The sequence below is a fragment of the Pelobates fuscus genome, chromosome 2 (genome assembly GCF_036172605.1).
Source record: "Pelobates fuscus isolate aPelFus1 chromosome 2, aPelFus1.pri, whole genome shotgun sequence".
Classification (NCBI taxonomy): Eukaryota; Metazoa; Chordata; class Amphibia; order Anura; family Pelobatidae; genus Pelobates; species Pelobates fuscus.
Genome location: NC_086318.1, coordinates 376,286,223 through 376,358,311, shown reverse-complemented (window position 1 = coordinate 376,358,311; position 72,089 = coordinate 376,286,223).

The window sequence follows — 72,089 nt, the reverse complement described above, 5'->3', positions numbered from 1 at the left end:
GTCATTTTAGGACTGTTTCATACCCTCTGGTATTTTATTGGACTGACTATTATTTTTTTTTTATGTGGTCTATATAATTCTTCCTGTTAAGGGGCAATTAGCATGTTATATTTGATATCTTTATCTTGGCGCAGCCTGTATCTTTTTTGTTCTGTTTACTCCTATCAGTGTACTGCAAAATATATAGATGATATTTATTTGATTGGCCCGTTTTCACTCCCTTTTGGTCCGTATGATTTGTTGAATTGTTCTTTGCTGAAATTCTGCAGACCGAAACCAACATGTGGCCAAAATGTGAAAAATAATTCTTTTGGGGGAAAATGGTTTAGCAGAATTGAATTTTCTCATCCTGCACAGCTCTATCATGCATCCCTTTCTTTTTTCTTTTTATCTAACCTTCTTGTGACTGTTATCAAGAGAGCTGTCATTTTTTTTAAATTATAGCAGCTGTTACATATATCATTTACATATGTAAAATTTTAATTTTCATTCTCTTTTAATATTTCTAAAGTAACACAAATGTTCTAAAGCAAGGATACTATTCATATGAAGGCTTTCTAGCTATTGTTAAAAACTGAAATTTATCAAAAGTACTAAGATAATCTTTAATAATGTCAAGAAACACGAATCAAAAAATGTTAAATAACCACCTTGTGTTTTAATTGTTAAAGGCTGTCTAGTCAACTTTCTATGTACTTAAGAAACACCCTTGTGTTTTATAATTCTAGCTTCGCCAAGCACTATCTTACTCAGAAACATTAATTTAATTTTAAATTATTTTATCACGGCTTTTATTATAGCCATTGTTACATGAATAAATCTTCAGAGCAATGCATTTTGTAAGAAATGATCATAAAAATTTACAGACAATAACTTTACCCATGTCCCTTACTATATTCCAGTACAACTATAATATAACTCTCATTAATGACCTCTAAATGGTTGTGTAATGATCCAGATTAGCTTGTAAGTGAAAAACTATTAAATAATTAGTAACACTAAGCGTGCTTTAAGTTTTTTTAAAATGCCTACATGACACACTATATATTATTGAAAAAGCACTAGAACAATTCTGTCTGATTTGAGGCCTAGCCCCATGGCCTATTTTACATTGGGCAGCCTTTTATTGAAATGTCCTCTCATCATGTGCATCTCTTCTTATCAAATTGCACACTCTACAGGTAAAAATAATAATCCAGCATATTTCTTTTATTTGTATATTAGCTGGTTTTGATTAAAAAAGATGTTAACTTTTTGTGGGGCAAGTTGCCTAATTACATAGTGTTTACTTGCAGAGAATATGGTGAAAAATGATTAATTTTTTTTTTTTAAATAGCTAAACTAAAAAACTAAAATAATGTTAATGCGCTATATGTTTTGGACATCACTCTAAAACTCAAAGTAAATGGGGGGAGTCAACTGACATTTTAATGTAAGTGGGGCAGAAGTGGACTGAGAAGTGAGGCAAATGCTACCCATAAAACATGCTCATGATTGCCCATACAACAGCCACACTGTCCCCAACAAATCACACACTCTGTACGGTTGCGGTTGCTGGGGCAGTGGTGAAGTTCAATTGGGTGATTTACTGGGAGGGTATCTTTGTCACATCATTAGTACCCATGTTGCCTGCTGAAATGAAATAAGCTGAGCTCACTTCATCCCAGCCTGAACAGAGCCGTAGGGTAGGAGGAGGTGGCATACACAGACAGAAGAGGAGGAGAGTGATTGAGGAAGGTTGGCACCTCAGACCTCCATCAACCTTGGCCAACGAGCTCCACTTGACCCCAGTAAAGCCACCCTACTGCAGCCAAAAGGTAAAGAAACCGGAGGGAGGCTAACATATTTAAATTATTACTTATATATGTGTGCATGTGCTTGCCAGTGTGTATGTGTGTGTTAGAGAACATGTATAAATAATCTCTTCTATAGTTGATTAATTAATACTTGTCCTGTCTGGCCAAGTCACAGAAGAAATAGTCCTTGATATGAATGAGAAGCAAGGATCCATCATGATGTAACTTGCTACCCTGACACTGGGAAAAATAAATACATAAAATAATATACTTTTATTATACAATACATTGCAAATTGAATTCCTGTTGCCCTCTGCCAGTACTGTGTATCTGTGTTTATTGGTGTATATCTGTGCGTGTATTTGTGTTTGTGTGTCTGTGTTACATTTCACGGAAGCTGGAATGTGTTAGAACAAATAATTTCTGGCACTCTTAATGCTGTAAGGGGAAAAAACAACAAAAAAAAAAATCAAACAAAATGCAATAAAAATAAATAAATAAAAAAAGAATATCAATTTAAAAATGTATAACAGTGAATCTGTATTGTGGGAAAATAATGGCATTTCAGTTGGGTCTCCATCTCATGTTTAATGATGACTCAAACTATTATATATATTTAATGTGAATTGATCCCTTGGTATGTATTGTATTTTTTGTTGCACTTTATGGTTTTGTTTTAATTTTTTGTTGTTTTTTTTTGCTCTTGTTTATTGCTCTGTGCATCATTCCTTGAAATCTGGGGTATTAAGCATTTAGGTAGTTTTCTAGACTGTTGTATAACTTTGAAATGAACTGTAGCTCACCAAATTATTGCATATTATTGCTATGCACTTACTGCTAACAGAAGTGATATGAACAGAAATTATATCGCTTACTCATGCTAACAGGATTGTGTGTGCACTACAACCAGTAATGTAAGTTATTACATTCATTAAATAAGACCACAAACAAGTCAACAATGATTCAGCAAAATGGTTTTGTTTGTATAGTACAAGAAACTCTGATAGATATCCAGTCAAACATTTATTGCTAAATGGATGAAGATTTTAACATTACTGCCTAATAAAACCCCCATACTGTGTGATTAAATAAGAGGGAAAGCAGTAAAAAGAGAAAGCATAATGATGGCAACATGTAGGTCAGTTACAATTTAATTGTCATTGCACTTCATTGCTAACATATCAATTCACTGCTGCTTAGCTTAGCAGAAAACAGCAGCTAAGCATGTACAGTGTGTTTTTTTTCAAAAGCTCACCCCCCCCAGCACTAGCTTTTTACTGATTTTTAAGCGATCGCATGAAGTTGCCCTGCTCTAATAGAATAATGTTTCTAAAAGCAGCTCCTGATACAAGCCTCCTTAAATTTGAACGCTTCAGCAATCAGTAAATTAATTTCAGTGTGCACACAGATGATGTTGGTAAAGTGTGACATTACATTTTTAAGGCTACTTTGTATTATTTTAATGACTCAAGAAATTGAACCTACTATCGGTCTTAAAAATGCTATGAAGCTTGAATGTACAAGGGGCAACAAGAGTGCATGCTTCTAAATATTTGAATTTACTATTTTGTTAAAAATGACAAAAACAATGTGTTGGGCTTTCATTCATTCAGTAGTGAATTGCTTTGAAAGCTAAACTGCAAAATAAATCAATTAAAAAAAAATTATATTTTTTTATTTTCCAACAGTGTCATTCCTCTTATTTGTCTAATCTCTTTAGAGTACAAAAAAGGACTCTCCTGATATCCAGAGCTTGGTTGCTTGAATAATGTTGAGGTTTTTCTTCCTTATTATCCATCCAAAGTCACACAACCAACTATGGCATTGATATGTTTCAAGCACCGAGGTAACCCATCCAGCTATGCTTGTAGCCTGTCAGGTCCTCGCTCGCGGCTGCTTCTGCTGGCCGCGTGCCGCTCTCGGCACCCTTAGCTCACCTCTTGCCACTTGCGGCGGCTTCTGGCACCCGTGCCCCGCTCACAGCGACTTCACTGTGCCTACCGACGCAAGCGGCGGGCTCCGGTGCTTCCTCGCACTACGGTGCTTCCTCGCCGATTGCAGCTGTGTTCGGTCCCGCCAACAGTGTTTATGACTCGGTGCGCTTTGATGACAGCACAGGACTAAGTGGAAGGTCAAAATACCTTCCATGTGTTGTAATGAATTCTAATTTGAATCTAGACAATCAGGTTTGCCCTAATCCTATTTAAACTTACCTCCCCCTTGCATCGTGCCCTGTTGTGGTCTTTGTTTAGCCCAATAGCGCTTTACTCTGTGTCTGATTATTCTGGTTACCAAACTTTGGTTTGTCTCACGTTTACGCTGTCTTCTTTAATCCTTGACCTCGGCTTGTCCTTTCATATATGGTCTCTCTGTTGTCCTTGACCTCGGCTTGTACTCTGACTACTCTCACTCTCTTTTGCATAGCCCGGTCACTCTAAGGACCACTATTGCAATTCTGTGTGTCTCTGACCTGTCTACGTGTTTAGGTTCCCTTGGTATACGTGACACAGCCTTCAATTGCTATATAAAGTTGGGTTGCTTTAAACCACCATGTCATGTCATTCAATTTAATTAATGTATATTATACATACATTTAGGTTAGCAAATCACATGCCACGACAATATTACTTAGGTGTTTGATATACATCGGAACTGATAAGGCTAGATATTGTTAATCATTATGAAATAATTTACTTGTTTTCATTGTGTTCTAGCAATCCAGTGGCTTTCTTCACATTGTAATACAGTTGCTTATTCAGATTTTGAATTATTTCACAATGATCACAGATCTTTTCCATAATCGGTAACGACTTTATAGTTTTTAGCAACATTTATAGAAACAGATGGTATAGATACTGAATCTAGATTCTACTTTGGTGCTTTACTTCTTTAACGTCTTTTTAATGTCAAGACAGATACAGGCAGTCTAAACCTCACATGGGAAGCTCATTGAATCTAGAAATACTCAGCAGTTCTATATAATCAATTCAATTGTGTCCTACAGAAAGATGTTCGTACAGTATATGGAATAGTTAATTTTCTGCATTTTTGTAAGCATCACTATAACATGTTACTTTGCCCTCCTAGCATTAGGTTGTCATATCTAGAGTTGTTTTCATTTTATTCAAACTCCTTCAACTAACCAATTCAGTTTCCCATTATGGTGATAGAACATCTGGCTTAGTTCATTCTCTATGAAAGAATATGTAATAGCGTGTAAAAGAAACAGCAAATGTGAAGCAAATGTTGAAAATCACAAAGAAACTGTGTTCATAAAAAGCCAAATTGTAACCTATTCTAAAAAGAGGTTTAATTTTTTTAAACAATATGTTGACATTTTATGTTTTGCTAAAATATTGTATATGCTTTAGTGTTCACCTATGTCACATCTAGTGAAAGGCAATCCAAGGTTTTTGTTTTCTCTCTCCTCAAAGCCAGACATTAAGTAATCAAATTGCAAAGATTTCACTCCAAGGTAAAGCTCCATTATGGCTAGAAAGAATTCACAGCTAGCTTTTATAGACAATCATATTCTGAGGCTCTGAGAAAGAAAAGTGGAGTCTATAAACTTCAGTGATATTTATTTAAAAAATGTGCATGGAAAAGATTAACCACAGCATTCACAGATGATAGAAATATAAAAAAAAAGTTTCATTTTAATTACTTTTGCTTGATCCTTGACACATATATGTTTGAAAGTTATTAGATTGTAGTTTTACCAGACCTTATTTTTTTTTTACATTTGTCTTTTATTGATTGTAAAAAGAAAAAAAGGGAAGGGATACAGAGGGGGGAAAAGAGGGGATGGATGCTAAGTCCTTGCACATTAGAGTACAAAATATAACAGACATGCATATAGTACAAACAATACAGTTAATACAATGAATGCATTATGTACATGGGATGCAATTAATGCAATCTATACAATCGATGCAATGTACACCAGTGATACAACATAAAACACCATTAGAGTAGTTACACCACATTTTAAAGAAATGTATGTATTGAGTCCCTGCAGTTGTACAGTCAGAAGGAACTCTAGATCCCAAATCAAATAGCAATAACAATTGTATGGTTTTCCCTTCAATGACAACGTTTAACAGAACCCAATCTCCAGGTATCCCACAAGGCCCAACAAATACTTGGTTTATGCACATCTCTAAGCACTGCCGATAATGTTGGAGGGGTAGTGGATTCCCAAGCTCTCACTAATGTTTTTTGAGCAGCTAACATAATATGTAAAATTATTTCTAATTTGTCACGAGGAAATTTTTAATGGAAGTCTTAGAGTAAGTAGGTGAGAGACATATGGGATATCTGAAGAGGTGTTACCTCTTTAATAGTCTTGTGAATACTTTTCTAAAAGAGGAAAAGATCATTACAACTCCACCAAATATGATATATCATACCTTCCACCCTTCCACAGCACCAGCAACTCAAGGAAGCACGAGGGAAGATTTCATGTAAATGACCCAGAATGATGTACCATCTATACAGCAGTTTGGTCAAAATGATCTAAATAGACCATTTTGTGCAGTAAGCATGCGAGCACATTGTCCTTGGGATTCTGACCTACAATACAGGTCAGAATCCCAGCTTATAGCTGATTTAGACTGAGAGAAAGGTGTCTTCATGGATAGTAGGCGGTAGCACATGGGGTTTGGTTTACAGTGTGGTGTCAATTTACAACTGATACATATATGTTCCCAAGGGGTAACCATAACTGAAGAGAAACTGCAAATTAAACCTTGCTAGAAGAATAATGAGGGTAGCTGGAGGTAGGAATACATAGAACTATTTGGATGAGAATATAGTTTTTGAAGCTTCTTGAATTCAATAAGGGGTTTCTGCTTAACGATGTGGGTTATATGTGCATTGCTCCATGGTTTAAAATAATAGGTGGGGATAAGGAAGTGCCACAATTGGAGTTGCCAGGGACAGCTGCTTTGTATTACATACACATTGCCTGTATCTGTCCCACAACTGAAGAAGCAGGCTAGTTTGTGGAGCAGCCCAGGGAAGGGATAAGTGGCATTGTCTAGGGAACCAATATATCTGGGCTATTTTATGCGGTTCCATCAGACTAATTTGAATTGTGAATAAAGTAAAAGAGAATCACTTAGTAAAGAAAGAGATGTCTCACTAACAACCCATACATATAAAACCAGAAAATTATATATCTACAAATACATTAAATATATAAAGAAAATGGAAAGCCCTGTACACAAATAATAAATTGGCATACAACCTGATAAATAGTAATAAATATCTAAAAGAGAGAATAAAACACAACAAAATAGTGTAATATGCAAGTGATTGCAAAGGGAGGGGAGAGGGGGGGTAGAGTATTCATAAGATGGTAGTGATTAATGGGCACATTTCCCTGTAGGGGTATCTCCAAATATGATGTCATGTAATATGATACCCAATAGATGTCTGGCAGTAAAGAGGTTCTAATGTTGTAAAAGAGAGAAGAGATAAGAGTGCAATACAGTTTGATCCAAAATAATTTAATGAATGATTGCATTTTCAAACAGGCAAAAATAAATCTGCATATCTTCACCACAGGTGGATCTCAGGAATCAAAGAGAAATTTGTAGTCCCACGGGAATAGCAGCAAGAAGTAGCCCAATATTTAAAAACAAAAACAGTAAATAAAAATCCAGTCCAACAGTAAAACGTGGATACTCATCTCCCTTATATATCCATGATCGATTACAGGATTCATTGCAGCTGGTTTCAATATGTGTTCTGGTGTGCGTTCCACTTAGGAGCGTATGTACTCCACCCAGTTTTGCATTCATCATCTCCATCTGCCAAAAGGAAATTACATGTGCGTATTCACGTACCATCATACCATTCAAGATGGTGGACGTCATTTGCATTGCATCCTGTACCGATTTATCTCAGCTACTTAAAATTGACATATATACATATATTACACTATATTAACAGAATCAAATAAAATCATCATAGTAGTGTGGCAAAACTAGTCACTTCATTGTACAAAGGATGGGGTCCATTCGTCTATTTCCCCCTGTAAAGACTATGGGCATTCGTATGCCGGTTTCACAAACAGAATTGGGATATATTGTTTGTGAAACAAATAAAATGCCGAATGGGAGACCACACAAGAGAGTAGTGTGTCTCCAATTAACAACTGGCAACATTGGAGAAACCGCAGAACTCGTGGTCGTGGTGCTGTGATTCCCTTTGGCCCTAGAATAATCCCCAGTGTTCAGAGGCCACGTACCCTGAACTCGAAAAGTTCTGAGGACATAGTTGACTGGCTAACACAGGACACCCAATCTTCTACAGCTTCCGCTCGGAACCTTGACGCACCATCCTCCTCCAGCTTAGCTTCGGGCACCTCTCAAGTTACCACTCGCCCGCCTGCCGCCACCACCAACACTAGTACCACAGCCGCTTCACTTGATCTGTCAGAGGAGTTATTTACACATCAGTTGGAAGAAATGAGTGATGCACAACACTTATTGCCAGAGGATGTAGATAACAGGGATATGTCTCAGTCAGGCAGCATTACACACATGGACGTACGGTGTGATGATGATGATGATGTTGTACCCGCTGCTCCTTTGCTAAGTTGTCAGATACAAGTGAAGCGGTTGATGATTACAATGTGTCCATGGATGTCACGTGGGTGCCCGCTCGGCAAGAAGAAGAACAGGGCGAAAGTTCAGATGGGGAGACAGAGAGGAGGAGAAGACGAGTTGGAAGCAGGGGGAGGTCGTCGCAAGGAGCTAGAGGCACAGTCAGACAGCATGCATCGGCACCCGGGGTCAGCCAGACAGCACGCCAATCAACGCATGCTGTTGCCACCAACAGAACGCCGTCATTGCAGAGCTCAGCAGTGTGGCATTTTTTTTGTGTGTCTGCCTCTGACAACAGCGATGCCATTTGCAACCTGTGCCAAAAGAAACTGAGTTGTGCGAAGTCCAACACCCACCTAGGTACAACTGATTTGCAAAGGCACATGATCGCACATCACAAACGCCTATGGGATCAACTCATGAGTACAAGCAGCACACAAACTCAAAGCCGCCATCCTCCTCCTGGTCCAGAATCTTCAGCCACGTCAACCACTGCTGTCCTCCTTGCCCCCTCTCAACCATCCGCCACTCCGTCTCTCACCTTGAGCAGTTACTGCTCATCTGCCCACAGTCAGGTGTCTGTCAAGGACATGTTTGAGCGTAAGAAGCCAATGTCACAAAGTCACCCCCTTGCCCGGCATCTGACAGCTGGCTTGTCTGAACTCTTAGCCCGCCAGCTTTTACCATACAAGCTGGTGGAGTCTGAGGCATTCCAAAAATTTGTAGCTATTGGGACACAGTGGAAGGTACCCGGCCAAAATTTCTTTGCACAAAAGGCAATCCCCAACCTGTACTCGATTGTGCAAAAGGAAGTAATGACATGTCTGGCACACAGTGTTGGGGCAAGGGTCCATCTGACCACTGATACCTGGTCTGCAAAGCATTGTCAGGCCAGGTATATCACCTACACTGCGCATTCGGTAAACCTGCTGACGGCTGCCAAGCATGGAATGCGTGGCTCTGCAGAGGAGTTGGTGACACCGCCACGACTTGCAGGCAGGCCTGCTGCCACCTCCTCTACTCCTCCTACTCCATCCTCTTCCATAACCTCCTCGGCTGAGTCCTCTTCTGCTGCTGCTTCTTGCTCCACATCAACGGCACCCCCCCAGCTCCCCAGGTACTATTCCACATCCCGGATACGGCAGTGTCACGCCGTCTTGGGGTTGACTTGCCTGAAAGCAGAGAGTCACACCGGACAAGCACTCCTGTCCGCCCTGAACGCACAGGTGGAAAAGTGGCTGACTCCGCAGCAACTGGAGATCGGCAAAGTGGTTTGTGACAACGGAAGAAATTTGTTGGCGGCATTGAATTTGGGCAAGTTGACAAATGTGCCGTGCATGGCACATGTGTGTAATCTGATCGTACAACGCTTTGTGCATAGGTACCCAGGCTTACAGGACGTCCTGATGCAGGCCAGGAAGGTGTGTGGCCATTTCAGGCGTTCCTACACGGCCATGGCGCACTTTTCAGATATCCAGCGGCAAAACAGCATGCCAGTGAGGCGCTTGATTTGCGACAGCCCGACACGTTGAAATTTAACACTCCTAATGTTTGACCGCCTGCTCCAACAAGAAAAAGCCGTTAACGACTATTTGTATGACCGGGGTACTAGGACAGCCTCTGCGGAGCTGGGAATTTTTGTGCCACGTTACTGGACGCTCATTCACAATGCCTGTAGGCTCATGCGTCCTTTTGAGGAGGTGACAAACCTAGTCAGTCACACCGAAGGCACCATCAGCGACATCATACCATTTGTTTTCTTCCTGTAGCGTGCCCTGCGAAGAGTGCTGGATCAGGCCGTAGATGAGCGTGAAGAGGAAGAGGAAGAGGTGTGGTCACCATCACCACCAGAAACAGCCTTATCAGCATTGCTTGCTGGACCTGCGGCAACGCTGGAAGACTATTGTGAGGAAGAGGAGTCAGAGGAGGAATGTGGCTTTGAGGAGGAGGAGGAAGACCAACCACAAGAGGCATCCCAGGGTGCTCATTGTCACCTATCTGGTACCCGTGGTGTTGTACGTGGCTGGGGGGAAGAACATACCTTCAGTGATCACTGAGGACGAGGTACGGGACATGAGTAGCTCGGCATCCAACCTTGTGCAAATGGGGTCTTTCATGCTGTCGTGCCTGTTGAGGGACCCTCGTATAAAAAGGCTGAAGGAGAACGACCTGTACTGGGTGTCCACGCTACTAGACCCCTGGTATAAGCAGAAAGTGCCTGAAATGTTACCGAATTACCGCAAGTCGGAAAGGATGCAGCAGTTCCAAAATAAATTAAAAAGTATGCTTTACACAGCATATAAGGGTGATGTCACAGCACAACGGGAATCTAACAGGGGAAGAGGTGAAAGTAATCCTCCTCCTCCCACGACCACGCCGGCAAGGACAGGACGCTTTACAGACTTTTTGTTGATGGAGGACATACGTAGCTTTTTAAGTCCTACGCATCGCCACAGCCCTTCGGGTTCCACCCTCAGAGAACGACTCGACCGACAGGTAGCAGACTACCTCGCCTTAACTGCAGATATCGACACTCTGAGGAGCAATGAACCCCTTGCTACTGGGTGTGCAGGCTTGACCTGTGTCCTGAGCTATCCCAATTTGCGCTAGAACTTCTGGCCTGCCCCGCTTCAAGTGTCCTGTCAGAAAGGACCTTCAATGGAGCAGGGGATATTGTCACTGAGAAGTCGCCTAGGTCAAAAAAGTCTAGATTACCTCACCTTTAGTAAGATGAATGAGGGATGGATCCCGAAGGGACTGACAGTGGGCGATACATTCGACTAAAAAAGGCCTGATGAGGGGGAAGTAACAGGGATTAAACTGATAAGACTAGTACTACTTAACTCACCACTCCTATCTGGTGGCACATTAGATTGCACGCGCAGTGCCCCAAATTTGAAGTAGGAGGCCGACCAAACATCTTATTCCATCTCCCGGTTCCTAAAATCGATGCCATATACACGTCCCCTGATAGGGGACGTAACAGGGATTAAACTGATAAGAATAGTACTACTTAACACACCACTCCTATCTGGTGGCACATTAGATTACACGCGCAGTGCCCCAAATTTGAAGTAGGAGGACCAACCAAGCATCTTTTTCCATCTCCCGGTTCCTAAAATCGATGCCATAGACACGTCCCCTGATAGGGGACGTAACAGGGATTAAACTGATAGGAATATTACTACTTAACACACCTTATAATAACGCAGAGAGAGGCAATGCAGAGAGAGGAGTCTGAAGAAGAGGAGTCAGAGGAGGAAGGTGGCTTTGAGGAGGTGGAAGATCAAACACAGCAGGCGTCCCAGGGGGCTTGCTGTCACCTTTCGGGGACCCTTGGTGTTGTACGTGGCTGGGTGGAGGAAGAGACCTTCAATGACATCAGTGAGGACAAGGAACAGGACATGGCTAGCTTGGTATCCAACCTTGTGCAAATGGGGAGTTTGCGGTTGTGCACATGGACTGTTTGCGGTTGTTTGCGGTGCGTTAAACGGGAAGTTTGGTCTGTCACTGTGAAGCGGTGTAACCCTTACACTACCTGATCGATACTATATCATACCTGATGCTTTAAAGCACGTTATTCCAAACAATTTAGGAATGTTAGGTGATTTATGCCCTTTATGGATTAAAACCAGACTCTGCATCAACTATTTAATTTTCCATGGGAATTTTGCCATGGATCCCCCTCTGGCATGCCACAGTCCAGGTGTTAGTCCCCTTGAAACAACTTTTCCATCACTATTGTGGCCAGAAAGAGTCCCTGTGGGTTTTAAAATTTGCCTGCCTATTGAAGTCTATGGCGGTTAGCCCGGTTCGCCCGTTCGCGAACATTTGCGGAAATTTGCGACATTTATATTCGCGACATTTATGTTCGCGACATTTCTATTGATGATGAAATTATTTATTCAAAATATATTTGCACAAGGATAAAGAGCTTATCACGATGTAAAGCTATGCTAATAAGATTGGCTTTGCTTCAAAAAAGGTCAGGAATAAACATAGTTACATATAGTTGTCCATGTTAAAAAAAAGACTACAATTCAACCATGAATTCTTGACTTCATGATGGCAATCATATTTATCCTTGGATCAACAACCTGTTTACATACACATCAATTATATCCTTGAATATTCTGTTATACAATAAAAGCATCCAAGCCTTTTTCGAATGTATTTATAGAATCTGATAACACAACCGCTTTAAGGCAAAGAATTACACATACTATAAAAAAAACCTTCCCTCCACTGTAAGCGGAGTCTGAATGGATGGTCTCTTGACTGTTGTATATTCATGCTAATGAACGTAATAGCACATAGCTGTTTATACTGACCCTGTATACCGTATATACTCGAGTATAAGCCGACCCGAATATAAGCCGAGGCCCCTAATTTTACCCCAAAAAACTGGGAAAACTTATTGACTCGAGTATAAGACTAGGGTGGGAAATGCAGAAGCTACTGGTAAATTTCTTAATAAAATTAGATCCTAAAAAAATTATATTAGTTGAATATTTATTTACAGTGTGTGTATATAATGAATGCAGTGTGTGTGTATGAGTGCAGTGTGTGTGTGTATGAGTGCAGTGTGTGTGTGTATGAGTGCAGTGTGTGTGTGTATGAATGCAGTGTGTGTGTATAAGCGCAGTGTGTGTGTGTGTGTGAGCGCAGTGTGTGTGTGTGAGTGCAGTGTGTGTAAGAATGCAGTGTGTGTGTATGAATGCAGTGTGTGTGCTTGAGTGCAGTGTGTGTGTTTGAGTGCAGTGTGTATGAGTGCAGTGTGTGTATGATGCAGAGCCTTGGTGGGGGGTGGGCCTTTTTTGTTATTATTTTTTAATATTAATTTGTTTGTTTTATTATTAATATTTTTTATTACCGTATTTATCGGCATATAACACGCACTTTTTCTCCCTGAAAATAGGGGGAAAATCATGGGTGCGTGTTATACGCCGATATCCCTTATTTACTTACCTGTCTTGAAGCGTGGGCCGGCTTCACAGCGCGCACCGCGGTACTGGAACTTACATTTCAGGTTCCGGTTTCCGGCGGGACTGAAAGGAAGTGTGCACACTATTGTGTGCACACTTCCTTTCAGTCCCGCCGGTACTGGAACTTAAATTTCAGGTTCCGGTTTACGGCGGGACTGAAAGGAAGTGTGCACACTATTGTGTGCACACTTCCTCTCAGTCCCGCCGGAAAACGGAACCTGAAATTTAAGTTCCAGTACCGCGGTGCGCGCTGTGAAGCCAGACCACTCTTCAAGACAGGTAAGTAAATATGGGACAAGAGGGAAAGTGCACTAGGGGACACTATGGGAGGGGGGACACACTATGGGGGGTGGAGAACACTGCTATGGGAGGGGGGAAGAATACTATGGGGGGACACTATGGGAGGGGGTGGAGAATACTATGGGAGGGGGGTGGAGAATACTATGGGAGGGGGGGAAGAATACTATGGGATGAGGGGGGGAGAATACTATGGGAGGGGGGGAGAATACTATGGAAAGGGGGGGAACACTATGGGATGGGGGGGGGAATACTATGGGAGGGGTGGAAATTTCCTGGAATTTCCTTCTGAAAATGAGGTGCGTGTTATACGCCGGGACGTGTTATACGCCGATAAATACGGCATTTTTTTTTTATTGTAAAATTTTATTTTATGTATATTTTTTTTCCGTCCCCCCTCCCTGCTTGTTAGCTTGCCAGGGAGGGGGGCTCTCACTCCCTGGTGTGCACTGTGTAGGAGGGGGCTGGCAGAGAGTTTACTTACTTCTCCTGCAGCTCCTGTCAGCTCCCTTCTCCTCCGCGCCGGTCCGGTCAGCTCCTCTGTCAGCTCCAAGTGTAAGTCTCGCGAGAGTCGCACTATGACCCCGCGGGTCTCGCAAGACTTACACTGAGAGCTGACAGAGGTGCTGACCGGACCGTTTTATGTGTCTTTGGTGATTACAATTTGTGGTGGGATTCTGGGAGTGCCCATGGAGTGTATCCAGCAGCTAAACTGAATATAAACGAAATAATTTAAAGCGCCAATTGTTTGCCACACTATTCTGTGCCTTATATATATTTTTTCTTTGTATACTACTAAAAAATAGCCTACCCCTGCCATATATTATTTGGACAGAAATTATTGAATATTATTTGTGAATCATATTGATTACATCATCCTAAATATTTCAACTGATAGGTTACTAAAAACGGAACCAAAATGGAGTAGTAGTGCATTATAAATTCAATTCAATTCCTGTGCAAAAACAAATGCTGCAAGCTAATCTTACATTGTAACAGAAATATACATATTATTTACAAAATAAAATAAAAAGCATGGCAAAAAAAGTTATCTAGTCCCTCCCAAAAAATATTTGAAAACTGATTTGTGAAATTTAGGCCGAAAAACTTTTTAAATAATTTTTTTCCAACTTTCATTTGTTAACTTGTCACAATTCACTGTGTAGTAAATAGATTCCATTGTATTTCAATTGTATTACCCCCTTGCTAATAAGGTACATCTGAAATCCACTAAATAATTAGAAATAGTTTGCCATTTATATAATGCTTCCAAGCATATATACATTAGATGGTTTAAAACATGATTGATATTGAAGCTAGTATGTTTGTGGGATGCCACTAGAATGACTGAATGACTATCAAGTCTGGGAAAGTCCCATGCAGTTACTATTAGTCATGCCAAGGCAAGGGGGCAGGGAGTAATTGCCTTTGTACTTGTAGCAAACAAGGGTTTTTGGCTGCAACCTTACTCTGTTTGTCTGCAGGGTAAAATGGTGGTAGATGTGTTGGCGATCTGTTTGCACAGTACTGCAGAAGTGAGCCAGCAGTCAGTAACTGTGCATGGCCTTATCTAGCACACCACCGAGTATGTGCATGTGCTAGTGGTCCGCAATCTCAATGTTCTCCAGGACCAAACTGTCTTATTGGGATATTCCCTGGATGGACTAGGCTGACATATTTTGAAGAGTATTTATAATACACGTGAAGGTGTTTGCAATTGACCAATTGGTGAGATGAGAGCGTGTTCATGAAATTTGTAAACTCCAGTCATCATTGGTGGCAGTGAAGTAATGCTTTATTTTGAATGCTCTGTCATGATGCACAGTAGATAAATGGTGACTTACTGTTCCACTGAAGCTGATGGTGTTCCTTTCAGCACATAATTAGTAGTACTAGCTTAGCCATCCCACAGTTTTCCGTGCATGTTAGCTATTTTATCACTAGCTTGGTACAACGGGATACATTTGTTTGCAAGTGCAAAGCTATTGATCTCACACATATCTATACACAGTAATTCTAGCATTATGAATATTTCTATTGTGCATTACCGTTTAAATAAAGCTTGTGTCTTATATTTTGCATTATATATTTTGTACCACAATTACACAAAGTGATGACATTGATGTGACCTCTTTAAAACCTCAGAAGACCATCAGATAGATGAACTCAAAGGAAGTAACTAATGCTGAGTTACTATGTTACACACGCATGGATAAGCATGATTCATTTAAAAAAAAAGTTTACAAAATGGTCTTTATTCGTAATTGTTTTTTCAGATTTTATCATTATAGAAAATTCAATTTCAATTGTAAAGAGTTGCATAAATATTACTTTAATCTGTGCACTAAACAAAGCCTTTTAATATTTAATCATGATAGATCTACCATGGAAAAAAAAAAGGTATAAGCAATCTTTTCTGACCAGTGGGAAAAATAGAAAGAAAAATCAACATACATCTTTTAAAGCACAGACATGAAAACAGATAAAATATTTAGTTTGTAAAATCCATGACCTCTTAATCCTTTCTAGTTTTGAACTTGAATTGATTCCCAACAAGGCATCAGGGAGATCATTACAACAAAATGCACTATAGCCAGGATACTTTTATTTCTTAAATCCAACAAGCTTAACCTTTTAAATTGTTTTAGATGAAATATGATTTTAACAAGAAAATTTGGTTAGTTATCCTAGTTCAAAAGGCTACACTACTACTATTATTATTGATTTGACATTAGTATAACGTATATTAGAATTAAGGCAGCATCTGAAAATTATAATAAATGTGGAATTCTATGTTTGAATTCATGTATGAATTATTAGCTTGGGGGGAGGGAGGGGGGAGAGAAATCACTTCTACTGATATTTATATATATCCGTCCACCAACTAGAGAACTTTTCTCAAGACATTAAGTTTATCATATTCTGATTTAGCCATAAATTAACCATCTGTACCAGTGGGGGTAAGTAATATTAGAGAGCGGATATTTAACTGAGACAGATTTACTAAGCAGTTGCCAACCCGGATATGATAATAGAAAACATGTTGTTACGCAGTCATTGTATTTATCAATCCTCAGCTTATGTTGTATCTAGAGATCATTAATAAAAGCAGAATATGTGTATCCTTAATTAAGACCGTGGGGAGAGAGTGTTTTCAGATGATATATCCCAAAACACTCCCTCCTTAACAGGCATTTGTCAAGGTTAGAAACTGACTCAGAAGACAACCCTGGAGAAGGTCCCAGCGGGACTTCACCAACTAATGATAAAGAAGAAGCTACAGGTTTCAGCCCTGACAGAGACTGGCGGACAGCGCCAGAAACACAGTTGGTCCCTTCTACCTCTGCTCCTTCTCCTTCTTCCCCCTCATCTGGATTGAATCCTGAAAGTCACAGCTTTGTCCCTCATTCACCAGTCAGGGACTCTATACAAGGATCTGGACTTCTGTCTACCAGATCCCTTCCCAATGGTGTGGGCGAAAGACCCTGTAATGAAGAAATTAGTGGACAACCACCGAGCAACCTAGGTAGAGGCAGAAGAAATCAGAGGGCCCCGAAATTCTTGACCTATGACAACATTGGGGAACCCACATATTCTCAGAACCCCCACACGTGCACTAAGTTAATCAATGTATTGCATACTTTGACTGAAATATTGAGTGATAGAATTTCCCTGTATTAGATTGTATTGTACCATCTTGTAAAACGGTTATAAACCAGATGGGCTGCTCTTGCCAGTGGAAGGCAAGGATTCTACAGAGGGGAGGATGTAACAGACTGCTATATTTTACTGTTTTTACTTTAAGTTTTGAGATGTTGAACTTTGCCCTTTGCCCTGTCTTGTGAGGAGGAGGGGCTAGGATGGCAGGAAGAAGAGGACAGGGGAGAAGCCATGTTCTCTGAGTCTGCTATAAAGAAAGTGTGTTCCTACCTGTTTCAATGGTCTATTATTGCTGGGACAGTGAGATAATAACAGGGGAAGGCTAATGCACTGCAACTACAAGAAGTTGGAGACTGTCTACTGCTCTGCTAGGAGAATTAGAAGACTGTCATTTTATGTTCACTCCCTGCAGATTCTGGGACTTTCTGCAGGAGTGTGAATGAGCTTTTGCATCCTGCCAGCAGAAGTAAGAGAAAGGATTGCCATTGCTGTTCTGCTGTTGTCCTACATTCTGCTGGATCTCTCTGGAAATATCTGTAGTTACAGAAGTCACTCAAAGGTACTGTCTCCAGATATTGCTTCAGGATTCTCCCTTATAACTGTACCTGGGTAGCGCTACCTACACCTAAGGGCCCCAACGTTGTGCACATAATTTACCTGCAGGTACCATGAGTTTAACTGTTCAGATGTAGTTATTAATGTTATTAAGAGAAGTTTGTTGTATGCATTCCTGCTGATAAAGACTCTTGTGACTGTGTTTAACATTAGCCAGGAACTGCGTTGTTATATGTGGCTGTTATATGTGTATCTCTTTAACCACAATACAGTGTGTATTTCCATGTCTATTTATTTCATGTCTCTGAGTTATTATGTGGAGGGTACTCATCTACTCAGTGGGGTGGGTTCCCCATAAATAGAAGTTGCACTGAGTGGAGGCACTGCGTCAGAATAAGATGTCCCGATCTTCCAACTATAGCGGAGGCTCAGGATCCCTGTCAGCGACAGAAGAAGGTGTAACTGCTGCTAGCTACGGCTTGTTGCCAGGAGCAGGGCAAAAAAGGGTTACACATGCATCGAGCTGTTACAGAACTTTGTAGATCTTCTCATTTAGTTGCCCATCTCACCATGGTATAGCACAGCAGTAAATGCAGACAGAAAAAGACTGACACCAGTGGTTGATCCATTGCCACTGTATTTTACAGTGTTTAATGTATAAAAGAGGTACGTGCTGCTCCAGCATGTAATATAACTTATACAGGGTTATTCACTAAAGCCTTATACCTCATACTGAATAGGGCAAAACTATGCGCTGCAGTATGAGGACATTAATTCAATTCAACAATGGCTGGATTTTGTAAAAGGGGCCTAAAACGGCCTCAATCTGGTCCTTATTTCAGTTAGACCTAACACTGGATGACTAAAATGTGGACTAAACAAATTAAATCCACATCCGAAAGCTTCAACTCCAGGCTGGTATGTAAAAAAAAATTAAAACATTTCAAGCTTTTTTTATTTGAATTAGTGGTGTGAGTTATTTTGGATTTTGATTTGTCCTTTTTTAGATAAACAACAGAAAAAATAAGAAAAATATTTGTGCAGATTTTTGATTTATTGCTCCCCTTACTGTTATCACAGAGAGGGGAGGTAAGTAGGGACCATTTCCTGGTGCTTTTTAAATAACCCTCATAGTATTACAATAAATGATGCAGGAAATGATATTTTAAAAATTGCATGAAAGGCCAAAGCAAAAAAAAAACACCAAAACATTAGCCTTAGAATATATAAAAAAGTAAAACATATACAAGAAATTTGAGTAAGTAGAAAAGAACCAGAATATTAGGAGATGAGAGGAGAAGAAATGCAATGTTTTACATGGGAAACATGTTTCAAATGTAGCAAAATAAATATAAACACATTCCTTACCACCCTCAGGTATATAGTGGATTTTGTTCTGCAGAACAACAACATTGATTTCATCTTAGGATACCTTACACCTTGGCTTGTTTCTTTGTCTTCCTACGCTTCCATCCCATCTCGACCTCTGCTACCGATCTAGCCATGAACATTTGTGCTCCATTATCTGATAACACCCTGGCCTACCAGCTTTCTGATCTCTATTCCTTGATAGATTTAGCAACTGTTTATTAGCCCCATGCTACCACAGACTGCTCTAAAGTCTGGCCCAAACCTCTGGTTTTCCTTGGGGAGCTACGATTTGCAATGTTGTGCTATACTCTTGCCTCTGGATTCTAGTTCTACATGAAGGGTCCTCAGCTGTTAAACTTTTATAATGCCAATGTTCTAGTTGTTATAAGGAATAATGTCTAATCTAGTAGCTAATACTGAAGCTTTTAAACAATCTTTTGTTTGCAGTGTTTATTACTGTATCCTAGTTTGGAATCCAAGCAATTTTACATTTATAGTAATGTTCAGCATGTCACGGTATATATTAACTTTACAATATGTGTTTACTATAAGTGGCAGATAAGCCTTTAACAGTTTATCACTATAAAGATGTTGCCTTGTCTTCAGAATCATTGTAATCACATCAGGGCACATTCCCTTTTAAATAAAAGATGCATTTCTATGTAAAGAAAAATAAAAATACATTTTGCCAAAGTTAATATAAAAAGATTAGTAACAAATGGAACAATCGCACATGTTGTCTGTCGCTGAATGAATGGAAAATGATTATGGAAAGACAGCAAGAATTGAAATCATTTTACAAGGGATGGTAGCTGTGTGTATTGACAATCATTTTCAATCTTTCTGGGAAATCAATAGTAAGTATTAAAGTCAACACTTACAATATGGTGTTTACTGTGTATTTAATAATATTTAATGATGGAAATAAAAAAAATATATGTATTAAAGTTTGGTCTAGAAAGTTTTCTGAAAACATTAATACTGAATATACAATGCCATTACATAGTAACAATGTTTTTCACTAAAGTAAGAATTCAAGGTGTATTCAAAGTGAATTTAAAATGTAAGGTCAAAGTAGCCAAATTGGAAAATTTCTCTAAGTCGGCTACCCTGGTCTTTGAAATTTTTTTTTTGTAAATCTTTATTAATGTATGCAGGTGATTACAACAGTGCCCATGTTGCCACAACAGTAATGACAGGCTCGAATTTCTCAAACATAGGACGACAGTGTTGTGGGAAGTTGGATAGGCATACAAAAAATTATTACACATTTTTTTTTTCTGCAGCCAATAGGAATTGAACAGTAGTGTTATACATAGTCATGGTGAAGTAAACTGCATATTTAGATGTTTAGAGATAACGGGTGTGGTACATGTCAGTAACACTTTATAGTTGAGCTATACATGCTTATGTGGGTAGGTATGATACCATTATTAAGTTACACGTTTATGAAAAAGTGCAAAAAGTTCCACAAGGTAATCTATAGTAAAAGGGCAACATGTTGCATACAATCGTGACATGTGTCCGACTATTACCAGCCGGAGCTGAACTATATCAATTGGGCTCAGGAGCCAACTACGTTGACGGACGCGCAGGTCCCATATAAAGTCGCCCTATGTGGGTGCGGTGGTTACTGATACCTAATACCTAGAGGTAGAAAATAGGGGTATCGTGTTTGTCTAGAGTTGACAACCAAAGTTGGTGCACAAGTCTGAGCCTGCTTCGGGCGTGATTCTATCAGGGATCAGGCGGTGCGCGAGCTTAGTGATCCGTAAGTTATGTAAGCGATCAGTCTCATAGTGTACGGTGGGCTCAGCGGTGTGTCGTACCCGTTGTATCATAGTCCTCTTGGCCAATAGTTATAAGCGTAATTGTGGATTGTCAGTGTGTGGTGACTAGATGAGCGTCTTCCCCCCAGACCTCTGCTTAGTTGCGTCTTGAGTTATGTTAAAGGTATGACGTAGTGAATGTCGTCCACTTGCTATAGTGCAGGTGGTATGAGGCCATAAGTAGTTATGCATGTGCGTGGAGCATTGGGGGGGTGTAGGGTCTATAGGCGTTCATAGTAGTACTGTGGGTTCTCTGTATGTAGAGTAGCGCTCGGTAGTTGTCTCGAAAGGCAAGAGTTTAGGAATCTAAAGCAGGTTGTAGTGTTGTAGTGCACTGTATACTAGAACTGGGTAATGTGTAGCGCGTTACTAGTGTTCGACTTCCATCGCCCTTGTTCCTGGTCTCCCCTACCCCAGCACTCCAGAGGTTCGCCATGCGAGGTTGCGGAGAAAAGGCGGGACAGGGTAAGAAGGCAGGGTAGATGGGGGTGGAGGGGGGGGGATGGTATTAGCGGGATCTGTTACGTGGACCTTGCCCCTGCAGATGTTCCTTCCGCAGCCCCGGCGTCATCTCTGTCCCGCCGATATCGTGAATTGGAACCACGGGAACCACATCTCTGCGTGTTTGGTTCCAGGGTCCATCAGGGATGCGTGTGTCGCCTCGGCCGCTTGAATATCCTCGACTCTTTGTATCCATTCCTTCCTAGTGGATATCCGGTACCGGTATGGATGCTTTAGCCGCGTTTAGGAGATGATGGAGTATCAACCTTTTGTATACCGGGATTGGTTGCATCGAGATATGAAGTAAAGCCAGATCTGCACTCCAGTCTGGTATATCACCCAGGATAGATGTTATCTCGTCCCTGATCATTGCCCAGTATACAGTTATGTCCCTGCATGACCACCAGATGTGTGCCATGGTGCCCCTGTCTGCTTGGCATCGCCAACAAGTAGGGGGGGTGGATGGGAAGATCTGGTGCAACCGTGTCGGTGTTCTATACCAGGATGAAATCAACTTGTAATTTACCTCTTGATAATGTGAGTTCATGGAGCTTTTCTGTTGCCAGATGAGTGCTTTATCCCATTGAGGGGTTGAGAAGGTCGTTCCCAGTTGTTCTTCCCATTGTCGCTGGAATGTGCTGGCAGTAGCTGTGCCGGCCGTTATAAGGTGTTGGTAGAGTACCGATATCGCATGGTCTAAGGGGTCACCTCTGTTGCAGAGGTTCTCAAACCAAGATAGGCTCCTGTGTAGGCGTTCCTTGTGAGGCGTCGCATCGTAGTAGTGCTTCAACTGTATGTATCTCATGGCGGCGAGGGGAGTTCTAGGCTCACCTTCTAGTAATGATTCCAGCGTACGCAATCTCCCATCTCCCAGCGCTTTGTATATAGGGATGTACGTCCCGGTGTTAGCAATAGGCCATGCGCTGGAGGGTAGCCCTCCTCCTATAGATTTGTTGTGAGTAAGAGGGATCATTGGGCTAGGTGTGGGTGAAATATGGGTTTGGTCTCTCATTGTCCTCCAACCTTGTATCGTGTGTAGGATCGTCCCTTCCTCTCGATATTGTGAGACACTACTCCCGTCTCCTCCCCAGATCCTTGCCTCCATCGTAGGGCCTATAAGGCCTCTGTCCAGTTCAGCCCATTGTTTCCGTGCAGGTATCGTGTGCCAATCTAAGATACGTTGTAGTACCACGGCTTGGTAATACTTCCTAAAATCCGGTAGCGCTAGGCCTCCTCGCTGTCTGGGTCGACTAAGAATGTCATACTGCAGCCTGGACCGTTCGCCCCGCCATACGTATTGGATAACCGTTTGGGTTGTCGGCAGAGCGATGGGTATAGTTTGAATTAGGTAGAGAATTCTCGGGAGTATATTCATTTTCAAAACCGCTATTCTACCATGCCACGAGATGTGCGGGTACGACCATTTGGTCAGGTCAGCCAGTATTTTCTTTAACATGGGTTGGAAGTTGTATCGGTATACGTCCGCCGGGTCCGTGGGTATCCAAATGCTGAGGTACTTCATTTTGTCGTGACACCAGTGAAATGTGAAGTGTGGTTTCAGTGAGTTATATTCCGTAGTAGGTAGTGTGAGGTTCAGGGTTTCGCATTTCGAAAGGTTGAGCTTAAATCCAGACAGCTTCCCGTATTTTTCGATTTCAGAGAGGAGACAAGGTAGGGTAGTTCTAGGGTTGTGTATGAAGAAGAGCAGGTCATCCGCGTACGCGGCTACATTGTGGCTCTTCTCCTTCCACTCGTATCCTTGGATATCTGGGTTTAATCGGATCGATTGCAGTAGTGGTTCCAGCGATATTGCGAATAGTAGGGGTGAGAGCGGACATCCCTGACGGGTGCCGTTATTGATTGCGAAGTCGGTTGTTGTGGCCCCGTTGACTCTAATTGTAGCGCGGGGTTTGCTGTACAGTGCGGATATCCAGGTGAGGAGCCTTTGTCCGCATCCCATCTGTCGCAGCGTTGCCAGCATATAGGTCCAATTGACGCGTTCAAACGCGTTTTCTGCGTCTGTCGACAACAGCATTAGGGGAGTTTTCATTCGCCTTGCGTGATGTTGAATGGAGAAGAGTCGGAGAGTGCTATCTCTGGCTTCCCTGCCCGGGATGAATCCCGTTTGGTCCGCGTGTATCAAGTCCGGGAGGAGTTGCTTCAGTCTAGTTGCCAGTACTTTGGTAAACAATTTAGTGTCCACGTTGAGCAACGAGATCGGGCGGTAGCTAGCGCAGGTCAGCGGGTCTTTCCCTGGGTTTAATAATACTGTTATGGTAGCTGCCAGTGATTCCGGTCCAAGACTTCCTCCGTCACCTACAGCATTTGTTGCCTTGGTCAGCCATGGCAGCAGTATACCGGATAATTTTTTGTAGTACCCGACTGAAAAGCCATCCGGGCCTGGAGCTTTGCCGGTTTTGGACGATTTGAGAGCTGCCGCTAGTTCTTCTACGCTAATTGGTGAGTCCAGGATTGAGGCCGCATCTCGAGTGATTGTGTTCGTGATAGTGTCATGTAGGTATTCTTGAGTCTGCGTGCACTGGCGTGCGGTACGTTCTCCCCCTACCGGTGGATGCAGGTTGTATAAGGTTTGGTAATATGATCTAAACTCTTCGGCGATTTTCTGTGGTAGGGGCGTCACTTCTCCGGTTGTGAGACCTATCTTGTGTATCTGTCTATGGGGTGAGGGGCCTTTGAGGAGCCTTGCCAAATACTTGCCCCCTTTATTCGCGTGAGCGTAGTAGAAGCCTTTCAAGCGCTGTAGCGTCCGGAGATGTCGTTTCAGAATGAGTTCCCTAAGATTCCTTCTTTTTTCCATTAGTTCACCATAGACTGCGTTAAGGTGGGTCCTCTTGTGCTGGTGTTCTAGGAGCGCCAAGGATTGATAGAGGTCGGCCATTTCCTGCATCGCTTCTCGTCTCTTTTTCGTGGCAGTGCGTATGAGTATACCTCGAATGACACTTTTGTGAGCTTCCCATATAGTTATTGGGGATATTTCCGGTGTGTCATTTTCCCTGAAGTATTGTTCTAGCTCTTGGGTAATTTGTGTCTTAGTTCCTGGGTCCGATAAGAGAGTTTCGTTGAGTCGCCACATCCACTTGGAAGGCCGGAACAGAGGGGACGCTAGTTCCATCGTCACCGAGCCATGATCAGACCACGTGGCCGGCTCAATATCTGCCTTGTGTAGTCTAGACAGTCCCTCCTGCACGATGAAGAGGTAATCAATATGGGAGTATCGGTCATGTAAAGCCGAATAGTATGTGTAGTCCTTAGTTGAGGGATTTAGAATTCTCCAGCAGTCGACCAACCTCATAGAGTCCAGCGTCAATCGGATGCTTCTAATGCTGCGTTGCGACAAGTAGCTGTGCCCCGAGGAGGAGTCTAATGTCGGGTCCAGTGCAGCGTTAAAGTCGCCTCCTACTAGCAAAATCCCTTCCGTAAATTCTTCTAATTTGTGCAGAACGTTACGTAAGAAGGGGGCCTGTTTCTTGTTGGGGACGTAAATCGTTGCCAACGTGTAGATTTTGTCGGCTATAATGCCCTTTAAGAAGAGGTACCGCCCTTGCGGGTCGTGTTCTCGTTCTAGTTCCTGGAATGACAGCTTGGCTGCTATGACAATGGCTACCCCAACTCTGTGGGCCGATGGGTGATTGCAGAAGTAGGTGTCAGGATAGTGTCTATTGTGCATTCTGGGTGCTGAACCTTCCTTGAAGTGGGTTTCCTGGAGCATGGCAATCGAGATATGTTTTTTCTTTAGTTCCCTAAGCAGATGTGTCCTGCGTTCCGGGGCATTTAAGCCTCAGGGGTGCGCAGCGATATGCCATCTCAGGAGTGCGGTCCGGGTGTTTCAGGTGTCAGTCAGGTCTCTGGCCCACAGCACAGATCCGCACCGTGAGTGGTGGGAAAAGGGAGGAGGGCAAAAAGGAGAGGTTGGCCTATGGAGTACCAGGGGCGGGTTTCCCAGGGGCTCAAGGTTTTCGTGGAAAGAGTCGGTCAGTGAGTGTGATGGGTGACATAGGAAGTCTCAATTAGAGGTGGTGGTTGTCGCTGATATTCGGGTGTGTCCCGAGTCTAAGCTAAACTAAGTTGAACTAAATCCCTTCTTTCAGGGGGGGGGAGGGGAGGGAGGGGCACACGTGCTACAACCAGCGCCGGTAGGCACCAGACCCGGGACCTGCCCAGAGGTCGAGAACGCCCACAGCCTGGTTGTGTTACTTGAGCACGAGTATAATGTGTGGGTAGCGTGGTGCAGGGTCCGTCCCAAGAGTAGTAACAAAGGAGAGGAGGAAGAGTATAAACAGATGTAAAGAGTATGAGGTCATCCGTCCCTTCCCTCTGTTCCAGTGTGGGTGTTAAGCTTGCAGTTGCTTCATATGTAAATGGTCACATGCATCACATAATTACAAACAGTATTTTTAACGGCATTAACTTTCAACATTTAAATATCAGTACTTAACCAAACATTGCAATTTTCTACGTTTGGCAATGCCCCTTTGCCCCCGTCTAGTTCCCTGTCAACTATATGTCACCCGGTGAGGTCCTGTGTCACGTCATACCTCCCATCCGATCCATGTCACATCTGTGGTGTGTAGTAGGTCGTTGCTCCCCAAATGTGAGCCCACAACTCCCTCTATACAGCTCCCTACATGGGTGGGCCCAGTATCATTAAAGGGACTCTATAGTCACCATATAAAAGCAAGAAAGACAGGTCCCCCAGCCTTCCTTCTTGCTTTTATATGAACTTTCATTCATTAAAAAAAAAAAAATCGGTGTTTTTATATTAAAAACTTACCTCCGTTCCAGCGCCGAGCTCCCCGCTAGGCCGCGCCCCCTTTTTCGTCAAAATGACGAAATCGCGGGGCCCAATGGGACGGCTTCGCGCTGGACCAATCGCGTTCTTCATAGAGCGGCATTGAATGCCGCCCTATGAAGAACCTGAGCGCTTTACCGCGCATGTGCGCGGAATGCGCGTTCGCGAGCTGAGCTGTCTGACTGACAGCTCAGCTCGCTTTCTAAAATTATCAATAATAATTTAGGGCCCCCACCCGCCCTGTGCGGCGGGTGGGGGCCCTAAAATTATCAATGAGGGGGGGGGACCTACTGTCCCCCCCCCGGCCCCCACCCCTGTGCGGCGGGTGGGGGCCCTAAAATTATCAATGAGGGGGGGACCTACTGTCCCCCCCCGGCCCCCACCCCTGTGCGGCGGGTGGGGGCCCTAAAATTATCAATGAGGGGGGGGACCTACTGTCCGGCCCCCACCCCTGTGCGGCGGGTGGGGGCCCTAGAATTATCAATGAGGGGGGGACCTACTGTCCCCCCCCGGCCCCCACCCCTGTGCGGCGGGTGGGGGCCCTAAAATTATCAATGAGGGGGGGACCTACTGTCCCCCCCCGGCCCCCACCCCTGAGCGGCGGGTGGGGGCCCTACAATTATCAATGAGGGGGGGGACCTACTGCCCCCCCCCCCGGCCCCCACCCCTGAGCGGCGGGTGGGGGCCCTAAAATTATCAATAAGGGGGGGGGACCTACTGTCCCCCCCCCCGGCCCCCACCCCTGAGCGGCGGGTGGGGGCCCTAAAATTATCAATAAGGGGGGGGGACCTACTGTCCCCCCCCCCCGGCCCCCACCCCTGAGCGGCGGGTGGGGGCCCTAAAATTATCAATAAGGGGGGGGGACCTATTGTCCCCCCCCCGGCCCCCACCCCTGAGCGGTGGGTGGGGGCCCTAAATACAAAGGGGGGGGGGACCCTAGTTAACCCTCCCCCCCCCAAAAAAAAATATCTCCCTACCTACCCCCCTCACCCTAAAAATAATGAGGGGGGACCATTAACTAAAAACCTGTAAAAAAATGAGATAAAATCAACTTACCATTCGATGTTTTCTTTCTTCTAAAATCTTCTTTCTTCAGCCCCCAAAAAGGCCAAATAAAAATCCATAATAACCGACGCAATTAAAAAAAAAAAAAAAAAAACCGAGCGCAAAAAAAAATAATCCATCTTCACCCAAGGAGGGCTCCGCGCAGACTGAGCTCCGCAGGGCGGGGGAAGGCTTATAAAGCCTTGCCCCGCCCTGCAATTAGGCTAAGAACACTCTGATTGGTGGGTTTAAGCCAATCAGAGTGCTCTTTGTCATTTTACAAGCGTGGGAAAGTTCTTTGGAATTTTCCCACGCTTGTAAAATGACACAGAGCACTGTGATTGGATGGATTTCAAGCCATCCAATCACAGTGCTCTGTGTCATTTTACAAGCGTGGGAAAGTTCTTTGGAATTTTCCCACGCTTGTAAAATGACACAGAGCACTGTGATTGGATGGATTTCAAGCCATCCAATCACAGTGCTCTGTGTCATTTTACAAGCGTGGGAAAGTTCTTTGGAATTTTCCCACGCTTGTAAAATGACAAAGAGCACTGTGATTGGATGGATTTCAAGCCATCCAATCACCGTGCTCTGTGTCATTTTACAAGCGTGGGAAAGTTCTTTGGAATTTTCCCACGCTTGTAAAATGACACAGAGCAATGTGATTGGATGGCTTGAAATCCCTCCAATCACAGTGCTCTGTCATTTTACAAGCGTGGGAAAATTCCAAAGAACTTTCCCACGCTTGTAAAATGACAAAGAGCACTGTGATTGGATGGATTTCAAGCCATCCAATCACATTGCTCTGTGTCATTTTACAAGCGTGGGAAAATTCCAAAGAACTTTCCCACGCTTGTAAAATGACAAAGAGCACTCTGATTGGCTTAAACCCACCAATCAGAGTGTTCTTAGCCTAATTGCAGGGCGGGGCAAGGCTTTATAAGCCTTCCCCCGCCCTGCGGAGCTCAGTCTGCGCGGAGCCCTCCATGGGTGAAGATGGATTATTTTTTTTGCGCTCGGGTTTTTTTTTTTTTTTTTTTTTATTGCGTCGGTTATTATGGATTTTTATTTGGCCTTTTTTGGGGCTGAAGAAAGAAGATTTTAGAAGAAAGAAAACATCGAATGGTAAGTTGTTTTTATCTTATTTTTTTTTTTCTTTACAGGTTTTTAGTTAAAGGGTCCCCCCTCATTATTTTTAGGGTGAGGGGGTAGGTAGGGAGATAAGTTTTTTTTTTTTTGGGGGGGGGGGGGAGAGGGTTAACTAGGGTCCCCACCCCCTTTGTATTTAGGGCCCCCACCCACCGCTCAGGGGTGGGGGCCGGGGGGGGACAATAGGTCCCCCCCTATTGATAATTTTAGGGCCCCCACCCACCGCTCAGGGGTGGGGGCCGGGGGGGGGCAGTAGGTCCCCCCCCTTATTGTGAATTTTAGGGCCCCCACCCGCCGCACAGGGGTGGGGGCCGGGGGGGGACAGTAGGTCCCCCCCCTATTGTGAATTTTAGGGCCCCCACCCACCGCTCAGGGGTGGGGGCCGGGGGGGGGGGCAGTAGGTCCCCCCCCTTATTGTGAATTTTAGGGCCCCCACCCACCGCTCAGGGGTGGGGGCCGGGGGGGGGGGCAGTAGGCCCCCCCCTTATTGTGAATTTTAGGGCCCCCACCCGCCGCACAGGGGTGGGGGTGGGGGCCGGGGGGGGGGCAGTATGTCCCCCCCTTATTTTTTATTTTAAGGCCCCCACCCACCGCACAGGGGTGGGGGCCGGGGGGGGACAATAGGTCCCCCCTTATTGATAATTTTAGTGCCCCCACCCGCCGCACAGGGGTGGGGGCCGGGGGGGCAGTATGTGCCACCCTTATTTTTAGGGCCCCCACTCACCGCTCAGGGGTGGGGGCCGGGGGGGGGGGGGGGGGAGGAGAGTAGGTCCGTCCCCCCCCTCCCTTCAACCACTATTGTGGCCAGACAGCATCCCTGTGGGTTCGGGCTTCAGCTGTCAGCTGAAGCCACGCCCACAGCAGTGCTGACAGGCTGTCAGCACACAAAGCGCGTTCACAGTGCTTTGTGTGCTGATAGCCCGTCTGATGCATTCACCCAGAATGCATCGGACGAGAGGCCTTTTTAGGGCCTCTGAACTCGGAAGTCCCTCTGGTGGCCGTCTGATTGACTGCAACAAGAGGTGTTCCAAGCTTCCAATGTAAACACTGCATTTTCTCAGAAAATACAGTGCTTACAAGAAAAAGGCTCCGGGTAGCTGTAGCACTCACCTAAACAACCTCATTAAGCTGAAGTTGTTCAGGTGACTATAGTGTCCCTTTAAGGGGTTAGGGTTAGAATCATGTTTAGTCTCATTCCCTGGCCCGGTCCGGAGGCGAGAATTGCCACATAAGTCAGGGCGGGAGCGTAAAGCACTCCAGGTCCTTTGGTGGGCGTGAATCACCCAGGGCCGTGTTGGTGGTCCTACTAGGTTATGTGTCAATATCGCCTCATGGGTTCTTCAGTGGGTGTTTCAGTGAGAGGACTGCGTAAATGTGGCTTCCCCTCCCTCCCCCAACAACCTAGCGGTTAGCGTGCTTGCGGATTGTAGGTCTTTATACATGTTAGGGTCATGAGGTGGGTGGTGTAAGTGTGGAGTGTCTCATGGTCAAGGTGTATTATCTAACACGGGGGAACCTGGAGAGGCATGAGGGGCACATGTCCTGCAGTATACCATTTAAGCCCACATTCCCCTTATCTAATGTCAGTCGTAAGATGCAGCAAGCGTGGCGTTCTCCGAGTGGAGCTCTGCATACCCTGTACCAGAGCCCAAATAGCAATGCACCGTGGTTGGATTCACAAGCCCTACAGCCATAAAGCAATAATTAAATAATATTTAAGTATTCAAATAAGCAATAGTCTGACTGCATATTCACGTGTTCCGCTGTGCGGCATTCTGATCTGGGTCCTGAAGGCATGTAGGAGTCGTCAACAGGGGGACATGAACCCAGCACCCAGTACCCTCACCCAGGCGCCCCCCACTCAATATGTATCCCCAGGACCCCGATGGTGGTGGAGCCAGGCGGGCATTGGCGGCGGCGAGGGGGGGGGGGAGAGGCAATACACTGGACATACTGCTATGGGCCCACAGTCCCGGGATGCCCCCACCCAAAACCCAGTGTACCTGGAAATGTCAGCTACTTACTCCCCGTCCACATCATCGGACACAGGGAGCACAGTAAACAACCTTTGTACAGCAGGGCGGTGAGGTTCCAGCGGGGCTAGCTGGATCAGACGGAGCGGTGGCTTGACAAGGGCGGATGGGGACTCTCAGGTTTGTTGTTGGTAACCATCATCGAGGTTTCAAGTGGGTGTCTATTCTTCTGGGGATGTCGGGTTCCTGCGTCGCCTGGCAGGCTGGGACGGTGGGGATCCTGCTTCCCTGCATCTGACCCCTCTCTGTGGTCTCGGAGGTAGGCTTGGTGGGCCTAATATCCAGTTTGGAACTGATATTGGTGGGAGACCAAGTTCTTCCAAGAAGCCCGGCACTTCTTCTGGCCATCTAATGGATATCCAGTGATTGTTATGTCTCGCTGTGAGGGCAAAAGGGAATCCCCATTTATATGCAATGTTGCGGCCCCTTAGGGCAGTAGTAACTGGGCGAAGTGCACGGCGTGCTTCTAAGGTTATCGGGGATAAGTCATTGTATAATGATACCTGAGCTCCCCTGTAGGGCCATGCCGGTCGGTCTCGCGCCTTTTTCATGATAGCATCTTTCAATGGGAAGGAGTGCAGACAGCAGAGAATATCCCTTGGTCCGTCCTCCCCGGTTCGGGGTCGTAGTGTTCTGTGGGCCCTCTCAAATTCAATCAAATGCGGGGTCGGTGCTTGGAGTATGGATTGGAAGAGCTCCGTCAGCACCCCTTCCACGTTCTCTGCATTCTCCGCCTCCGGTACGCCGCGGACACGGATATTGCACCTCCTGCCCCTGTTATCAATGTCCTTGAGGTGCCTCCTCATGGACAGGAGGAGCCCACCTTGGCGCGCCACGGCAGTGTCTGCAGAGTTGAGGCGTACTGTGAAGGCCGCAGTCAACTCCTCCATAGCAGTAATGCGGCCTGCTTGTGTGGCGACCTCCGCGCGGATTCCCGCCAGCTCCGTTCTCAGCGTATCTTGGATGGAGGTAGTGAGGGTCTGCAGGTCGGCTTTGGTGACCACCGAAGTAGCCAGGTTCCGCAATTCCTCCTCTATCCTCTCGAGGGGAGTGTTGTCGGAGTCCGCCGGGGACGGCGGCGCCATTTTGGGGCTTCCCGGTTCCCCGCTCGTGGTGGGGTTGTAGGTAGCCGTCTAGGGGTCTCTGGTGCTGACTCCTCGGTGTCTGGGGGTGCTCCGGGCATTTTGTGCGACCCATTTAGCCTTGGCAAGCGCTGTTAAATGCAATAAAGAGGGTTGGTGGAGCGGAGCTCTCCTCTCACGCGTCCATCTTGGTCAGCGCCTAAACCACGCCCCCCCTGGTCTTTGAAATTCACTGTGAATTTTCTTTGGTTTCTCACTAGTGAATAACCCTGTAAAAGTGCCATTAAACCTATAACTTGTTTTTTTGGACATTAGGTTTTTTGGGACCCGAACACGGACATATCACTGAATGTTCGGGTTGGAGTTCGGCGATTTAATGGTGCATTTTCAAAGGCTGCAGGGAAGCCAATCAACAAGCGTTTGACTTGTGTGCCCTTAGAAGTCATCACAGCCATGCCTACTAATGACATGTCTGTGATTGGCCAGTACAGCATGTGACCCAGCCTCTACATATAAGCTGGAGTCGCGTAGCGCCGCACGCACATGCAGTCTTATTAGTGTAGGGAGAGGATGCTGCCCCTGATAGGGACAGTTTAGGAAAGAATTCTGCAAACTAGTACATTAGCTGGGTGGGGTGCACTTCATATCTGAGAGTCAAATAGAGCTTCAAATACCACGGTTACATGGGAGTTTTAAAAAGTCAATTTTTTTGTGATAAATAGTTCATTCGTGGGGTAGTACATTAGCGGGGTGCACTTCATATCTGAGAGTCAAATACTGCTGTCACATTGCAGTTTCAAAACTTAAAATTATTTGGGTGCTAAAAAGTACCTTAGTGGGGTGCACTTCATATCTGAGAGTCAAATAGAAGCGTCAAATACTGCTGTCACATTGCAGTTTTAAAACTTTAAATTATTTGGGTCCTAAACTACTAAATAATATTTTAGTGGGGTGTACTTCATATCTGAGAGTCAAATAGAAGCGTCTAATAGTGTGCTTACAGAGCAGCGGTAAACATTCTTATTTTCTGGGTGCTAATCTGCTAAATAGTACATTTTGGGGTGTTCACTTCATATCTGAGAGCCAAATTGAAGCGTAACTTTGATTCGAATTTACTACATCGGTCACTTGTAATATTGTTTCACACCTACAACACTTGTTAGTATATTTGGGGTGTTCACTTCATATCTGAGAGTTAAATCGAAGCGTAACTTTGATTCAAATTTACTACATCGGTCACTTGTAATATTGTTTCACACCTACAAAACTTGTTACACAGATCTTTTTTAATATGTCCCAATATTTTGGGGGCTACCCCAATAAAAAAAAAAAAAAAATATATATATATATATATATATATATATATATATATATATATATATATATATATATATAAACAGTGTTGGCTACCTAATCCTCCTCTTTTGTTGTATGTCCCAATATGTTGTGGGCTATCACAATTAAAAAAAAAAAAAAAAAAACATAAAAAACCCGAACCCGGACTTTTTTTCAAAGTTCGGCTGAACCCACCGGACCCGAACATCCAGGTGTCCACTCAACTCTACCAATAACTATTTAACATAAAAAGTACACGACATTTAGTGGAATTGAGATTCTTTAACCCCTTAAGGAGCAAACTTCTGGAATAAAAGAGAATCATGACATGTCACACTTGTCATGTGTCCTTAAGGGATTAATCATACTTTAAAGGGGAACAGACATTTCTCTAGAATTTACACCACTGAATGAAACACTGAAAATCACCTATAACTTATGGTAAAACATTTTTTTTGCCATATATGTTCTATTGTTTTTATTTTTTTTTTCAATTTCACAATTTTGATTAGGGTTTTTTGTTTGGGGTACAGAGAGAAAAGGGGGGTGCAGCTGAGCAGCATCAATGTAAGCATTCAACATGATGGCACAGTATCAATTTTAGAGTTCCATACATTTCTAACAAGTAGTTCTATATAAGCACTGTAACAGTTCCACATAAATGTTATGCAGTTGTTATGGAGTTGCTGTGTGGTTCAGGTATGTCAAGGGTCAACAAAATAAAGAATAGATTAGGCGCTCTCTATATAACCAAAAATAGTAGGGCAGCAGTAAACCAGCAGGATTTCCCAATACCTGCTTGCAGTGTGAAATATGTAAAATAACAATGGTGGTGAACCGCGCCAAAAAGTGCTAAAAGTGCAGAATAAGGGGGGCGTGGCCTGGACACCGAAGGGAGAAGATGCATGGCTGTTAAGCTCCTGCTGTATTTCCCGCTGTCATAAACCGCAAGGCTTTTGCCAATCCGATCCCGGTAGATAACAAGTGCAACATCGCTCCCCGACATGGGGAAGAGAACAAAAAAACTAAAAACCCTGAACGGAGCAGGCACCAACAACATTGGCGACCTCCTGCAACAGAGGCCTAAACCTAAAATGGCGGTGCCTCCTGACTCTCCCCACACCTCCGAGGAGGAGGAAGTCATGGATGCCCTTGACGAAATCCCCCACACAGTGGGTGACACACCCGCCCCTCAAACGGAGGACTTATCAGCCCCAGCCACAAAAGGGGACATAAAGGCCCTCCTGAATAACATTTGTGCATTCTTTAATGCTGACCTTGATGTCATACGGGAGGACATAGCTGTGGTCACGACCCGAGTAAGGGCGACTGAAGAACACCTCTCCACAGTGGTCCATCAACAGGACAACAGTAAGGAGCAAATTCAAAGCCTTCAGGCAGCCCACTGAGCATTGCAAATCAAAATGGACACTCTGGAAGATACCCGAAGGCGCAACAACCTCAAAATAAGAGGTATAGCCGAAACGGTCAACGACCACGAGATGCTGCACTTTCTAAGGCGCCTCTTCGCTTCACTGCTGCCACAGCGCTCAGCAAAAAGCATACAACTGGATGGATGCTTTCGTCTAACAAAATCTACCAGGGCTCCGGATGGAGCCACCCGCGACGTGCTTGTGCGCTTCGTATTGAACCGAGACAGAGCAGCGGTCCAGGAGGCGGTGAAGAATAAAACACCATACGGCTTTGAAGAAATGCAACTCCTATTCTTACAGGACTTATGCAGATCTACACTACAATGGAGAAGATCCTTTCGAGGAATCACCCAAACCCTACGCTCAGAGGGTATCGCATATAAATGGGGCCCCTCACGTACTCTCCAAGTCACCAAAGAGGGTGGCACATACCCACTCACCTCAGCGGACGACCCTGAAGTATTCCTCCAAAGGTTGAGCGTTGCTACACCCACGAGCACAGGAAGAGGACCACGCAGCTCCTGGGATGTTGCCAAGGTCGTGCCATTCACCCCCAGAGCTGCTGCTGATACCGGCTGAGGCCGGGACGGACACCCAGATGAGGGCTCTACTCGGGACTCACTTTCCACTAAGCTTACCAGTTTAGGTTTATAATTATATGTTGTTGTTTTTTGTTTTTTTCTCTTATGTTGATTTAACCGTCTCTAATGACATTACGTAGACCATCACTGCAGTGATGGCAATACCTCTGTGTCTACTCCCCCCCCCCTACTGCTCGGGGGTAACTGAGCGGCACACCCCTTCAAAGGTCACTGGAGAACCCAACCCACTACTACAATCTAGTCTCAGGGGACACGGGGTCCCCTATATACAAACGACGAGGCAGGTAAGGGGCGATACACTCACAGGCCCTACCCACCATACTCACGGGTAACAGAATAGTTAGCATCGGTAACAGTTAACACAACCTACCGACAAGCCCAGACTGTTATGGGTGTAACACTCAGCTAAATTAGCAGCAAGCCACAAGCAGATACGCCATGAGACTGGCGAGCCCACTGCCAAAATCCGCCCAACATGAGGCGATCCTCTTGGTGGACGCTATTTCAGGAGCACTCCCAGGAGCAGAAGGTGCCCTAACCCATATAACCTAACCCCTACCTCCTGTTACCATGGGACACACCAGACCACAATAGTGAACATTCGCTTCCCCAATTAAAATGTAAATTTTTACTTACCCCTTTATCAGCCTAACAGTTTAGCTCATTGCACCAATGAGACATGCTGCCACACTAGACAAGTCTCTCTAGCCGGTTACAGGCAAAGTTTACGATGAAGATATCCACCATTCTAGCTAAGATTTCCTAGCTTAAACCTCATCTATATCTTAACTGTTAAAAAATGTGCTGTTCATGCGAATGTACAACAATTTGTCAATATGCACCTCATGACGTGATTGCGTAAAACTGCTGTTGTAACATGATCAATTTCTGTGTTCACATAAGCACAACTAAAATAAAGAATTTAAAAAAAAGTGCAGAATAAATATATTATACATACATATAAATCTTGTTCAATGGTAAAAAACCTCAGAGGAAACAAAAAACAGTGGGATAATAGTGCAATATGATCTAATTAATATATACAAGTTAATATAAACGTTCTGAGTAAAAGGCAAACTCACACTTTACAGAGCTGCTAAGAGCTCTGCTGCATCATGCCTGGACGGTATAATCCCTGTCTTAGGATGTATAACTGTAGGTGGTGTGGAATATCCAGACTCAGCAACCATATGTAGGAGGAAAAACAAAATACAAAATCCAATGGTACAATAAAAAAGCCACAATTGGAATAATAAAATGAAGATTGTCCTACTTACAGTATCCAGAGCAGTGACTCTGGTATTAGCAGCTTGTGGTGGTATAATCCCCACCAAAGGATAAATGGGTGTAACAGGAATCCAGCAGCACCAGCAGGGATATGGAAACCAGAAGAGTTTGGATAAAAAACTAAACTTTATTGTTAAAAAACAATATAAAATGGAATAAAGCTTCCAGTCCTTCACTTAACGGGTTTCGCCCGAATTTGGGCTTCATCAAAAGTGTAAATGGGCTTGGGAATCCGTCAACCTTTTATGTGTAGCCTTAATCATTCAATTGCTATCCGGTGTGATGCTATTCTTCCTGCTTCCGTTTCGGTCGCAGGCGTCGACCGGAAGTGACGCGCCGCGACAGTGATGGGATATGTAGTCCACAATACAAGTTCATAGTAACAACCTACTTTCATTTTGGTCGCGAATGTCTACCAGAAGTGACGTATCGCGACCCGCAGTTACTCCTGGGATTTGTAGTAACAGTCCCATAAAATAGTAATGATGGAGACAGACTTTGAAATAACATAATATTAAAATAATAAATCATTAATATAAGTAAATACAGTGTGGATGAAAAAAAATAATTACAAATTAAGAAAGGTAATGTCTTTACCAATGCCAAAATCTGGAAAAAACCCAGATGTTTTCTTTGGATATTTTTATATGTCTATATATGGCATTAAAGTAATTTTAGCCATAGCATCTTAATTCTCTCTATGTAATTGATGGATATTAACCCTATAATCCTAATTACCTCTGTTATTTGTACATATACAACCTTAAAGTGACATGTATTAAATATGGATATATATAGAAGCATGCATGCAATGTGAATTGGAAATAACATGAATAAATGAAATGAGCAGAAAGAAGGAGGTTAATAAAGGAAGGGAATTGATAAAAGTTAATTTGTATTATCTTGTAAAATAATGCTTAACCAGATAAAAGAAACATTAAGATATCTTAAAAAATCATTATATATTTTATAAAAAAATTAAAATATAAAATTCAGCATTTAATCCTCTAGGGTGTAAAGTGTCCAGATAATAGACCCATTCCATCTCTTTTTTGCCCAATCTTTTAATCATATCATCATCTCTCCAATATTGAGACATTTTAGTAATACCTGTGAATTTCAGCCCGTGAGGGTCATTATTGTGCATTTCAAAGTGGGAAGATACTAAGTGATTCTTGAAACCTTTTTTTAATATTTCTACAGTGCTCTCCTATTCGAGTTTTTAAAGGTCTTATAGTCCTTCCCACATATTGTAAGCCGCAGGGGCACTCCAAAAGGTATATAAAATTTTTGCTCATACATGTAATTGTGTCTCTAATTTCATAGCTTCTATTAGTATTATTTGATTTAAAATTTAAGGTATGTCTATCTGTCTTCTTAGTTTTCTTACAAGCTGCACAGCAGTTACATTTAAAAAATATTTTTTTTGTTTTTAAAAAAATATCAAGGGGGGCGGGGCTTAGCCGCGGAACGAAGCAGGCGCAATTTTCCGCTGCGCCGACGGCATTCTGCACAATCCGCCGAAAATCAACCGACACACTGCCCATCCAGCCCAACCACCAAGAGTACCTGCGAGAGGAGGCCGCCCTGTGCCGGTACATGCCGTTTTTAGCGAAATCCGGCCAAAACCGGCGGAGGAAAAAGGCCGCGGCCTGTTACCCCCCTGTCATCCTCGAGGATCTCTTCAGGCACATCCCACATCAGGAAGAGCTGTATTGGGGCACAGACAACGCTCCATCAGAACAGCAGCCCGCAAACATGGGAAGACGATGCCAGAAACCTACCACAGGTACACCACACGAATCCCAAGACATTGGGGCCCTATTGCAGCGCCAAAACCAGCCCAAAATGGCGGCTCCGGGGTACCAAGAGATCCATGCCGACCCTCAGGCCCAAACACCTGACCACCCTCCAGTACACTCCCCACCGCAAGCAGCAGAGACACTAGCTGCAGGCTACCCTGATTTCTCAGAACTGGCCACCACACAGGACATTAAAAACTACCTTATGGAATTTTGCCAGATGCTAGCCGCAGACATAGCAGTAATACAAGCTGACCTACAGGTGGTCACGGACAGAGTGAGAGCAAGCGAGGAGGACATCATAGATGTAAGGCAGGAAATGTCCAGAATGAAGGACTCTATCCAAGCCGTCCAAAAGACACAACACGCTTTCTCCGCACACATTGCCACGCTGGAAGACTGCTCCAGGCATAACAACCTGAAGATACGTGGTGTGCCGGAGTCCGTCACCATGGCAGAGATGCCCCACTACCTGAGACGACTAACGGCCTCACTGCTGCCACCGTCACAGGCCAAAAAGCTTGTCTTCGATGGCATGTTTCGCTTACCTAAATCACCAAAAGCTCCACCAAACTCCGTGAGCGACATCATAGCCCGCTGCGCCATGGTCCAAGACAAACAAGCATTACTTTCTGCACTAAGAAGCCAAAATCCCTACACGTTTGAAGGAGCTGAACTGTCCTTCTATCAGGACCTGTCAAGGCCCACATTACAATGGCGCAAATCTCTCCTCCAGGCCACAAGCCAACTGAGACGCGCGGGAATACCATATCAATGGACTACTCCACGAGCTCTCACGGTAACACATAATGGGACTAACCACAGAATTTCCTCAGCCGAAGAGGCACCTGCACTGCTGCGTGCACTGGGACTGTCAATCCCCCACGAGGAGTCAAGAGACCGGAGGGCCACACCGACCTGGAACCCAGCCACAGTAGTCACCTTCACCCCACGGACCCATACAGCTACGGGCACTGAGACGTGACTGGATCCTAACCCCAAAGAGCAAAGAGCAGCTGTGGACTGCACGCATTCCACAAAGTTTTACCCCTGTTTTGAGGACTCATCATGTCTTGCAATGTTCATAAGCCTAGACAGGGTTACTAAACCCGGCGCACCACACCATGTGACAGGAGGGTAGGAATAGGGCTAAACAACCACTACAACTTAATTTAATACTTAACTATAATTATTTTTGGTTTAAAGAATCTTTTTATGTACAGAGAAACGGGACAGCTGTGGGGACCAGGTTCGCACCCAGCTATGCCAACCTTTTCATGACTGAATGGGAAGAAAGGATGGTATGGAGAGGTCATGGCTGGGTGGAGAACCTGGTTACCTATTTCCGATATATTGATGATCTTTTATTTATATGGAAGGGTCCACTCCATACAGCAAAACAATTTATAGAATTTTTAAATAAGAATGATGGTGGTATCATTTTAAAAGCGGATTTTAGCCAAATCAATGTTACTTTTCTTGATTTGGACATATATGTAAACAATAACAAATTATGTACCAAAACCCACTATAAAAAGGTTCATGTTAATAATTTTATCGAGACTGACAGTTGCCATCATAAAAGCTGGCTGAATAGTATTCCAAAAAGTAAATTTTTGAGATAAAAGAGGAACTGTTCAGATGGAGGAGTCTTTGAAATACAGGCGAAAGAAATGAAAGAAAAAATCATTGAAAAAGGATACGATAAAAAAATCATAGAAGAAACTATAGAGAGAGTAATTAATATTGATAGAGAGAAATTAATTAAAAGCAATACCAAAGAAATGTTAAGAAATGAAGACAAAAACCTTATATTACCAGTAGTTTTAGATTATAATAATAATAACAAACAAATTAAAAAAATAATTAATAAAAATTGGCATTTACTCAAAGAAGATACCATATTGGGAACTATAATTTCAGACAAACCCAAAATAATATTCAGGGGAGCACCGAATCTTAAAATGCAACTTACAAAAAACTTTACAAGATACCAAAAGAATTCAAATGCCCTTGATAATTTTTTAAAAACAAAAAAAGGATGTTTTAAATGTAACTGCTGTGCAGCTTGTAAGAAAACTAAGAAGACAGATAGACATACCTTAAATTTTAAATCAAATAATAATAATAGAAGCTATGAAATTAGAGACACAATTACATGTATGAGCAAAAATGTTATATACCTTTTGGAGTGCCCCTGCGGCTTACAATATGTGGGAAGGACTATAAGACCTTTAAAAACTCGAATAGGGGGGGGGGGGGCCTGACCGCCATGCAGAACAGCAGCATGAAACGACAGCTCCTGCAATCAGGCGAAATTTAAAGAAATCAGGGCTGAACTGGTACCCTCCTGACTACCAGAGAACGCGGTCCGACACACGCAGGGACACTGGACCTGGGGAGAGGCTTGCACTCCGTGTTTTAGTCCCCCAGAATGACTCATGTCGTCCGCATAGGATGAGGCCTACTCAGGCGGTGAGCGGGGTAGACGGCCGCTGCCCCGCTATCCCGCCCGACTGAATCACACCGGCACCCTCGAGGTCATGGAACAGGTCCCGTCTCCCCCCCTTAGGGCCGGTGGGGGTTATCCCGGCCCAAGCCCCGAGATCCCTGCAACAGCGGTGAACCTGTGGCACAGAAATATCATCACACTGCGGATGAGATCCTGAGCCGCGTGCAAAATGGCGGCAAACTAAATTTTGATCGCTCGTATCAAGAGGCATGCAAACTCCAAACTCCCCACAGTGCCCCACAAGAAACTGACAGCATGGCTGGAGAGGCTGGATCAGACAGGGCCCTGAGCTGTGCCCACTCAATCCCCGCCAGGACAGATCCGCAAACAGCCGGGACCCAAAGGAAGACATCGGCAAACAGGGTTCAGTGGAAGCCCCCGATCAAAGAACTTACCTTCGGGCCGGCCTGACAAGATGCGACACTCTATAGGACTCTATAGGACTCCAGCCTGATATACCTTCACAACGACAGCATGTCCACCAGGAGGCAACAGCTCACACGAACTCTCCGCCGCGCAGTCTGAATCCCCGAGCAAAGCAACCTACAGCCGGAGCCGGAGGTGGACACTAACGGCAGGTCCCTGGGATATCTGCCACCAAGCTGTAACAAGCTGTCTGTAATATTCGCAAGCTCTCCATCATGAACCATGGATCAGCCTGTCGGGGCGAGATTCCTCTGCATGCCGCTTGATATGAAATTGATATAAGGTTGGGGAGGTCTCTGGGGCAAAATAATCTTATGTCACTAAGTTAAGCACAAAGTTATGTCCAGCCTGCAATTTACACTATGTTGGTTTCTGTTGGAGTTATTACCAGCTACTAACCATATAGATTTAGCTTAGCGTAACATGCAATCACGTATACTATGCCTAGTCAGACTAGAAGCAGGTCTCACCACTTTGCTTAACAGTTTAACGTGTACTTACTCAAACAGCTTTGTTCACATAATGTTACTACTTGCAATGTTGCACCATTTTGTCGTTCCTTGACTAATCTTACTTAACAAGACCATATGCCATACCAGCATGATCACTCTGATGTTATTCTAATGTTAAACTATACCCTTTATAAAAACAAAAAGTGCTGTTCATCTGACATGTAATATATGCTGCTGGATAATCCTTACTGATGCCAATTACAATGTCTGTGTAAACCTGAAAGTTATTGCAAAGCACTACAAAAATAAAGAATTAAAAAAAAAAAAAAAAAACTCGAATAGGAGAGCACTGTAGAAATATAAAAAAAAGGTTTCAAGAATCACTTAGTATCTTCCCACTTTGAAATGCACAATAACGACCCTCACGGGCTGAAATTCACGGGTATTACTAAAATGTCTCAATATTGGAGAGATGGTGATATGATTAAAAGATTGGGCAAAAAAGAGATGGAATGGTCTATTATCTGGACACTTTACACCCTAGAGGATTAAATGCTGAATTCGATCTTTTAATTTTTTATAAAATATATAATGATTTTTTAAGATATCTTAATGTTTCTTTTATCTGGTTAAGCATTATTTTACAAGATAATACAAATTAACTTTTATCAATTCCCTTCCTTTATTAAGCTCCCTCTTTCTGCTCATTTCATTTATTCATGTTATTTCCAATTCACATTACATGCATGCTTCTATATATATCCATATTTAATACATGTCACTTTAAGGTTGTATATGTACAAATAACAGAGGTAATTAGGATTATAGGGTTAATATCCATCAATTACATAGAGAGAATTAAGATGCTATGGCTAAAATTACTTTAATGCCATATATAGACATATAAAAATATCCAAAGAAAACATCTGGGTATTTTCCAGATTTTGGCATTGGTAAAGACATTACCTTTCTTAATTTGTAATTAATATTTTTCATCCACACTGTATTTACTTATATTAATGATTTATTATTTTAATATTATGTTATTTCAAAGTCTGTCTCCATCATTACTATTTTATGGGACTGTTACTACAAATCCCAGGAGTAACTGCGGGTCGCGATACGTCACTTCCGGTAGACGTTCGCGACCAAAATGAAAGTAGGATGTTACTATGAACTTGTATTGTGGACTACATATCCCATCACCGTCGCGGCGCGTCACTTCCGGTTGACGCCCGCGACCGAAACGGAAGCAGGAAGAATAGCATCACACTGGATAGCAATTGAAGGATCAAGGCTACATATAAAAGGTTGACAGATTCCCAAGCCCATTTACACTTTTGATAAAGCCCAAATTCGGGCGAACCGCGTTAAGTGAAGGACTGGAAGCTTTATTCCATTTTATATTGTTTTTAAACAATAAAGTTTATTTTTTTATCCAAACTCTTCTGGTTTCCATATCCTTGCTGGTGCTGCTGGATTCCTGTTACACCCATTTATTCTTTGGTGGGGATTACACCACCACAAGCTGCTAATACCAGAGCAAGTCATTGCTCTGGATACTGTAAGTAGGACAATCTTCATTTTATTATTCCAATTGTGGCTTTTTTTATTGTACCATTGGATTTTGTATCTTTGTTTTTCCTCCTATATATGGTTGCTGAGTCTGGATATTCCACACCACCTACAGTTATACATACTAAGACAGGGATTATACCGTCCAGGCATGATACAGCAGAGCTCTCAGCAGCTCTGTAAAGTGTGAGTTTGCCTTATACTCAGAACTTTTATATTAACTTGTATCTATTAATTAGATCATATTGCACTATTATCCCACTGTTTTTTGTTTCCTCTGAGGTTTTTTACTATTGAACAAGATTTATATGTATGTATAATATATTTATTCTGCACTTTTAGCACTTTTTGGCGCGGTTCACCACCATTGTTATTTTACATGTCAAGGGTCAAGTGTGACGGCCGCGGGTGTCGCGAGATTTACACTGGGAGCTGAGAGTGGAGCTGCACGGAGGTGAAGGGAGCTGACCGAAGCTGCTACAAAGGTATGTAACAGCTTGCTGCCAGCCCCCAACAGGACCGCCGGGCTTGTAATGAGCCCGGCGGTCCTGGTCTGTATTATGGCAATGTAAGTTGCCATAATACAGACCTTGACTCGAGTATAAATCGAGTGGGGCTTTTTCAGCACAAAAAATGTGCCGAAAAACTCGACTTATACTCGAGTATATACGGTAACTGTGACACAATACACACAAACACACATACATATACATACACAGACACATCTGTAGATACCCAGACACACTTTAACACACATACAGATACAGTCACACAGATACACACACTGACATTCATGCAAATACACAGACACACACAGATACACAGATACATGCTGACACACTGTCAGGGTACCTGCGGTCTCTACCTCCGAAAGAGGTAGAGACTTAGCTGTTCCTCCATCCAGACGGCCTGATGGCTCCCTTCCCCACGGTCTATCCGGTCATGCAAGGCCGGCCGCGAGGGAGTGACTGCCTTTTACAGCATCTAGGCAGGAAGTTGTCATCAGGAAACTCCTCCGGAACGACCTGTCACTCAATTGCTGCAGGACCAATCAGGACGCCTCGGAGGCGTGGTTACTGCTCTGAACAGGGTATTTAACAGAGCTTCGTTCATTAGCTCATTGCCCTGTCGTGGTTCTAACTTGTTCTAGTCACTCAGTGCTTGTGTATTCTATTATCCCTTTTGGTTTTGACCCGGCTTGTTTACCTTACTCTGCTTATCTCTGTTACCCTTGATTCGCATTGTCTCTCGCTTACCTGTCTTCTGTTACCCTCAACCTCGGCTTGTCTTTGACCATTCTACACTGCGTGCAGAATTATTAGGCAAATTAGTATTTTGACCACATCATCCTCTTTATGCATGTTGTCTTACTCCAAGCTGTATAGGCTCGAAAGCCTACTACCAATTAAGCATATTAGGTGATGTGCATCTCTGTAATGAGAAGGGGTGTGGTCTAATGACATCAACACCCTATATCAGGTGTGCATAATTATTAGGCAACCTCCTTTCCTTTGGCAAAATGGGTCAAAAGAAGGACTTGACAGGCTCAGAAAAGTTAAAAATAGTGAGATATCTTGCAGAGGGATGCAGCACTCTTAAAATTGCAAAGCTTCTGAAGCGTGATCATCGAACAATCAAGCGTTTCATTCAAAATAGTCAACAGGGTCGCAAGAAGCGTGTGGAAAAACCAAGGCGCAAAATAACTGCCCATGAACTGACAAAAGTCAAGCGTGCAGCTGCCAAGATACTACTTGCCACCAGTTTGGCCATATTTCAGAGCTGCAACATCACTGGAGTGCCCGAAAGTACAAGGTGTGCAATACTCAGAGACATGGCCAAGGTAAGAAAGGCTGAAAGTCGACCACCACTGAACAAGACACACAAGCTGAAACGTCAAGACTGGGCCAAGAAATATCTCAAGACTGATTTTTCTAAGGTTTTATGGACTGATGAAATGAGAGTGAGTCTTGATGGGCCAGATGGATGGATTGGTAAAGGGCAGAGAGCTCAAGTCCGACTCAGGCGCCAGCAAGGTGGAGGTGGAGTACTGGTTTGGGCTGGTATCATCAAAGATGAGCTTGTGGGGCCTTTTCGGGTTGAGGATGGAGTCAAGCTTAACTCCCAGTTTCTGGAAGACACCTTCTTCAAGCAGTGGTACAGGAAGAAGTCTGCATCCTTCAAGAAAAACATGATTTTCATGCAGGACAATGCTCCATCACACGCGTCCAAGTACTCCACAGCGTGGCTGGCAAGAAAGGGTATAAAAGAAGAACATCTAATGACATGGCCTCCTTGTTCACCTGATCTGAACCCCATTGAGAACCTGTGGTCCATCATCAAATGTGAGATTTACAAGGAGGGAAAACAGTACACCTCTCTGAACAGTGTCTGGGAGGCTGTGGTTGCTGCTGCACGCAATGTTGATGGTGAACAGATCAAAACACTGACAGAATCCATGGATGGCAGGCTTTTGAGTGTCCTTGCAAAGAAAGGTGGCTATATTGGTCACTGATTTGTTTTTGTTATGTTTTTGAATGTCAGAAATGTATATTTGTGAATGTTGAGATGTTATATTGGTTTCACTGGTAAAAATAAATAATTGAAATGGGTATATATTTGTTTTTTGTTAAGTTGCCTAATAATTATGCACAGTAATAATCACCTGCACACACAGATATCCCCCTAAAATAGCTATAACTAAAAACAAACTAAAAACTACTTCCAAAAATATTCAGCTTTGATATTAATTTTTTTGGGTTTTTGGGTTTTTTGGGTTCATTGAGAACATGGTTGTTGTTCAATAATAAAATTAATCCTCAAAAATACAACTTGCCTAATAATTCTGCACTCCCTGTATACTGTACTACTTACGTTAGTCCGGCCATTCTAAGGTCCGGTATACGTATCTGGCTACTGTTTGTACTCTGCGTGTTGGATCCCTGTCCCGATCCTGACACACACATGCAGATACACAGATACAATTACAGACACACAGATACACACAGATACACGCGTGCAGATACACAGACACATGTAATGACAAACAGTCAAATACAGATACAAACACTGACACATCTATACAGACACACATGCAGATTCACAGACATACATACAGACACACATGCAAATACACATGCAAATTCTGACATGAAGACTACTGACGCCTCTGCTACTGCTGCCTCTGCTACTGCTATCGCTACTACCACTATTAGTTGTATTCAGACTCAGGATAGTGGGATTAGTAGCATGTCTTTTACACCCAATTTAAATCCTAGGAGATAGTAGTTTGTTTCCCAACCTTTGATGTTGCAAAAACGGATGCTGCTGCTTCCACTGGCACCGCAGTTTCTTCTATCACAGCTAGTTCAAGTGTTATACCTATTTGGTGCCCCCCAAGAAGCAACTAGGGGAGAGTATAGCAGAGTTTAATTTGTGGGGGTAATCAGAGCCACTCTTTAGTGAGGACTTTAGTGAGTGCAAAATACTAAAGTCCACAGTGTCAATTGTTTGTGATTGCAGCGATAAAAATAATTCCCCCACCATGGTGGCAAGGAGCTGCTCAACTATAATTTTATGAGCCATCTGTATCTGCTATTCAATCACCTCATCCAATGGAGACAGTTGTGACATCAGCTGCACCTGCTACCATTGGAACATGTAGCTTACCCACTGTCAATGCTACTATGACCACCACCACCATCATTATCACCTGTATTGACACCATCAACATTCCCATTAATTAACCAAGAGCTTGTGTACAGGCTAGTGGTATGACAGTTTTTACTGCCACTATTGTAGATCTACTTTCTACTCAAGCAAGAGAAAGAGGTCACATTTAGAAACTTTTGTTTTTAAATTTAGCCAACAAGGAACTTGCAAATGTCAGTCAGAGTGGCTCCGTTAAACCAAATTTAACAAAAGAGGATTTTTTTGACACAAACATTTGTCATATAGGCAGGACATCATACTAAATTAAGCTAAGAAGGGAGGGAAAATTGTCAAAATGACAGATAAATATTATATGGAAGAGGCATTGGATATTTTGGGAGACACACACATATAAAAAAAAAACTTTTTCACAAGGTATCATTGCACAAAAAACTATATTTTTTTTATATAATTTAAACCAGTTATTCAATTTTTTTTTCTACCAAAAATTCACAAATCCCTCATCACCTCATCAGTGCTCCCCATTTTCAGTGGAAGAAATTCGATCTCAGCCAGTCTCTCTGTTTTTATACAACCGTTTTTGAAGAATATGCCCAAAATGCTGCATCATATATGAAAGATACTAAAGCCATTTTACAGGAGTTGGCTAACATAGAATGGGATCAGCAATATAGTTGGGTAACTTTGGATGCTTCTTCTTTGCACACGATTATGAAACATAATTTGAGTATGGAAGCGGTTGTTCACTATTTACAAAGGGATAAAAATATTTCTGGAGCACTGAGTGATTTTATTTTACAATCTATTTCCTATCGATTAAAACACAATTATTTTATGTTTGACAGTAAATTTTATTTACAGACCACAAGTATTGCTATGGGAACCAAGTTTGCCCCTAGTTATGTCAACATCTACATGAGAAAGTGATAGGATTTGACTGTGTGGCCTAGGTACGACTGGGGAAGGAACCTGGTCCTATGGAAAAATCTCAAAAACAAATAGGAATGATTTTCTTATGGATAAATCAGTTAACAAAACCATTGAAAAAGATAATTAAAAAGTTGAAGATGCCTTTATCACCAGATATAGCACAGATCACTTTGAAATAAGAAGAACTCGTGTGAGGACAAAGTCCTAGGTCCTTTTCTGTCTGAACGCCCTCCTATTATATGCAAAAGGAATAAAAATTTAAAGATTTTATTGGCCACAAGTCACAGCATCCAACATTTGGAATTTAAGGTTAATATTCCAGCTAATAAAGGTTTTAGGAGTTGTCAACGCTGCAAAGCATTTAATACAACTAGGTGTGGATATATTTATGATTTCCTCAGTACAGTCACACAGATAAAAATATTCCAGTATTGGTTGCCACACGGACTATGCATATTTATTGCAGTGTCCGTGTGGCAAGCAATACATAGGTAGGACTAAAAAAAAAAAAAAATCAGGATTTTAGAGTACGTAAACATTATCAGGAAGGGAATAACAAATAAGACAGTCCCGGTCCATTGTAATTCCTGCCCACATTTGAAATGGCGGGATCTTATTTTTTTGGGTATTGAACATATTGTCAAATATTGGAGAGGAAGAGATAGGGATGCCAAATTGGCACAGCATGAGACCTTCTGGATCCATTAATTGGACATCTTGGAGCCTGAGGGTCTCAACGCTGATATTGATATTATACGTTTTTTTTGTGATGTAAATGTTGTCAGCCCATCAACAGTATGGTACATATAGTGTAATTATTTCAAATAGTTTATTATTATTTATTATGTTCATTCTATTATCATTAATATTTTTACTTTATATCTATATATTTTTTAACTGTTTTCACATTTATTAATATTTATTATTGTTTATATATTTTAATTATTTTTAGCATTTTTAATGCAATGCCACAGCAGTATGAGCAGGCAATATGTTTTACAAGGCAATACAGTGAAATGGCATTTGATTATTCTGCACAATTTTTTAATAAGGGATAATCATGCTAGATAAACGTGTCTAATACTCTGAATATGTGTTGCAGTGAAGACGGGCAAGACACGGTTAGAACTATCAAAGTAAGAAACTGAGGTTTACATGCTAGGCAGAAAACTTATTTAAGCTATAACATTATATCTGAATAGAATCTTAAACACATGCTTGAGTGAGTGGACCTGGTAAGTTATGGGGAGACTGAATAGAAAGTAAGAGGTAAGTAACAACAACTTATGTAGCAAGAGAAATAAATGAATCACTGGTAAAATGTCAGATAGACAACATGCTATGGTTTCGAGCGATAGCTCTGTCAAGGTTATGTAGCTTGCGGGGGGGGACCATGGAGTTTTGGAAAAGAAATGTATAAACTGTGAGTCCACAAACCAGTCACCTTCAGCTAATGCCTATTCGTGGCAAAGCGCCAGCAAGAGCGGGGAGGCAGAGGGTATCGGAGCAGTACGTGCAGGACGAGGACACCCTCCAGCCCCAGGCCCGTATAAAGGGTGGCATCTTCAGGCCACTGGCTCTGTGTGTTCGAGGCATTCCCATGTTGAGCACAGCGGAAGATACTGATGTTCTGTCGCCGACTGCGGCGGGCATTTTTCATGCAGGGGGTTTGATGCTGTGCCGGCAATCTCCTCATGACCCTCAGCCTATGTAGGCTGCATGCATGTGTGGCTAGCGTGGAAATAAATGCTTTGCCTAGAGTAGGCCCCTCATCCCTTCGCTCTCAGCTCCATTCACCATCCGCTCTATATGGCTGGGTGTTGGGAACATGCGTCTCTCCAATTTTCTCTAGAAGCGTCTTGTTCAGCCTTTCTAGTGTACGTTCTATTGCTTTGGAGTGGTCTCCGCTGGGCTGCAAGCAGGTGTGCTCCATGCTTGGAGGTTCATCCTCTATCTTAACAGGCCTCCGTCTGTGTTACACGGACCGTGGTAGGCCACCAGAATCAGCCGGGGTGCGTGTGTTAAGCCAGTGGGGACCAGGATAACCCCCACCGGTGCAGAGGGGGGGGGAACTAGGCTAGGGAGACATTTAAGGAGCTTCACTGTGGCAGGCAGAGGTTAAGTGAGGTGGTGGCTGTCCTTTCTCTTTCGAGTTGTACAGGTGTAAGGCTGTCAGTGTTGGGACTCAGTAGGAGCTAATTTCACATAGGTTCAAGGGGTTTAAGAGAAGTTAGGCAGAAGCCTGTCCGACATGCGACCAGCCAGCTTGGCGGTCCGGCCCTGCACCCCTTAATTTTTATTTTTATTTAATTTATTTTTAATTTACTATTCATTATTTATTATTTATTTTATTACTTTCAATATATATTTATTTTTAGTAATTCAGCAATATTTTTATTCTTTTTATTTTGTATTTTTTTTTAAATTCTTTATTTTTGACGTGCAATGAGTAACAGACATGCATGTATATCACATTAGTGTTAATTGGAATTATACATTAAACATTGAATAGGTAATGTGGTTTTGATTGTGCACTTTTTTTTTTAAAGTATATGTAACATGAGCATGGACGTTGGTCTACCATGTCGTAGGTAGGTGCTTTTATGTAGTGATGTACCGAACTGTCCGCCGGCGAACAGTTCCCGGCGAACTTAGCGTGTTCGTGTTCGCCGCGGCGGGCGGACACATGCGCAGTTCGATCCGCCCCCTATTCGTCATCATTGGGCAAACTTTGACCCTGTGCCTCTCGGTCAGCAGACACATTCCAGCCAATCAGCAGCACTCCCTCCCTTCCACACCCTCCAACCTCCCTCCCAGCATCCATTTTCGATTCATTCTGAAGCTGCATGCTTAGTGAGAGGAGGGAAAGTTTAGCTGCTGCTGATTAGATAGGGAAATTGATAGCTAGGCTAGGGTATTCAGTGTCCACTACAATCCTGAAGGACTCACCTGATCTCTGCTGTAAGGACAGCACCCCAAAAAGCCCTTTTTAGGGCTAGAACATCAGGCTGCTTTTTTTTTTTCCTGTGTAATGTAATTGCAGGTGCCTGCCTGCCAGCTTCTGTGTGAGGTTCACATTGGATATTGTGCCCACTTGCCCAGTGCCACCACTCATATCTGTTTTTACAATAGGTTAAGCTTTAGATTTAAAAGAAATATTTTTTTTCACTCTAATAGAAGAGCAGTTGCCTGCCTGCCAGCTTCTGTGTCAGGCTGGATGCCTTGCCCATTTGCACAGTCAGTGCCACCACTCATATCTGTTTTTACAATAGCTTAAGCTTTAGATTTAAAATAAATATTTTTTTTTCACTGTAAGAGAAGAGCAATTGCCTGCCTGCCAGCTTCTGTGTGAGTTTCACAGTGGATACTGTGCCCTCTTGCCCAGTGCCACCACTCGTATCTGTTTTTACAATAGCTTAAGCTTTAGATTTAAAAGAAACAATATTTTTTTCACTGTAATAGAAGAGCAGTTAGTTGTCTGCAAGCGTCTGGGTGCCAGGCCTCCTTCAGCGTGTGCTCTGCAGACCTGTGCCAGCGTGCTTTGACAGTTGCCAATCATATCTGGTGTCTCTTTAGCGTGCTTTTACAAAGAAAAAAGGTTTCCAGTGTAAGCTAATAGCAGCCAGTCAGTGTCCTTCAAGCGGCTCTGTCAGGCCTTCCTTCAGCGTGTGCCCTGCACAACCCTGCCAGCGTACTTTGACAGTTGCCACTCATATCTGGTGTCTCTATAGCGTGCTTTTACAAAGAAAAAAGGTTTCCAGTGTAAGCTAATAGCAGCCAGTCAGTGTCCTTCAAGCGGCTCTGTCAGGCCTTCCTTCAGCGTGTGCGCTGCACAACACTGCCAGCGTGCTTTGACAGTTGCCAATCATATCTGGTGTCTCTTTAGCGTGCTTTTACAAAGAAAAAAGGTTTCCAGTGTAAGCTAATAGCAGCCAGTCAGTGTCCTTCAAGTGGCTCTGTCAGGCCTTCCTTCAGCGTGTGCCCTGCACAACCCTGCCAGCGTACTTTGACAGTTGGCACTCAAATCTGGTGTCTCTATAGCGTGCTTTTAAAACCAAAATTTTGTTTCCACTGTAATAGAAGAGCAGTTGCCTGCCTGCCAGCTTCTGTGTGAGGTTCACAGTGGATACTGTGCCCTCTTGCCCAGTGCCACCACTCGTATCTGTTTTTACAATAGCTTAAGCTTTAGATTTAAAAGAAATAATTTATTTTCACTGTAGTAGAAGAGCAGTTAGTTGTCTGCAGGCGTCTGGGTGTCAGGCCTCCTTCAGCATGTGCTCTGCAGACCTGTGCCAGCGTGCTTTGACAGTTGCCAATCATATCTGGTGTCTCTTTAGGTGCTTTTACAAAGAAAAAAAGGTTTTCAGTGTAAGCTAATAGCAGCCAGTCAGTGTCCTTCAAGCGGCTCTGTCAGGCCTTCCTTCAGCGTGTGCCCTGCACAACCCTGCCAGCGTACTTTGACAGTTGCCACTCATATCTGGTGTCTCTATAGCGTGCTTTTAAAACTAAAATGTTGTTTCCACTGTAATAGAAGAGCATTTGCCTGCCTGCCAGCTTCTGTGTGAGGTTCACAGTGGATACTGTGCCCTCTTGCCCAGTGCCACCACTCATATCTGTTTTTACAATAGCTTAAGCTTTAGATTTAAAATAAATAATTTTTTTTCACTGTAATAGAAGAGCAGTTAGTTGTCTGCAAGCGTCTGGGTGTCAGGCCTCCTTCAGCGTGTGCTCTGCAGACCTGTGCCAGCGTGCTTTGACAGTTGCCAATCATATCTGGTGTCTCTTTAGCGTGCTTTTACAAAGAAAAAAGGTTTCCAGTGTAAGCTAATAGCAGCCAGTCAGTGTCCTTCAAGCGGCTCTGTCAGGCCTTCCTTCAGCGTGTGCCCTGCAAAACCCTGCCAGCATACTTTGACAGTTGCCACTCATATCTGGTGTCTCTATAGCGTGCTTTTACAAAGAAAAACGGTTTCCAGTGTAAGCTAATAGCAGCCAGTCAGTGTCCTTCAAGCGGCTCTGTCAGGCCTTCCTTCAGCGTGTGCCCTGCACAACCCTGCCAGCGTACTTTGACAGTTGCCACTCATATCTGGTGTCTCTATAGCGTGCTTTTAAAACCAAAAAATTTTTTCCACTGTAATAGAAGAGCAGTTGCCTGCCTGCCAGCTTCTGTGTGAGGTTCACAGTGGATACTGTGCCCTCTTGCCCAGTGCCACCACTCGTATCTGTTTTTACAATAGCTTAAGCTTTAGATTTAAAAGAAATAATTTATTTTCACTGTAATAGAAGAGCAGTTAGTTGTCTGCAAGCGTCTGGGTGTCAGGCCTCCTTCAGCGTGTGCTCTGCACAACACTGCCAGCGGGCTTTGACAGTTGCCAATCATATCTGGTGTCTCTTTAGCGTGCTTTTACAAAGTGTAAGCTAATAGCAGCCAGTCAGTGTCCTTCAAGCGGCTCTGTCAGTCCTTCCTTCAGCGTGTGCTCTCCAGAACTGTTCCAGTGCACATTGACAATCATATCTGGTGTCTCTATAGCGTGCTTTTAAAACCAAAATTTGTTTTTCACTGTTATAGATTGAATAGCAGTTACTTGTCTTCAAGCGGGTGTGTCAGGCCTACAGTGTGTGCTCTGCAGAACTGTTCAAGTGCACATTGCCAATCATATCTGGTGTCTCTATAGCGTGCTTTTACAAAGAAAAAAGGTTTCTAGTGTAAGTTAATAGCAGCCAGTCAGTGTCGTTCAAGCGGCTCTGTCAGTCCTTCCTTCAGCGTGTGCTCTCCAGAACTGTTCCAGTGCACATTGCCAATCATATCTGGTGTCTTTATAGCGTGCTTTTAAAACCAAAATTTGTTTTTCACTGTTATAGATTGAATAGCAGTTACTTGTCTTCAAGCGGGTGTGTCAGGCCTACAGGGTGTGCTCTGCAGAACTGTTACAGTTCACATTGCCAATCATATCTGGTCTCACAGTAGCTTGCACGCATAGTACCACTAATCCCCAAAAAAATGACAGGCAGAGGCAGGCCACCCCGCAGGGGCCGTCGTGGTCGTGGTGCTGTGATTCCCTTTTGCCCTAGAATAATGCCCAGTTTTCAGAAGCCACGTACCCTGAACTTGAAAAGTTCTGAGGACATAGTTGACTGGCTAACACAGGACACCCAATCTTGTACAGCCTCCGCTCGAACCTTGACGCACCATCCTCCTCCAGCTTAGCTTCAGGCACCTCTCAAGATACCACTCACCCGCCTGCCGCCACCACCAAAACTAGCACCACAGCCGCTTTACTTGGTATGTCAGAGGAGTTATTCACACACCCGTTTGAAGAAATGAGTGATGCGCAACCATTATTGCTAGAGGATGTAGATAACAGGGATATGTCTCAGACAGGCAGCATTAAACACATGGAGGTACGGTGTGATGATGATGATGTTGTACCCGCTGCTGCTTCCTTTTCTGAGTTGTCAGATACAAGCGAAGCGGTTGATGATGACGATGCGTCCATGGATGTCACGTGGGTGCCCGCTCGGCAAGAAGAAGAACAGGGCGAAAGTTCAGATGGGGAGACAGAGAGGAGGAGGAGGAGACCAGTTGGAAGCAGGGGGGGGTCGTCGCAAGGAGATAGTGGCACAGTCAGACAGCATGCATCGGCACCCGGGGTCAGCCCGACAGCACGCCAATCAACGCATGCTGTGTCCACCACCAGAATGCCGTCATTGCAGAGCTCAGCAGTGTGGCATTTTTTTTGTGTGTCTGCCTCTGACAACAGCGATGTCATTTGCAACCTGTGCCAAAGGAAACTGAGTCGCGGGAGGTCCAACACCCACCTAGGTACAACTGCTTTGCGTAGGCACATGATCTCACATCACAAACGCCTATGGGATCAACACATGAGTACAAGCAGCACGCCTACTCTAAGCCGCCATCCTCCTCCTGGTCCAGCATATTCAGCCACGTCAACCACTGCTGTCCTCCTTGCCCCCTCTCAACCATCCGCCACTCCGTCTCCCGCCTTGAGCAGTTCCCGCTCATCTGCCCACAGTCATGTGTCTGTTAAGGACATGTTTGAGCGTAAGAAGCCATTGTCACCAAGTCACCCCCTTGCCCAGCGTCTGACAGCTGGCTTGTCCGAACTATTAGCCCGCCAGCTTTTACCATACAATCTGGTTGAGTCTGAGGCGTTCAAAAAATTTGTAGCTATTGGGACACCGCAGTGGAAGGTACCCGGCCGGAATTTCTTTTCACAAAAGGCAATCCCCAACTTGTACTCGATTGTGCAAAAGGAAGTCATGGCATGTCTGGCACACAGTGTTGGGGCAAGGGTCCATCTGACCACTGATACCTGGTCTGCAAAGCATGGTCAGGGCAGGTATATCACCTACACTGCGCATTGGGTAAACCTGCTGACGGCTGACAATCAAGGAATGCGTGGCATTGCAGAGGAGTTGGTGACACCGCCACGAATTGCAGGCAGTCCTGCTGCCACCTCCTCTACTCCTCCTACTCCATCCTCTTCCATAACCTCCTCGGCTGAGTCCTCTTGTGCTGCTGCGTCTTGCTCCACATCAACGGCACCCCCCCGCTCCCCAGGTACTATTCCACATCCCGGATACGGCAGTGTCACGCCGTCTTGGGTTTGACTTGCTTGAAAGCAGAGAGTCACACCGGACAAGCACTCCTGTCCACCCTGAACGCACAGGTGGAAAAGTGGCTGACTCCGCAGCAACTGGATATCGGCAAAGTGGTGTGTGACAACGGAAAAAATTTGATAGCGGCATTGAAGTTGGGCAAGTTGACACATGTGCCGTGCATGGCACATGTGTGTAATCTGATCGTACAACGCTTTGTGCATAAGTACACAGGCTTACAGGACGTCCTGAAGCAGGCCAGGAAGGTGTGTGGCCATTTCAGGCGTTCCTACACGGCCATAGCTCACTTTGCCGATATCCAGCGGCGAAACAACATGCCAGTGAGGCGCTTGATTTGCGACAGCCCTACACGTTGGAATTCAACACTCCTAATGTTCGACCGCCTGCTCCAACAAGAAAAAGCTGTTAATGAATATTTGTATGACCGGGGTACTAGGACAGCCTCTGGGGAGCTGGGAATTTTTTTGCCACGTTACTGGACGCTCATGCGCAATGCCTGTAGGCTCATGCGTCCTTTTGAGGAGGTGACAAACCTAGTCAGTCGCAACGAAGGCACCATCAGCGACATCATACCATTTGTTTTCTTCCTGGAGCGTGCCCTGTGAAGAGTGCTGGATCAGGCTGTAGATGAGCGTGAAGAGGAAGAGGAAGAGTTGTGGTCACCATCACCACCAGAAACAGCCTTATCAGCATCGCTTGCTGGACCTGCGGCAACGCTGGAAGAGGATTGTGAGGAAGAGGAGTCAGAGGAGGAATGTAGCTTTGAGAAGGAGGAGGAGGAGCAAGACCAAACACAACAGGCATCCCAGGGTGCTCGTTGTCACCTATCTGGTACCCGTGGTGTTGTACGTGGCTGGGGGGAAGAACACAACTTCAATGACATCAGTGAGGAGGAGGAACGGGAAATGAGTAGCTCGGCATCCAACCTTGTGCAAATGAGGTCTTTCATGCTGTCCTGCCTGTTGAGGGACCCTCGTAAGGCTGAAGGAGAACGACCTGTACTGGGTGTCCACGCTACTAGACCCCCGGTATAAGCAGAAAGGGGCGGAAATGTTACCGAATTACAGTCGGAAAGGATGCAGCATTTGCAAAATAAATTAAAAAGTATGCTTTACACAGCGTATAAGGGTGATGTCACAGCACAACGGGAATCTAACAGGGGGAGAGGTGGAAGTCATCCTCCTCCACCCACGACCACGCCGGCAAGGACAGGACGCTTTAAAGACGTGTTGTTGATGGAGGACATGCGGACCTTTTTAAGTCCTACGCATCGCCACAGCCCTTCGGGATCCACCCTCAGAGAGCGACTCGACTGGCAGGTAGCAGACTACCTCGCCTTAACTGCAGATATCAACACTCTGAGGAGCGATGAACCCCTTGACTACTGGGTGTGCAGGATTGACCTGTGGCCTGAGCTATCCCAATTTGCGATAGAACTTCTGGCCTGCCCCGCTTCAAGTGTCCTGTCAGAAAGGACCTTCAGTGCAGCATGAGGTATTGTCACTGAGAAGAGAAGTCGCCTAGGTCAAAAAAGTCTAGATTACCTCACCTTTATTAAGATGAATGAGGGATGGATCCCGAAGGGACTGACACTGGGCGATACATTCGATTAAAAAAGGCCTGATGAGATGAGCTGCCTTGGGCTAAAAATGGTCCACACGCTGCTGTATTTTTTTTTTTTTATTCTTTATTTTTGCGGTGCTTTGCATGACAGTAAAACAGTACATTGCAAGTCAGAATTTCCAGTATATAGCATCAACATATTTATCTTGCATCTTGTGAGACTGCACCAATTATATAATTTTATAAAATACAAGCAATAACTTGGATCCGGGTCATTAACCGCTTAACCTGTGTTATTTGTGTGTTTGAGTCGTATATTCGGTGCTGGTATCCGCGTTCCGTGTGTGAAGTAGTTATGGAGTATGTGGTGCCTCCATGGTTATGACACTTGGGTGTGCCTGTATGTGTCGGTATGGTGTCCCGTGGGCATATTGATGGGTGTGTACTAGTGAGTGACTTCTGAAGCGTGTGGGCTGTCCAGTGCAGCCTCCTGCCGTGAGTGTGGTCTCTGCCTCACGTGATCGAAACTCCTAACCTAGGGAGTCGCGGGGGGGGGGGGTGGTCGTGGTAAGAGTGTAGCAGTCACTCCATTAAGCGTTTGTGCGTTTGTGGTATGTCCCCGTCTTAGGTGTACCAGTCGTGCGAGAGTGGGTCCCGTTGAGCCTGTGGTGTCAGTCAAGCACGGTCCATGTCAGGGTTAGGCCTGTCGATTGTTGTACGTGTGTCAGTCTTCTAGTAGGGATCGCAACAACATAAACAATAAACCGTTTAAACGTCCTTTTGTAACTCAGGTATGGTGTGAAGTTAGATAGGTTTCTCCTGACCTATGCTTTTGTATGCAAGTCTTGACTCGTTTTAGACTTCACAAACCCTCGAGCTTAAAGCTCTACACCCACTAAGAGTGCAGGACAAACCCTAATCTTTGCAGAATAATGTACGTTGCCATATGGACACTTTGACGGTAGGTAATGGGTCGTATACAACCTGTACCTTTACTATGCTGCCCTCTTAAAGGCCGGCTACTGTTAAGTATTCTAGATTAGTCATCTATATAAGGTCAGCATTTAATGGGCTTTAGCAATATATACATTTTGTCAGACCATTTAATCTTGCTTTTGTAGCTTGAAAGTAGTGAGGTGTGTTTATTAAATTTTAGTGCCCCTATTCAGCCTTAGGAGGGTAATGTCCCCTAGTCATGGGACACTGAGCTTGGCTTTAACCTCTATCAGATGTTTGGAGACCTTACAAACTGACAGCCACCGGCTCAAAAACAGGGTTCAGGAGAAAGAACAAGGTAATAAACAATTGTGATTTCCGCATTGAGTGTACGAACTGTAGGAATTATGGTAACGTTTCCAAAACGGCACTTGGTTACCAAAATTGGGCTCACAAAAAAAAAATATATATATATATATATATATATATTGTTGCCCCCAAGAACAATGGGGTACTATAAGAAATGTTAAACGTTCAATGAAAATAACTTTGCAGTCTTTAGACCTGAGGTAAAGGTGAGCGCTGGGAAGGTGTCCCTACTGTGCCTCATTGTTAGCCAGTCCCTTGAGGCTGTCTTGGGTCCGAGGACCGAGGGCTTCTGTTCCGCGGTACAAACGTTGCGGTGCTCTCTGGGTCCCAATTGGTAGTAGAGGGTCTTGAGGGTGAGTTGGCGGTCGGTGGGTCCAGTCCCAAGGCCTGTATTATTGTGGGTGCCTCTTCCATGGAGGCAAGTGTGAGTTGGGATCCGTTCTGTGGTATCACCAGGGATCCGTGTGCCCCCCATCGATAGGTGATGTCTGCTGCCCTCAGTCTGTTGGTGAGGGAGCTGAAGGTTTTGCGCCACATGAGGGTAGACTTTGTAAGATCCTGGAAAAAGGTTAGGCTAGCGCCCTCAAATATCAGGGGTGTTTTACCTTTTAATGCAGACATGACCTGAATCTTGTCGTGTACATTTGGGCACCTGAGTATCACATCTCTGGGTGTGTTTGAGCGTACCTTTGAGGACGTAGGCAGGCGGTAGATCTCCTCAGTGACCATCTTCTTGACCGTGGTGTGAGGCAGAATAGTGGCCAGAAGGCGCCTTGTGTAGTGCGGTAGTTCATCTGGCAAGATGGCTGCCGGGATGCCTCTAATTTTTATATTAGTGCGCCGATGGCGTTCCTCCATGGTTGTCTGCTGTGCCATTATGGATCTTTGTTGCGCCTGAAGGTGGTGCATTGATTCTTGCAGCTCAGCTAGGTGAGTTTGCATGTCTGTAATGTGTTTTTCATTAGTGTGTACCCTGTTTATAGTGGCAGTGATGTCCTTTTTGATGGGGGCCAGTTCTGCCGCAAGGATTTTATGGAAGTCCGAAAATAGGATTTTTAAATCATGCCTGGATGTTGGGGTCATGTCTGCTGGAGGGTCTAGTTGGTGTTGTGGCCCTATGTGGGCTTCTGAGGTTGTTTCCAGCACATCCTCAGGAGCAACAACTGTAGAAGACGGAGGATTGTTCAAAGTGGTCAAGCAAGGACAGGGAGCATGTTGGCAGACAGGTCTCATAGGATATGCCGGAGTAGTACCCAGACGGAGAACCCGAGGCCTAGAAGGACGAATGGGACAAAAGGAGATTAAATGCCCTCTCTCCCCACAGTAAAAACACAGTCCATGCGCCACCCTTCTTGCCCTTTCTTGAGATGACTGACGGCACCTAACCAGTCCAATCTCCATGGGTTCTTCCGCCTCGCTGCCAGATGTATAGGATGTTTCAGGCATTTCAGGAGACTTGGGAGTGGTAGGGTTAGTAGTAACATCAGTCCGAGTGAAAGGAGTAGTGTAAACCATTTCCAGTCCGGGTTGCAATATATGGGAAGCAACAGTAGGTGTTCTCTGTACATAGGACTTTTGTGTCTTGTTGCATTGTAGCCCCAGGGACCGAATAAAGGACTCCCAGGAATCCAGGACTGGGCTTTTGGTGAGTAACAATTGGTGGGCCCAAATCTTAAGGTGCCCTGACAATAAGGTAATTGCTGTCCTCACTTTAATGGCATCTGTGGCATAGGTAAGTGGTCTCAAGAAAAACAGGACCTCGCAGTCAACCTTGAAGGATCCCAGAAAACATTTTGCCGGATCCCAGAAAATTTCTCAGGTAGAGCAACCAGCGGTTCAGATAGTCCAGAGTCATAGGTTACTCTCCCTTTAAGGGAAGCCAGCTCCTGCTGTAAGCCCTGCAAAGCCTGGGTGAGCTGGGAAACTTGCTGGGTCATGGCTGCAACGGTAATCCTCAAGTCTGCAGACTCCATTTGGTCAGATCGTACTGTCAGGGATCTTACCTGGAGTGGGAGTCCGGCAGGCAGAGTTAAGGCACCCTTTGCAATTCGGCACAGACCGAGGGGACTCAGGACAGAAATCCCCAAGGGTGTGACACAGTGCACTGGGGCTGAAATAACCAGTGCTTCCTGGAACGCAGTACAGACAAGGGAAATCCAGAAGAGTAGTCGGTAACAGAATCAGAAGTCAGGGCTGGCGGCAATCAGGCGAAAACAGTAGACGAGCAGGAGATCAAAACCAGGAGTCAGATAAACAGCAGTGAAACCAAACGGAACAGGAAACACGATCTGACAACGAGGACCAGACTTGCGAGGTTTAAATAGGGAGTCTCAAGCAATGATCATGGAACCAGGAACAGGTGTGCAAATCCCAGGCAAACAGGCTCAGGCTACAGGATACCACGGACATGTAGAAACAGTCAAAGATGCGTGGAGCCCAATGTAAGGATCCTGACTGGGATGCAGGCAACTCAGGTTCGATCCCAGCCAGGCCCAAATACACAATATTGTGTAAAACCCAATGATGATCCTGACACTATTCTGCTCTGTGTCAGTGTGTATCATGGACTCTGTGGACAGGGAACAGTCTCTATTCTGCTGTGTCAGTGTGTATCAGGGGCTTTGAGGACAGGTGTCAATCCATACCTGCCAAGTGACCCTATGTAGGGGGAACAGCCTCTATTCTGCTCTGTGTCAGTGTGTATCATGGTCTCTGTGGACAGGGAACAGTCTCTATTCTGCTCTGTGTCAGTGTGTATCATGGTCTCTGTGGACAGGGAACAGTTTCTATTCTGCTCTGTGTCAGTGTGTATCAGGGGTTTTGAGGACAGGTGTCAATCCATATCTGCCAAGTGACCCTATGTAGGGGGAATAGTCCCTATTCTGCTCTGTGTGAGGAGGAGGAACAGGAAATGAGTAGCTCGGCATCCAACCTTGTGCAAATAGGTTCTTTCATGCTGTCGTGCCTGTTGAGGGACCCTCGTATAAAAAGGCTGAAGGAGAACAACCTGTGCTGAGTGTCCACGCTACTAGACCCCCGGTCTCTATTCTGCTCTGTGTCAGTGTGTATCAGGGGTTTTGAGGACAGGTGTCAATCCATATCCATTGTGATTTAGGAATGTTAGGTGATTTCTGCCCTTTATGGATTAAAACCAGACTCTGCATCAACTGTGTAATTTTCCATGGGAGTTTTGCCATGGATCCACCTCCGGCATGCCACAGTCCAGGTGTTAGTCCCCTTGAAACAACTTTTCCATCACTTTTGTGGCCAGAAAGAGTCCCTGTTGGTTTTAAAATTTGCCTGCCCATTGAAGTCAATGGCGGTTCGCGCGGTTCGCCGGTTCGCGAACATTTGCGGAAGTTCGCGTTCGCCGTTCGCGAACCGAAAATTTCGGGTTCGCGACAACACTACTTTATGTCAATGTCCTAGGCTAGGTCGAGTGATTGCATTAGAAATGTGTTCCAATGTGGGTATCGGTTGTGGTAGGCCAGACATATTGGCTGTTCATTTTCATTTCCATTTTTTGCTTTTTTTTAATCTTATTTCTTATTTCAGATGTGTTTGTTTTTTTCAGTTTTGTTTTATTTCACTTTCTATTATTCACTATTTGTTATTTATTTTTTATTTTCTTTATTTTTTTTTTCCTCCTTTTTCTAATTTTTCTTCTTAGGAGTGCAGATTTAACAAACCAAAAGATGAGTGATAAACTTTTAAGTATGGTGAAGTACTGTTTTATGAGGCTGCTTAGAGCACCATTTGATTATATGTTGTTTTATTATATATCAGAGCATATGTTTGATGTATATATATTATTTTTAAAATCTTTTTTTTATTTTGAATTATGTTTTTATCATTTGCTTTGCCCCTCAAACATAGAATAATAGAAAAAGAAGGCATTATAAATGAATTCTTAGATTTTTACATCTAAATATACAGGAACACAAATGATCTCCTTGATTGTATTTGTCAAAAATACATGTAAAATTATACTTCTCTGGTTTTGCCATGATTCTTGAGCTCTACAGCCAACTATAATCTGGTTCTAGAAACAAAAAAAAGGAAGTTAATCCACGCCTATGGTTTAGTGCAACCACATATAAATAAAGGTATATACATACATATATGAAGTGTAGTATTTTGGCTTATATAAGAATAATATATTTCTAGCGAGGACTCACTCACACTTTCAAGAGCTATATAGAGCTCTGCTGTTGAAGGCTGTTGAAGGCGTGGAAGGTATAATCCCCGTCTAAGGATGTAGGTACAGCAGTGGTTATGGTACATTCAACAGTGGTGATAGTGCTTTCCTTGTTGGAGTACAATATGTAAAGATATAGACAAGAACATCCAATAGTGAAATATGTCTATGCCTAAATATGTCTGTTTCTATTATTCTATTTTTGAGGGGCAAAAAAAAGGATACAAATATAATTCAAAATAAAAAAGATTTTAAAAAATATATATACATCAAACATATGCTCTGATATATAATAAAACAACATCCTAGCAAATGGTGTTCAAATCAGCCTCATAAAACAGTACTTCACCATACTTTAAAGTTTATCACTCATCTTTTGGTTTGTTAAATCTGCACTCCTAAGAAGAAAACTTAGAAAGAGGATGGACAAAAGAAAAAATAAGGAAAATAAAAAATAAATAACAAATAGTGAATAATAGAAAGTGAAATAAAACGAAACTGAAAAAAACAACAAATCTGAAACAAATCCCCCAAAAAATCAGAAAATGGAAATAATGGTTTGCACTAAACCATAGGCGCGGATTATCTCCCTTTTTTTGTTTCTTGTTTGGTATTTTCACAAAGTTGAGGAAATCTTGTCTGATAATCTGCAGCCCCTATCCATCACTTAAGATATAGTGAGCACCTATACCCTACTTTCTGTCTACTTATAATCTGGTTCTAAATGAGTCATTAAAAGGCATCTGTCGATAACAACGCACTGGCAGTGACATAACGGGAGATCGAGAACCCGGGAAATTTGGATTACAGAGGATTCCCTTCAGCTGCAGAAGATAAGGAACACTCACTGAGCCACCAATGGGAGAAAAGAGTGGACATACGAATAAATGGACCAGTGGGGAAGGGCTTCATGCTGCTTTTGCCCTTGTAAAGGGATTTCATGTATTGCTGATTGCAATTTTTATATTGTTTTTAACTGGTCCTGAGGAAGTCCTATACATGGGACAAAACACATAGAACCTATATTTGCTTTTTATTTTTCATTTTTATTTGTTTTTATTTGTTAAAGTCCAACCTTTTATACTGGTATAAAGGCCAGCATTTAAGAGAACGCTTCTGGATCAGCCCTCCAGCCTTCCAAGGGTGGGCACCGTAAGCCGATACACAACAGTATACTTTCTGTGATTGAAACTATAGTATTTCTTACTGTATTACACTATTGTTTTTCCAGTTTTGTTTAGTTTTTTAAGATCTTCAGCTGTATTCTCTTTACTGTTTTGGTCATATTTACCATGGTAAATCAATCTGAAAATTCATCAGCAACAAGGCAAAGGGTCTAATGTATGATGCTAGTTAGGCAAATTTTTGGATCACTATGAGTGCCTCCAAAAATACAGGCTCGCAAATTGTGCAACAGGGAAATGAGTAAGAGGTGAGTGAAGGGTTATCTCACTAATGATGTTTTGCATGCCTTTGGAATGACTTTAGAATGAGAAAGCATTATGGAAGCTGTAGTTTTAAAACATCTGGGGATCTACCTTTTGAGCATCCCTGTCCTAGATCAACTTTCTAATTCATCTTGGTTTATTCACTCTGGAAAGCAACATCAATGGTGCAACTTAAGCTCCTTACCCTACTTATATAGTACTTGACAATTTTACTCCGTCTTCTTCCATTTGTGAGCGTTTTCCAATGAATGTGTGGTATTTGACCTGCCATAAACAGTTATCCACTGTAAATTCACAAAAAAAGATAACTTAACGTTGATACTCATTTGGTTGGGCTAATATCGATATTGGGAAACGTTTTTAAATTCTACAATAATTACAGTAATTTACTAATTATTAACTACTAATTAGTAATTAGTTTTTAAAAAAAATAGGAAATTGATCCATTCAATTTATTATTAGACATGTTTTAACTTTAGTTAAAATAGTTCAAATATAAAAAATCCTACCAGCATTTCATTTACAGATTTTTTTTGAGCGTTAGTGATGAGCAGTATCCGATACCTATCAAATATATTGTAATCAGACAGAGGTTTTATTTTATGACAGTGGAGTCATTTGTTCCGTGAATGACATCCATGCTGATAAAATATGTTTTCAGAGGACATATACACTACTCATAGTGTGCAACCAGATTGTTATCAAGATGTGGTAAACACAAGCTGGCAAGGTTCACTACTTACTAATCAAAATGTTCTGTCTACGGCACAACATGCAAATACAATCTTGATGACATTTTGACAAATCTTGCAAGGTTTCAACTTTCTACACTTCTAATCTTTTTATTTACCTTGACATATTAATAAAAAAAATAGTTGTTTTTCTCATTGTATCCGTGTTTCCCCTGTGCAATCAGCGAATAAATATATCAGAAGCCGTACAATTAAAATTTTATATTTTGCTGGTATAAAAAGTGATGTTGCATCTTGAGGTTCTTCGTATTCAGATAAATTCTAGTTTGCACATGTTCTTCTTTTTCAGTGTAACTAATTAATAATTCAATTTTTCAGCCACTATTTATATTGAAAATATGTCCTCAATATACACAGCATGCAGTATAAGGCAGATTGCATAGTATAAATCAATTTGAGAATCTTTTATTTCATAAACCTATATGGCAGGTCTATAAATGCTATATTTCTATTGCTGCAAATAGACGCGGGGAAAATGTATAACCCAAAATAAGGGATAAAAACCTGAATACATTTACATAAATGTAATACCGCATTTGGTTCTTAAAAAATACCTTTCTTATGGACAGTTTAACCATTACGCTGTTAGAGGCACCCTGTGCCATAGAACACAAATAGTTAATTATACAAATGTTATGCACAAAACAAAAAAAACAAAACATCAACAGCAAAATTTCTCTTATTTCTCATCTGATTAATAAAACACGGATACAGATTATCATTCCTGGTGGAGCAGTGCCTGAAACAAAAAGATTTTCAGTAATCTATGTTTGCAAAATTATTACAGGAAGCTCAATAGAGCTGTTCTATAAACAAGATTTCTCACTATTTATTGCGTTCTATGACACCCACTGTGACAAAAACAACTACATTTAATGACCTTTTTAAATCTTTTTCTTAGAGTCCATAAAAGCATTCTAATTCAGTTGTAAAACACACTTTAATAATCAAAATGCAGCTGTTAAGATAGCATAGCTCATAATTCTAACTTCAGGCGTTTTTTTTTTTGTTAATGCAGAGGAACAGACCACAGTTTAAAATTCCTATGAGGTCACAATTGGCCATTACAGTGTTTTTTGCAACTTAATAATAGATGTTTTAAAGTTTAAGTGCAGCCTCAGGCACTCATAAGCATTTATTACAAATCGCTGGTTGTCTCCCTTATGCAGAAAGGAATAACATTTACATACAGTAGCATGGATTAATAAGATAAAAAAAATGTGAAAAATTTGTCAGTCAGGGACTGGAGCTGCAGCTAATAAAGCCTACTATATTCTTTGGGAATATCCAGCCGTCTGTTCCAATATTTTGCCATTCCCCATGAGGTATACACATCCAGATCAGATAAGAATCAAACAATGGCACAAACATGCTGCTCTGTTCTCTAGTGACACCAAGCTGAATCATTTATTTATCTGCACAGAAATTGCATATTCAAGTATACTAAACATTAAGATACAGATCATCCTAACTTTTACAAAAGTTGATGAATAAAAAGATAGAAGAATCCATAAGGATTTCAACGAGTGAAGAATCAAAATGTGCTTAGGAAGTGTGTAATGAAGAATCTAAAACTTCCAAAATTGAAGTGACTATAAGTAAATAATCAAAATCAATAGAAAGTTCAAAATAAGTATTACATTATAAACTATATATATTTTTTTTTATTACAATGACAATTTGGATTTTTTTGGATATTAGAAAAACTGTTTCACGGAGGGCGATTGTTAGTTATTAGTTATTAATATAGGTACAATGACAATTTAGATTTTTGGATATGGAAAAACTGTTTCACGGAGGGCGATTGTTAGTTATTAGTTATTAATATAGGTTAAACTCGCCTTTCAACAAGAAGTTGACATGTTTAAAGGGAACCTTTTAAAATTACCTCACCCTCCGATCCAGCATCACTATGTCCTCACAGAGGTGGGTGTTACACTTCTGTAACATCTACCTTTACTCTACCTGTACGCCACTCGGTCAGGCACTTTTTCAATTTGCCCACTTGGTTATGCTTCCACAAGCAGGGAAAACCTAACCTTCTCTGAGACTCTGACGTGCTGGCTTCATTGCCAGCATGATAGCATCTGACCTTCAGGTGTGGTTGGTATGTGGAGAGAGCATAGTAGTGCTTTGTGCTCTCCCTTATCAATTAGTTCATCAGCATAGAGTCTATTCTGACAAATTTAATAAAGAGTGGGGAAAAGACCTATTCAGAAGTAGCTTTTTCTCCCAACCTATACAATTGCTAGGAAGTTGGCTAGCACAATGTATAGATACAATGTAATACTATTTTAAAAAGAGCATAAATTGTATTGCTGTGCTTGTCTAGTGTTAAGGGTGCAACAATAGAGGCAACAGCCTATGGTACAATTACAAATGTCTCATTACGCCAATGCAAAGACACCCCTCATTTGCTTAAGCTGCTTTCTGTTTGACATCTGGCTCCCATGTGTGGTGACTTTAGGGCAATAATGTACACTGAATCGGTCTGAGAATTGCAATAGGATATGCATACATGCAAAGGGAATAGGTTTGTATTTTGTGTTAAAGCATGTTGTGTTTAGTGGTATCTTTGTATGCAGTGGAGGCTACACATAGCGGCATGTGGGGGTGACCTCCATCCAGCTTTTATTGCGATAACAAAATCAAATCTTTTGGTATTGTAAGGGTTAGAAAAAACATGTGTCTCCAACCTTAGCACACTAAATCAACCCGCTACCTGCAGAGATGCTCCTGCTCAGCTGAACGCTGCTGGAGGAAGGCCGGCACCTTGTCAGACTTCCTCCATTATAAATTCATTTTGTGTTCATATAGCACAGCCCTCACCCTTGCTAAACAATCCTACTTTTCCTCTTTTGTTAGTTCATGCTCACGCAATCCCAGACATCTCTTTAATACCTTCAACTCTCTCCTCCTGCCATTAAACTTCACCAGCTACCATGATGCTGCATGTACATCAGGCATGGTGTTTTAGTTCAAGATATACAATCCAGAATTTACTAAAGAGTGCTTACTGTGCCTAAGGGATACCTCCCAACCCAGTCCTTAAGGTACACTAATAGTCCATAATTTAAGCATTTTTGAAGCGTGTTCCTTGTGCCTTGGGGATTAGTTCAGGCTCTACTTATCTACACATGTCTACTTAACATCTCCATATTCTTTATCCAGTTACAAGGATGGACTGACAGCAATCTGGGTCCTTCAAACAAATTAGTAACCCTCTTTATGTATGTAAAGGAGAGCATTTGTGTCCCTTCTGTTGCCTTTCTAGTTGATCCAAAATCTATCACCCACTCACCCAATTCTTCTCACCTCCTTCCTTGCCTCTCCCACTCCTTGCCTCTTCCCTTGTATCCTCCACCCCCACACAAGTTCACTCACCTCTTGCTCCCATATCACCCAATTCCCTTCATTTAATGCTCACCAACCTCATAAAATTCCCCTCACTTCATGCACTCCACATCACCATATTCCTCTCTTCTTATGCCCCACCTCACTAAATTTCCTTCATCTCATGCCCCTCATCTCATTGTAACCACTTCACCTAATGCCCCTGTCATGTCACCCTGCATTAAGTGGCCCTGCCCACTTGGTGGCATACTTGCCAAGTTGCCAGGTGCCCTCCTGGTGCCAGGCCCTTGGTTCATGAATGACTAATAGGTCCAGACCTATCCAGTTAACTGTTGTTCTCTACCATGGGTACTAATGTTTTTCTTCTTACCTCAATTCGTTCTGCTTCTACATGCCTCCTAAACATGTCCCACTGCTACATGGATTACGATAACTGATGCCTATCCAAGCTTTTGTCTGAAATATTTTAATACCTTTTTTATTTTTAACCATATAATGGTCATGTTTTATTGCAGTATGACCACATCATTGTCTTTTAGGAAAGCATGAATACTTCAGTTTTTTATCCAAAAATATATTCCTTTCTTTTTTGTTTGGACTTAAAAAAATTATTTTTTTTTTCCCATCCTAGCTCAATACATGTTTTATTAGTTGTTGCTGTTTTTCAAAACAGTGCTGCAAAAACATTAATTACATTTAACAATATTAATTGCCTTGTTATTTTGAGCTTTAGATATCAGAAATAAATAAACATAATCAATCAGTGACACTTATTATTACAAAGTATTAATTTAAAGTAAAGGTAGAAAGAGGGCTCCATTCTGGATGTAGTAATTAACTACTGTATCTGGGTTTCGTTATCTAAAAGAAAGAAATCACATCCGATATTCGTTCGAAAACATGACAATATGGTTTTCATGCTAATGGTTGTATTGCTAATAGACACCTATGGGGGCTCAGCACCGTTAATGAAGATCTCAAGGTTTTCTTTTTGTTATTCCATGGAATCATGGATTTAAGACTGACTTTCAAGCTCAAGTTTGGTAACCTCTATTTTAAAGATGTTAGTAATAAGTTCAGTCTGAATAATGGATAATGGCACCCATGTATACACCCTTCAAACATCCACACAGACAAAATCTACATTGTGGAATCTTTCTCTCTTTCTATATGATTTGTTATTAGCTGAGATCCAAGAAGAGAAGAATATATCCATTGATTTTTAAAAGTCTACTAACAATTTGTGAGTGCAATATTAACCCATTCCCTTTTACTTTGAGTTTTTATTGTATTACGCTATATTTAGTATTTTATAATTATAGGTACTGGTGTGTATTTATGGAATTAAATAAGTTGCTTCCTTTGAACAGTGACACATTTTCTGAAATTCAGATGTCCGTTATTCCCTATGAGGGTGTTGTTTAGCACATAGTTTTCTAACTTGATATGGTTAAAAATATTAATCTCACATAAGGGTCCTAAATTAGGAAGCTTATTTGGTACCCTTAATTTTGCTCTCTCAGCAGTTTAGTATATAATTTACTATCCAAACAGATACCTGCCAATTATCAAATAAGGTATATATTTGCTTAACAGCGCCTTATTTTGGTTTTCTTTAAATATGGAAATCCAACTTTAGGGAGTTATTTGCCACACTGATGGAAGGGCAAAATTAAGAAAAGCCCTTTTCTTAATTTTGCTCTTTAAATTGTTTAGTAGATAAGTCCCTGCTTTGGTACCCTTAATTATGGTAATCCCAACTTAGGGATACCAAATTATGGAGTTTCTACAAGCCATTTTCTTAAGTTTGCTTTTTCTGTAGTTTAGTAGATAACTCCTTTATTGCCATAAGATACGTACTAGTTTTCACAAAAGCGAGTTCATTTGGCTCTCCTCGGTATCAAAATGAATGCTACCTAATTAGGATGCTTCTTAATTTTGGCTTCATTTTTGTTAAATATTTCACGACACAGTGTAATATGTAATGTATTGCTGTTAAGCTGAGGTTGTATTTACTTAATTTTAAGACCTGCTAAGGAACAGATGCTTGTTATTATGTCCTGAAATGTAAAACCATAGAATTTAAAGAGGGTGTACTTTATTTTTCTCATGACTGTAGTTACATAGGTTGAAAAGAGATATAGGTCCATCAAGTTCAATATTTTTCACTTCTATTTTAGCTGTTGATCCAAAAGAAGGCAAAAAAAAAAAAACCCTAGTTGGAAGCACTTTACAAATTTGAAACAAACTAGGAAAAAATCCTTCTTGACCCCGGAATGGCAGTCAAATCTCTCCTTGGATCAAGAAGCTGTTAACCCACATATAAAAATGTATATCCCTGAATATATTATGTTTTTGCAAGTATTCATCCAGTTTTTGTTTAAACAACACCTCTTCAGGAAGAGAATTCCACATCTTTGTTGTTCGTACTGTAAAAAAACCTTTCCCTTTCCTTAAACTAAATCTCCTTTATTCCAGTCTAAATGCATGACCTTGCATCCTATGTATAGTCCTATATATGAGCATATTTCAAGACAATGGTTTGTATAGGCCCTTATTTGTATAAGGCTATGATACCCCTCTGATGCGCCGTTTTTTCTGAATTAAAGAGAAATTTGTTAAAATCCAAACGCAAGTGAATAAATGGCGCTGTAGTTATTAGCAAAATAATTATAAAATTGAAAAAAGTGCTGCACCTCTATAGTGTAAACAAGCTCTATCACACACTCTCATTAAACCATAACAACATTAAAAATGTGTGCTGTGTCTTTAAGACATGCAAAAATATCAAAATAATATAATTAGTTCCCACAAAGACAGCCCTTTTCAATTAAATGTCAGTTGCTGTTTTAATGCAGTTTAAATTCTGCAACTTTATGCATATGTCCACATTATTTTTATAGAAACAGAATACACCTTAAAACAATATTATGCTTTATTCAATTAAACATCTATAATAAAAACTATCCATGTGATTTCACAAGCACAGGAAATAAATATTATCCCAGATTTCCAGGATATCAATATGAATATTTTAAACATTTTATTAAATTTAATTTCCTTTTATTGAAAATAATACATAAAAATCTATGTAGAAATTTGTTAAAATAATTTAAAAATAGAAAAAAATATATATACAATTTTTTGTAGTCATGAAAAAGATTAACCTTAATTAAAAAAAGCAAAGAAAATAGATGCAATATTATGTATACATACGCATGTACAATATACGAGTGTTCTTAAAGGGAAGACCTACCTAGATGGAAAGAAAAACATAAACACTATTAGAACAACAAAAAATATCAAAGATTATATCACATCAAATTATATAAATCAAATTAAATGTTTAAATCCCTGGGTTCTAAAGTTATTGTGAACCCACTTTATTTCTTCTTTACCAATATTAGGAATATAATTGCCTCCTCTTTCTGGTTTTTTTTTTTTTTTACTATCTTAATGCCTAGCAAGAAATGTGAGGCCTCTTGGGTCCTTATTATGGCATTTTTAAAAATGCGTAGATACACTGTGTTGATCGTAGCCTTTCAAAATATTATTAACGTGTTCATATATTCTTTTGTGGAGGGGGCGATAGTTCGCCCCACATACTGCAGTCCACATGGGCAAATTAAAAGATAAATAACATTCTTGTTAAAACACGTGATTTAAATTTGTTAACCTTTCTTCATAACTAAAATTTTCAATTTATTTTATTCATTTTGTAGCCTACCTCTTTACTTTTTTTATTGACATAATATCCTTCTTTAGAACAGGTCCCTAAAATTGCACAGCATATTCAAGGTGTAGTCTTATAATTAATTTATAAAGAGGCAAAATTATATTTGCATCGCGAGAATGAATGCCCCTTTTTATACATGACAACACCTTACTGGCCTTAGCAACGGCTTATTGACATTACACATTGTTGCCTAGTTTGTTGCCAATAACAATCCCAAATTATTATTATTATTATTTATAAAGCACCAACAAATTCTGCAGACGTACAGTGGAATCCTTCTTGTGTGTTGTTATCCCTGATTCACTACCATTTACGGTATAAGTTGCGTGTGCATTCTTTACCTCAAAGT